Below are 72089 nucleotides of genomic sequence, written 5' to 3' on the forward strand. Positions count from 1 at the left end.
TCTTTGAGTTCATTGATCATCCTCAGCATTTCATCTGTGAATTCTCTATCAGAGAGATCATTTTTGTGGGTTATCCCTGTTGAGGCTTCTGGACTCTTCATCCACTCTTCATGGTGGGTATTTACACTGTTTCTTCATGTTGTTGTGGTAGTATGAAAGTGGGACCCTCCAGTTCACTATCAGTGTAGCCCTCTCACTGTGAGAAAGGATTCTGAAAGAGCTCTGTTGGTGGCGGTCACCTTTTCCCCTTCTAGAATATTACATTCCTTTTTGGTGCTCCTCTGTGACTTATGTGAGGCCTCTACTGAAGCTTCAGAGGGTGTGTTCTTTTATATTAGACTTGTTCAGTTTCTCTTGTTCACCGTGATTTTGGTGAGATTGGAATGAGCTACTAGATGATTGGCCTAATGTGATTGGGATAGCCAGGGTGTTCTCCTCAGAATTAGGTGATGGAGATTGAGATGTGAGTCCAGAGTGATGGAAAAGGGGAAACTGACTGTGGTCTGGAGGCCATGCCTTCCACCGAGATGTACCTGTGATGGAGTTGGCCACTTCAGTGCCCGAGCCAAATTAAAGTCCCACTTCTGATGCAGTCCTAAGCCTTACCAGGAAACCCCAAATGCTCAGGTGCTGGGGGGTCAGCTAGTTTGATTGGGGGGGGGAGTGTTCTTGCAGTTCTCTGGGTCTTTTTTCTGGGCATGCTTCCCTGGAGTCCAAGCCCCCGCCAGATTGTACTCTGCCCTCCTTCCAGTCTCCCAGCCTCAACCTTTTGTTTTTATGGGTTAAAACAAGCACAAATATTTATATTTACCAAAAATGGCTAAAGTAACTTATCTTATATCATACACTTTATTAGGACCAACTCAGAATTTGTCTCTAATAAATTTTCTTTCTTAGATCTGGTTTCTGATGTTCAGATACTTCTCTAATGTGAATTGAGAGTTAGAAACTGCTTATATTATTTTATCTTTGGGATTCATAACTTTCTCTAGTTCTCTATATTTCTAAATTTAATCAATTTGGTAGTGGTCTCTGCACCTCACTCTCTGCACTTAGACACCTATTTTTTTAGCTGCTACAGGCTTGAGTAATGATGTCTCAACTAAGTCACTCTCTTGGAGTTTGTTCCAGGTAAAGAGATTTGGCCTATGCCACAGTGACTTATGAGAGGCAACACTAATACACTGAGTGTCTGTGTTTATCCAGCAGCCCAGAGTGTGTGTGTACTTGTGAATGAATGGTCATCCAAGCTCTTAAAAGACACTGGGGATATGCTGAAGATTTTATAGTGCTTATATTTCATTTAGGCCCATCTCTGTTTATGTCACTGCTCCATAAGTATTGATGTCGAAGCATTAGCAATTCAATTTTCTGTTTAATTTCAAAAATGTTCTGATTACACTCCCATGGTTTTTGAAAAAAAGTAGAAACTGGACTCTAGAACTTCAAGGGGTTAGCACAGTAGAATTAAAGAAGTAAAAGTTCAGTTACTGTTTAATTACAAATGGTTTTATTGACAAAATGTACAGTCATTATTTTTCTTAACCACTGGACTGCTTCACAATAGCTCAACTCTTCAGTTGGTCTAGAACTTACTCCACGATTTTTGATCCCTTTATTGCCCTTTTAGTACAGTTTTGATTTATGCAGTTTCCAAAACATTTTTTTAATGTATCATGTCAACACCTCAATAAATTCTTTAAATTTCAAACATATTTCACTTTTTAAATTGTATTGATCAAAGCCTTAATGGTAAAGTGTGAAATATGTAGCTTATATATTTATATTTAATAATAATATAATCTATTAAATTAATATACTAATGTCTAAATTTAGGTAGTACTAAACTCTCATCTAGGAAGCCAAAATCCCCTGTGGTAGCATCAAATTCTCTAAAATCAAATATTCTTTGGATACCTTTATGTTACCCTATGAAAATGGGAAAGAATTAAAATTTTGGAGAATGAAATATTTATTCAAATTTTAGATAGGTAATTGGAAATTCTGATGAGACAGCCTATCCTCTTCCAAGTCCATGTCTCTCAGAAATGCATCTTCTACTTATTGAAGCATCAGCATATAAAATAGTACATAGCAATGTCATGGTGGTCATTGGTTCAATGTAAATATTACTACCTAGAAAATAGAACCTTACGCATTATAATATTTGACCAGGAGATTTTGAGTTATAACAAACACTGTACAATAGATGATTCTACCGATGCATGACCACAAGATGATTCACTTGATTTCAATAAATATTAAACAGGTTAGCTCTGATGGAGGTCACTCCATGGGCAGGAAAACCAACTCATGTCTCTAGCAGGTGACATTTCAAGTTAATAAAATTGTTGGTCCCTCCATAGTGAATAAGAGTCAATGTATCAAACATTTCACCAAATGAAGGATGGTCTTGAATGATGGTGCCATGTCCGTCATTCAGCACTGATCTCAGATGATAAGGGCTGAATATTTATGAACATTTAGCTGAGCTTTAATGAGAGCAGGTCCATGACTTTGGATCCAATAATAGTTTTCCATTCACAGAGCCCTTAAGGAAATCATCTTGTACATGGTGGCATTAAATTTCGCAAAATGATAAAATGCTGTCTAAGGGTGTTAGAATGAAAAAACTCTATGATTTTTCATTGTATTCTTCTATAGGCTTGACCATAATCTTGTTTCTAAGATTTATATATTTTCTGATTTGTTTTCTTTATTTGAGAGAAATAAATGTTTCAGAAGATTCTCCTTGACCCTTCTTATTCTAATTTTGTTTAATCTGTATTTTAAAGAAATAATCTCATTATTTTTTCAGTCTTTTAGTATGTATACTTCCATAAACTCTAGAAGATTACCACATGCATGAACATTGGACTTGGAATAGAAGATAAACTAAAAGTTAATCCCCTTTAAATCCCAAACTTTATTGTGTACTCTGATAGCATCTTGAGCAAAAGCTTTCATGTTATCATTTTTTTCTATTCACTAATAGCACATAGTTTTCCTAGTACAGTCGCAGATCTCTTTGGTAACAGAGGATTCACTCTCATTTTGCTTTTTTCAATATTTTTTCATTATTTTTTATTCATATGTCAACATGACAATTTAAAAAATTTCATTTTAGGTGCTGTAGCTTATAAGATGCTATTAGTAGGGTATTATGTATGAAATAGCACAGCAGTAGGGCATTTGCCTTGCATGAAGCCAACATGGCCTACCCGAGTTCAATTCCTTTGCTCCTCTTGGAGAGCCTGGCAAGCTCCTGAGAGTATCTCACCCCACACAGCATAGCCTGGCAAGCTACCTGTGACATATTCAATATGCCAGACACAGTAACAAGAAGTCTCATGGTGGAGATGTTACTGGGCACGCTTGAGCAAATTGATGAATAAAGGGAGAACCGTGACTGTGACCGTATGTATGAAATAGTCCAGCATTTTACACCTAAGGGTCTGCTACTTCCACCATTCCCCAGGTATCCCTCCCTCTGCCTCCCCGCCTCCACTCTCTCTATCACTGTGGTAAGTGTCTTAATGGAAACAAATTCTTGGTATTGGTTGCCTTTGGGTATTTATTATTTCCCTACAATGATTCTTTATATCCTGAATATAAGAGAGTTAATTCTTACTCTGTATCTTATCCTCTCTTATCCTTATCTTCTATCTTATCATCTCATCATTTTCCTACAATGATTCTTTATATCCTGAATATGAGAGAGTTAATTCTCACTCTGTATCTTATCCTTTGTTATCATGATACTCTCCAATTCCATCCACTTAGCAGCAGATTACAATGTTTTATAGTCAAATAGTATTCCATTCATGTACCATAGTTTATTTTCCTTTATTTCGTTGAGATTCTGCAGTTTATTATATTGTTAATAATGGTTGCTCATGTATATAATTACAATAGCACACCCATCACCAATGTACCCACATACCTTCCCTGAGGACCCCAATGTCTTTCCCTCTCAAATCCTCACAACGCAATCATTTGGGTCATTCTCCCACCATGTTGCCCTTAGACCTAAGTTAATATCTTACATATACTTTAACTCCCAAACATGAAACATATAATACTACTTCTATTTCTTACCTTCTGACTAACTTCACTCAGCATAATACCTCTAGTCCCATACATGTTGCTGTACATTGCATGGTTCTGTTCTTTCACGTATATATGTATATACATGTATATGTGTTTGTGTGTATGTATATGTACATGTGTATGTATCTTTGTATATTGATGTATTGTGTACATATGTCAAACTTTTTTTTCTTTTTTGTTTATATTTTTGGGTCACACTAGGCTGTGTTCAGGACTTATTCATGGCTCTTTGCTCAGGGATCATTCTTTGCAGTGTTCGAAGGACCCTGGGTATGAAACTTAGTTAATCACATGTAAGCAATCACCAAACCATCTATGCTATCTCTATGACCCCAGCTTACTATTACTCATCTATTCCTTTTCTTCTGACTGCTTTCACTCAGCATATCTTCTAGTTCCATCCTCTCTGCTGCAAGATTGGGTTCTTTCTTAAGGCTGTCCTGTATTTCATTGTGGACTTATAACACCACAAATACTTGATCCATTCATCCATAATTGGGAATTTGAGTTATTTCAATAGCTTTGCTAATTGCACTAAGCATGGCAATAAACATAGGTGTGTAGATACCTTTCACATGTGTGTTTTAGGAACAAACACCAAGAAGTGACATCACTGGATAGTCATATATTAGTTCTACTCCTATTATATTGGAAGGGCTTACATATTGCTTTCCACAGACGCTAAGCCAACATTCTCCTCAGCATGAATGAGACTTCCTTCCCAACACATCCCTGTGGATACTGGCTATTTCCAGACTTTTTGAAATGTTTTATTTTCACAGGTGTGAAATGATAACTTCTTACTGTTTTTACTGATTTCTACTAATTCTGCATGACAATGAGCACTTTTCCCAATACCTGTTCGTCATCCATACATCTTTTTGGAGGGAATTTCTCTTCAACTTCCTGTCTATTTGTGGATAGGGTCCTTGAATTTTTCTGTTTTGTGAGTGAATAATAGATCTTGGATATCAACACATTATCTGATTTATTGTCTGGAAATGTGTTCTCCAGTTCAATAGGGTGCTTTTTTAGAGTTTAAGTTTCTTTAACTGTGCAAAAGATTTTGAATTTGGTGTATCCCTTTTGTTTAATTTTGCTTGGATATATTTGCCATTGTGGTCCTCTCATTGAAAACTCCTTTGTGGTCAGTTTCCTGGAAGGTTCTGCCAATGTTTTCTTCACTGCATTTTACACTTTAATCTCAAAAATCTTTAATCCACTTTGAGTTCACTTTTGAAAATGATGTGAGGTATGGTTCTCATTTCTTTTCTTTTTTTTAACATGTTGCTATTCAATTTTCTTAAAACCATTATAGAAGAAATATCCTTTGCTCCACTTTATGTACTTAACTCCTTTGTTATAGGTTAGCTTCCTATAAGTCACGAGGCTTAACTCAGGACTCCCCATACAGTTCCATTGGTCTGAGAGCCTATCTTTATTGCAGTATTATGTAGGTTTGATTACTAGAGTTTTGTGGCATAGTTCAAAGTTGTGAAATGCAAGGCCTCCCATACTTTTCTGTCTTTTTTTCTCTTAGAATTGCTTTGGCTATTATGGATCTTTTGTGTGCCGTAGTTACTTTACCCATTCACCTATTCTTGGACTGTTTGGTTGCTTCCAGATTTTGATTGTTGTGAATAGTGTTCCAATGAATAAGAGTGCAGATTTATTTTCTGAATATAGTTTTGGAGCCCTTGGGGTAGATGCCCGGAAATGTGATTGATGGGTCATGTAGAATCTCAGTTCTTAATTTGCTTAAAATTGCCCTTTTTGTTTAAAAAATATTAAACCAGTTAATAATCTTACCAGCAGTGAAAAAGAGCTTCTTTTTCCACACATCCAGGTCAATACTGGTTTATCTGTTCTTTTGATTCATGCCAGTTTTAATCAATGGTGGCAAAAGACTTTGGGGGCCACCACTAAGAATTTATTTCTCCTTATGTGCTCAGGCATCATTCCCTGTGGCATTCAGGTGACATACAAGGTGTTGAATTCAAACCCAAGTAAGATGAGTGCAAGTCAAACACCTTAATTACTGACCTACTTCTTCCACCATTAGTTTTTACTTTTCATGGTTTATAAAGTCCTTCTTCATTCATATTGACTATTTTCCTTAGTCAATGTGTTTTTTATCTATGAATCAGCTTCAATATGAAATCTATGAATTCTATGAATTCATATTCTTCAATATGAAGTCCTACAAATTTGAAACACAAGTTATTTCTTCATTTCTCCCTCTCTCCTCCTACCTCAGTACTATGCCTGGTGATTAACTATTTTTTATTTATTTATTGTAGGCCTTCAACTTTTATAAGCACCCTAATTTTTATTAAAGCTATACAGGGGCTTGTGATTTTCATTCAGTTTTTAGTGCTAGAATTGTTAAAATTCAATAAGGACTAGTTTTCAGCACACTTCTCCAAAAGTTGTAAAACATGAGAGTCTTCTATAAACAAAATAATAAAGTTTTTGACTTTCAAGAATTAATCAGGCAATTTAAAAGTCATTAAATAATTATTATAGAACAATAGTCGTTATATATCGCAACTCTTCAGGGCTATTTGATTCTCTTCCCAAATGTCACAAACTAGAGGCATGGCAGTCATTCTAAGTTTGTCATCACTTTTCTTCCCTCCAGTAGTGCCATCAGACTCGAAAACAAAGGTAGCTAAAAATTCCTGCTTAATAAGGCTATAAACTGTAAAATTATGAGGTAAATTTTAATGCTAATTTTTTCAACCTAAGTCTTCCATTGAGTAGAAGCTGAAGCATTAGTACAGGTTGTTCATTTGATGATTTTTAGAGTTGAGAAAGGCCAAGTAGGAAGGCATGCCAGTAAGATTAGGTGTAGTCCAATTTTCTGTTATATCAATATAGTTTGCTCTTCGTTTTCAAATTCTAATTAAGAGCTGTATGAGTTTACCTAAGAATTGTAGTCATGGGCCAGTAAACTAGAGCATTTCTCCACTGAAACCAGTGTTTTGTGGTCAAGAATGTAACATACACATAGATTTTTTTTTTGCACTAGGACACATTCCTGGAACAAGCAACACTAGCATGGAATTAGGGTACATACTGCAGGCTGTGATGAGGGCTTATGGGTGCATTTAGACAAACTTTATCAAGGAGGCACAGACTTGATCATTGCGGCAATGGCATGAAGAGTACTAAAGTGATGCATAAGACAGCACACACAGTTTCTTGATCATGACATGAATATTGGGAATAGTTGGAATATATCATAGGTTAATAAAATGTAAAATATGCATTTTTCTTTTGGGAATTTACATTTTCCTAAAAATAAGGTAAATTGAGAGATGAAGCCACAGTTTACCCTTGACAGCTGCTGTGAGCAGTCTCATTTTTTTTTTTTTTTGCTGGCCCATCTAGTGTTCTTGACCTCTGGAAAATTCCTTTTTTGATAAACAAGGAATTAGCAGTTGTTCATCATGAAATTCTGCCCCAGACCTTAGGCTCACAAGGAAACTAAGATTATGAACAACATATGAAGCTCATGGCCAGAAAGACTCAAAGCAGCCTGACCACCCTGTAGATTCCCTGCATTCTCTGAAATACTTGATAAGAAATGCAAAGGGCCCCTAAAAAGGTCTATACAAATTTTTTACTTTTAACTTAGTCCTATACTAAGTCATGCCCCATTGGGGAGTTCCTTTTCCTTTCTCTTATGCTTTCTAATAAACTTTTATTCTTCCTAAATTGATCTAAGCATCTTTATTACTCAATATTTTCATTCTGGGAACCTGGGAACCACGAATGAACAGAGACCTGCCATTACCTCTCCAGCATCATCTGCCTTGAAATGATTAAAAACTCAAGTTAGTGACCTCGAGATATAACTATACTGATCTAAGACTTCTACTTTGTCTTCAAACACAATGTTTTTTGTTAATTTTGGGGGAACTACCAAAACAAAGTACTTGACTGTGTAGCCTAAATAGCAGAAACGTGTTCTTTCAAAGTTCTGGAGGCTAGAAATCAAAGATCAAGGTACTGACAGAACCATTTTCATCAAGAAGTTGATTCTTCCATGGTCTTTTGTGACATCTGAACAAGATGAAGTATCTTTTTTGTTACTTATCTTAGAACCTTATTACAATCACAGCTTTCATTATGGTCATATTCCCTCTGTTTTCAGATAGTCTTAATTTGAGGAGGCTAGTCACTGAATTTAGGGTCAGCCACTGTAGCACAACCCCATATGAGTTAAGTATAATTATATATAGTAAGGCTATTTTCAAATAAGATAACTTTCTATGGTTTCAGAATTTATGTTTTGATGTGATATAATTAATCTAATACAAATTTGTAAGGAGTGGAACTAGATGATAACTAATGTAGTCAGTTAACACATAGCAATCAGGAAAAACATTTAAATCAATCTTTGGATTCTTCTGAGTTTCAGATGTTTCTTAAGTGAAATCACACTATTTAATAAGATTTACTTGAAAAAAAAATCACCCAGTTAAGTCTGTGTCCTTGAAAAAGTATATTTAAAAAAGACGTTCATCCAGGGTTGAATACACTGACATCTCCCCTCAATCATATGATCATCTAATCTTTGATAAAGGTGCAAGTAATATGAAGTGGAGTAAGGAAAGCCTCTTTAACAAATTGTGCTGGCATCACTGGACAGCTACATGCAAAAAAATGGTCTGAGAACTCTGCCTAACACCATATACAAAAGTAAGATCAAAATGGATTAAAGACCTCAACATCAGACCATTGAAGACAAAGTTGGCAAAACCCTCCATGACATTGAAGCTAATGGTATCTTCAAAGATGCCACGCCACTGGCCGAGCAAGTGAAAACAGAGATAGATAAATGGGACTATCTTAAACTAAGAAGCTTCTGCACCTCCAAAGAAACAGTGACCAAAATACAAAGACAGTCTACAGAATGGGAAAGGATATTCGCCGAATACACATCTGACAAGGAGTTGATATCCAGGATATACAAAATACTGGTTAAACTCCACAAGAAGAAAACATCCAACCCCATCAAAAAATGGGGCAATGAAATGAACAGAAACTTTCTCAAAGAAGAAATCCGAATGGCAAAAAAGTACATGAGAAAATGCTCTACATCATTAATCATCAGGGAGATGCCGATCAAAACCACAATGAGATACCATCTCACACCTCAGAGACTGGCCCACATTCAAAAGAACAAAAGCAACCGATGCTGGCGTGGATGTGGCGAAAAAGGGACACTCCTTCACTGTTGGTGGGAATGTCCACTGGTTCAGCCCTTCTGGAAAACAGTATGGACGATTCTCAAAAAATTAGAAATTGAGCTCCCATTTGACCCAGCAATACCACTCCTGGGAATATATCCCAGAGAGGCAAAAATGTATAGTCAAAGTGACATCTGCACTTGTTTGTTCATTGCAGCACTCTTTACAATAGCCAGAAACTGGAAGAAACCTGAATGCCCAAGAACAGATGACTGGTTAAAGAAACTTTGGTACATCTACACAATGGAGTACTATGTAGCTGTTAGAAAAGATGAAGTCATGAAATTTACATACAAGTGGTACAACATGGAAAGTATCATGCTAAGTGAAATGAGTCAGAAAGAGAGGGATAGACATAGAAAGATTGCATTCATCTGGGGGATAGAAAGTAACAAAATATGAGATTAATACCCAAGAATAGCTGAGATCAGCACCAGGAGGATTACTCCATAGCTTAGTGGCCAGTCAGGCATTCTAGAGGAAAGGGCAGCTCAGATAGAGAAGAGAACACCAAATAAAGGGCGTTTGGAGGATCCTCCCAGGAGGGGAGATGCATGTCGAAAGTGGATTATGGACTGAACATGTTTGCCACTCAATGCCTCTTTTGCAGACCACAACACCCAAAAGGAGAGAGAGAACACAAGGGATTGCCCTGCCACAGAGGCAGGGGGGGATGGGGTGACGGGGGTGGGGGGATATTATCCATGGTGGTGGAAAATGGGCACTGGTGGCGGGATGGGTATCTGATCATTGTATAATCAAACCCAAGCACAAAAAATTGTAAATCTACAACTGTACCTCATGGTGTTTCACTAATAAAAAAAAAAATTTAAAAAAAAGACGTTCATCAGTAACTATCTCACTTTTTGAGCATATTTTACAATTTATTTCTCTTTTGGGAAAATATCCTGACTGTATAAAAATTATTTAAGATTATAAAAATTATTTAAGATTAAATAATATAGAATAAAAACACCACCATAGGTACTGTTTGGTTTGTATTTATTCATATTTAATCTAAAACGGAAATCACAAAGCATCTGTTTTTGAGACAGACTTCAGATGATATAACTAAAAATAATTTTTACTAAAAGAAGTTATAAGTTAAAGCTTTGCATAGACTCTAATCTAGTTTACTGAGATAAATTGCTTGAGATTTAGCACAGAGCTTTGCTGCAATATTCAGACGGTGAAAAATCAGGTGCAGACCAAATGAGATTAATGTCTCTGACAGTTCTGTATATTTCCTTGGTTTAATGTGGAGCATGCCACATTTCCTCTCATGGTACTACTTCAGACAATTATAATATTTTGGAGTGAAACTAATTGTGAGAGAGAATGGTAGTTCATTTCCACAGATGAGTTAGCTTCTTGGGCTTAGCTAGTAAGCATATTTCCTTTATCTTTATTTGTATTCCCAAGTATGACTAGAAAGATATGAATAAAGACATGCATTTTTGGTTGCCCAGCTGCTCAGCAAACCCTTTGTCTTCTCTTGCTGACATGCTAAGATCATCAATGCCTACTTCAGCCTCCATCAGCTGTAATTGTAACAGGGATAAAATAAATCCTTCAGTTGATGGATACAGTGATGATGATGAAGATAGCTAATAATTAAAAGTACAAGACATGCAATGTTAGGCATATTTTGCATTAAGTTTGTCTGCAATCTCAAAATATATATGTATTGTACATATTAACATACTCAAAGAAGCAAATAATTACTCAGTATGTGAAATAATATTCATTCTACCTCTCATTATTAGTGATCAAAGCAAAAGTCATCCACACAAGACAGGCTTTCTGTCACTGATCCATTCTCTCCTTTATTCTTTGACATCTAGAAAGAAGAAAGATTTTCAATAGAAAATATTACTCAATCATATGAAATTGCCTAATGTTTATAATTAGAATATTTAAATGAAACTTGAAGAGTCTAAAATTTAAGGCCAGAGATGTGAAGTGACAAACTCGAAATTATATCGCCATTTTGTGAAATTATCCTCGCCCTGAGGTTATCAAATTTTGCGTTTTAGAGTTTCATTATTATAAGTGATAACAAGGTTATATTCAATATTTCTTAAGCAGGGATAAATATACAATAAATTTTGAAGATTGGGCCTAAATTTCCAGACATAAGAGCAGGTGATCACTGAATATCTCTGCTAACATTTGACTAGATTACCATAGGCTCAGGCCTCCTATAATCAAGGGAATTTGTAACCACCCATATCACTTGGATAGTATGCTTAGTACTTCTTTTCTTAACGTTATAGTTTCAAAGTCACTATAGTGATGTTTTTATGTAATTATCACTCTAGATAAAAAGATAGATACATCGTAGGTTAAAATGTTGAGTGACAAGGTCAATAATGAGTTGAAAGACCATGCTGCCCGAAACATGAAAATTCACTACAAGTAAGACTGTTTGCAGAAATTTCAATGTTCTTAAGCTAGCCAATATACAAAATCAAACTTTTCAAAGTAATTTACCTACCTATATGCAGAGAAAAGACATGGGATTTCTGATGACTAAGACTTGTTATGTAGTTTTATTATTCTTCAAAAGGCTTTCTTTTTCTTATATAAATACATTTCTCTGAATCAAAAATTTCTCATTTTGTTTTATTTACTGTTAGCACCACAAATTCTGAGAAGTGGTAGTTAAATACAGAGTCATAAAGTCAACAAAACTTTGAAACTTTACAAGCGATCTCACTTTCATGGTTTGTCCCAGACCCAACTTGTTAGAATAAGTTAACAACTTGTTTACTTGATCATATGCTTCATTAAATTTGCATGTAAAAAATGCCAAAAGGATGTTCGTGGGCCCATATGCGGTTCTGGGATCAAACCTAAATAGAGTACATGCAAGGCAAGCACCCTTCTGGGTGTATTATCACTGTTTCCCTGGTTGCTTATTTTAAATGCAGTTCTCCCCCTTCATAGTCTTCAATAACTATTGTTTTAATCCATCGCATGTGGTCAAAAGTCTTAATTTTTTATTTTATCGATCTGACCCATAAAAAATAATTGTTAGAAAGAGGCAATAAGTTCTCACATTGAGAATTATTCTTTTTTTATTATTTTTAAATGAATCACTGTGAGGTACAGTTACAGATTTACAAATTTTCGTGCTTATGTTTCAGTCATACAATGATCAAGTACCCATCCCTCCACTAGTGCTCATTCTCTACCACCAATGATCCCAGTATCCCTCCCACTACCCCCAACCCATTCCCCCCCGCCCCACCCTGCGTCTGTGGCAGGGCATTACCTTTTGCTCTCTCTCTCTTTGAGGTGTTGTGGTTTGCAATATAGGTATTGAGTGGCCATCATGTTCAGTCTATAGCCTACTTTCAGCTTGCATCTCCCATCCCAAGCGGGCCCAACAAACACCCTTTACTTGGTTGTCCTTTCTCTACCTGTGCTGCCTTTTCTCCCAGCATCACATTGAGAATTATTCTTATAGTAAAGCTCCAAAGATATAAAAAATAAAAGTCACTGTAAAACAAATATAGTGAGTTCATTATAACAGTAAGAAAAAATATATTTCACTCAAAATAGAGGAACAGATGTAGGCTAGTCCTGGTAGCCAATACAACTACAGGGATGAGAGTTTCTTGAGACTCTATAAAGAATACAGCAGGGAAGGCACTTACTTACCTAACACAGGGCTGTAAAACTTCCCACACTCGCGCTGTGTAAGCCCCTCAAGCATAGGGATTACACGTGAAAGGATGTTCGCGGGCTCTCCAGGCAGCTCTCTCTCACCGCCTGAGTTCAATGCTCTCAAGCCACTTCTCCACTAGAACAGCTGTTGCCTTGGATGGACAAAGGAAGAACAGGGGCCAAGCTGGTTGCTGATTAGTTGCCATTTATTCAATCTCTCATCTCTCCCAGCTATCTCCAACTTACTCTCTCTCTCTCTCTCTCTCTCTCTCTCTCTGGAATTTTCTTCCTGCTCTTCTATCTCTCCTATCCATCTCTTCTATCTCTCTCTGCTGTCTCTCCCTCTCTTCTCTTCTTCTCCTTCAACCCCCCTTCAATCAATCCATGCTGTTCTCCCTGCAGCCACTCTTTTTTATCCTGTCACCACACCTCCCCAACCATGCCTCCCAATGGGAAGCGTGATCAAAATGTTTTTTCCAGTCTTCCTGACCATCTGCAACCCACAAGGGCAAAACAGTCCTTAAGGTGTATTTCTCCTCTCCTAGGAACTGAAACTCAATGAACATCATTAATTCTTCCTTCTAATATTTAACATTCTGTGTGGACACAGTAATAGACACTTTTAGTCTTTTAGCGTGACTTTCCTGGGGACATCTCACCACAGACTTAGACTACAATGCTCAGGCCGGATCAAAAATCTCTAACCCCAGCAGGTCCAAATCTAGTTATTACTTTTGGATTATGACAGAATTTTTCCATGACCAAGCTCTTAACTTATAGTTAAGCATTTGACCCTGCCCATTTCGATGTCAGGGTAGCTCATAGCTTACCACTTGCCCTGGGTTCATCCAGTCCCTCGTTGGGACCCTACATTTGGGAATCTAGGATGTAAGGGCAACTGAGGCTTAACCTGAGAGAACAGATGTCCAGGAAGTGATATTATCTGGAGTCAATCAACTCCCAAGCCACAGGTCTGAAATAGCTAACCATGCAAAGGACAGTAAGGAGAGGAGATAGACAATATTTATAAGTCAGAGTCTAATCAGGAAACAAAGGTAACAGATAAGTTCGGGGCAACCAGCAAACACAAGCTCTCAGCAACCAGGGAGAAAGGGCAAACCAATGTTATCTTACACAGGGTCAACTGGATTCAATGCCCAGCACCCCATATGGTTTCTTGAGCCAGGCAAAAGTGATTCTTGAAACAGGTTTTCCTCAAAAAGGAAAGCATATTTTAAAAAATTCAGGAGACTTAGAAGAAGTGCTCAGTGTGTGCAATCAAGTCATAGTTCAGTGCTGGGCCCTGAGGCCTGGTGCTCTTTGGGCCCTGAATTGCTGAGGACCAGCTAGGCCAAACCGCTCAGAGCTCAGAGCCACATAAAGCCCTGAGTGCCACGTACAATGTCCCAAAAAACAAAAAATAAAACCAGCGGGAAAAAAATGAATGCAAATTTTCTTTATATTATCTTGTGGCTCTGATTGGTATACAGATATGTGTGTATATCTTGAGTGTTCCTTATTTATGTAGAGTTGTTTCATCACATCTAACATAATTCTACAAGACTTAGCAATTTAAAGTCACTATTTTAATACTATTTTAACTAGTATTAATATACACAATGATAAAATTTTTCCATGTGTAAACTTTTATATATATGTATAAATGTATATATGTATATATATATATATATAAAATGACAGAATTACATAAAGCTATCTAGCTACCTACACAAATATTTAAAGAGAGCATTTAAAGTTATCTCACATGCAATTTTCAACAGTGAAACAGAACTGCCTTTGTCAACTCTGTTTTCTAAGTCAGCTAATAAATAGACATTACACTTCACCACAGTCCCTTATTCACACTGTTTCCATATCCACAATGGCTCCCCAATCGGCAACTAAGGGTTGCTGAGAAAGGAGTGACTGAGACTATAACTACAGAGATGTGGGAAACCAACTCCCTCACACTAATTACTTACAGTTTAAAACCCACATTTGGGCGTGATTTGATTTGTTCAAGTCTTGATTTTCCTTTGCTTTCTAATAATCACACTGATTATAGCCATTTTAACATGCACACTATGAAGAACATGGGATTCTGTAAATCACAGATACTTTGACTGAAAACAAAACATAAAGTGATTTTGAAAAGAAACTTTAGAAAATATTTCTATTAATTAAATACCAATGCAAAAATAATTATCTAAAAAATTAAGTTATGCTCTTCAGCATGGTCCTCACCCCTAAACATGCACCTACTTTCCAAAGGGAAAAGATAAACCTAGATTCATGTTATTTTTTCCCATTAATCTGTTATTCTTCACAGGATTTTCTGTTCTATTAAGAAAATGTTGTTCAACGATTTACTTGCTTTAGTCAGTAATGCAGAGAGGATTTTTCTTAACAAAACTGGAAACAAGGGGAAATTGAGGTGAAACCATTTTTTCATTGAGAATAAGAATACCCTAGGGTCAAAGATATTTTAAATTTCTTCTACTTAGGTGTCTTAAGAAATATTGAATAAAAATCAGCTACTAATTCAATATATTAATTAACTTAATATATTAATTTAGCTATATAACTCAAAACAGTAGAGTACATGCTTTTAATGTAGTAGGCCAGGGTTCCATCGATGAGTACCAAATGGTCTATGATTGAGGCAAAAATTATCCCTGAGTACTGACTCATGTGACCCCAAAGCAAAAACAAAACACAGCTATCTATTGCATTTTTCACATTACAAACTTGAATAAGTTTAATATTGCAGTAGTATCCATGTGTAATGAAACCATACTATTTTTTACTTTATTTTCCAAAGGCACAAACAAAGCATATATGACATTATGGAATTCACACAGAGTCCCTATGTTACTTAAGTTTGATCACAGTAACATAGAACAAAAATTATGTTATGATAAGGGAAATTTAAACCTTATTAGCATCTTTCCAAAAATTGGTTCTACAAGAGTAACAGCCATTCAGTATTTTAGAAAGTCCTCTTCATTTTTCCCAATTATTTTATGCTATTAAATATGTTTGTAGGCAAGCAAAATTTTACCCCATTACTGTTCCCTTTATATTTATTTGTTAATAAATGTTGCTGCCACTGTTCTTAAGGTAATAGTTTATATAGTAGTGATAGAATTTTTTTATCATGATGTACAGTGCGCAGCGGTAGGTTATTTGCCTTGCGCACAGCAGGCTCGGCCAAGATGGGTTTGATTCCTCCGCCCCTCTCAGAGACCCCGGCAAGCTACCGAGAGTATCTTGCCTGCACGGCAAAGCCTGGCAAGCTACCTGTGACATATTCAATATGCCAAACACAGTAACAACAAGTCTCACAATGGAGACGTTACTGGGCCTGCTTGAGCAAATTGATGAACAATGGGAGGACAGTAACAGGACAGTGACAGATGTACAGTTACTGTATTTCACCACCTAGAGTGTACAAGAACCCTTAAACAAGTCTCTATATTACTACTAGTCCACTTCATAAAACTTTCTTAATTCATCAAAATCCTCAGTTCTGCCTTTTTTCTGTGTTTTTGCCTCTTACTGATATGACTGTTTCTGTCAAACATATTTGTATATTATCTAATTCTATTTTCCCAACATTTCAACAACTAAGTTTTTTCACTTTTATATTCTTTCTACTGATTTCTTCTTTCACATCTTAATCTTATGTAGCACTTAATTAACTTCTCCCAGATCTATAAAGTCTAAAATAACTGTCCATAATCGTCATTCTGCCTTTGCCATCTGTGCTACTTTAATATTTCCTTATAAAACTTTTTTTTCCTCACACAAGGTAGTGCACAGGGTCAACTCCTGGGTCTGTGCTCAGGGATTGTTCTTAGGGGTGTTCAGGGTACAGGGATGCATGCTGGGTTGGCTACAAGCAAGTTAAATTCCATACCTACTGCACTATTGCTCTGGTTCCTTTATAAAACTACTATCCCCGTCTGTGGTATGTTGGGAACCCTGATATGAAATCTCTAAGCAGACTTTAATGTGAAAGATTTTATTAGGAGCTGCATTTAGGATCACCTGCAAAAAAGAAGATTAAACAAAAAGTATAGAGGTAGTTGAGACAAAGCTAAAACTCAACACCTGTCTCAGTAACTAGATTTTCTCTGTAGAATTATTAATTGAAGAGAGAAACCTGGGATTACATCCCATGAATGTGGGAATACTCCAGTTTTACCTTTGACACCACAGAGCCAGCCAACAATCTTCAGGAGCACCCTGGGAGCTTCCAAGCATCATAGATTGTGACTCTGGAAGCTCTAAGCATAACTTGGGGAGGTGGCACTGGAGAGGTTTTTCCGGGCAAACAGCCAACCCGGGTTCGATTCCTCTGCCCCTCTAGGAGTGCCCGGCAAGCTACTGAGAGTATCTCAACTGCACGGCAAAGCCTAGCAAGCTACCTGTGAGGTATTCAATATGCCAAACATAGTAGCAACAAGTCTCACAATGGAGATGTTACTGGGCCCGCTAGAGCAAATCGTTGAACAATGGGAAGACAAAGCTACAGTGCTACAAACCTTAATCCTCCTAGGAGGGACCCTCGGACATTCTTAGAACCTCTTGAGAGCACCCATACCTTTGCCACCAGAATGAAATTACTTTTGTTTGAGATAGCAAATCTTTTACGTCCAGCAGTCACTGGTGTTAGACAAAGTTTCTGTCTGCAACAGAGGCATCTCTGATGGGATCTATATCTAAAGGGTCTCTTTTGACAGCTGTCCTAGCAATTCTTACACTGGTAAATAATTTCATATGCTCATCACAGTGGATTCCAGAATGTTTCATCTCTCCTTACTTATTTACAGTCTATTATTCCAGCTCCTCAGTCTGGTATTCATAAGCATCCATGGCTTGATACAAATGCCCTTGCAGCTTTGCTTCTCAAAATTATGTCATCCAAAATCATGTCTTTGTGACTATCATCATGTAGAGTTATTCATGTGCAAGCATTGCTTCCATGTGACATGATCTTTTTCATTTCTGTGATTTATATATTGTTGCTCATTTTTCTAAAAATGTCTTCAATAATTCTCAAATCGAATATATCCTAAACTTACATATTCAGCTCACATTACTTTTTATCTGAGATCTTTCATGATATTCATAGTTTGAAATAGTGTACTTTAACTTCTTCCTTTAGTTAAAACTTGTATGAACCATTCCAGGGAGATAACATGCTGGAGAGAGCGTGCTTCACATTGCCTGCCAAAAAACCTTTTTGTTCCTGACACTGCCTGGTCTTCTGAGCACTGGGAACTTTCAGAGGTAACCCTAGCACTGAGTATGACTAGTTCCACAAGATATGATCAAAAATTAAAGCAAACAAAAAATTAACTTGTATGAGTCAGTATAATAACCATGATCTCAGAAACATAAGGCTAAAATGCCACCTCAACTATGACTTTTGCTTTATGGAGCTAATGAAGCATTATTAGTTTATTTCTCTTTCTTTCTTTTTTGAGATTACACATTTTATTGACTTATTTTAAAATAGTTCATTTTTTCAAATCCTTTTTATCAATGTCAGTATATTTTTTCATTTTGGGTATCACACATTTTATTTCTATAATTTCCAGATTTTACATAATTTTTTCTTTACTAATAATCACATTTTATCTGATTATAGTCATCTATTCTTTTAATTGAATTACCTGCGATAGCACAGCGGTAGGGCGTTTGCCTTGCACTCAGCCAACATGGCCGACCCGAGTTCAATTCCTCCGCCCCTCTCGGAGAGCCTGGCAAGCTACCGAGAGTATCTCTCCCGCACGGCAAAGCCTGGCAAGCTACCCGTGATGTATTCTATATGCCAAACAACAAAGTAACAACAAAGTCTTCAATGGAGACTTTACTGGGCCCACTCGAGCAAAATCTTGAGATAGACTATTAAAATGCTGTTCATGATTAGGTTTCAGTCATACAATGTTCCAATACCCACTCCTCCACCATTGTACATTTCCCACCTCAAATGTCCCCAGTTTCCCTCAAATCCACCCCCAGACCCCCTCCCCCTGCAGGCCTCTATAGCAGGCCTTTCTTTTTTTCTTCTTTTTCTCTCTCCTATTGTGCATTATGGTTTGCAATACAGGTGGTAATATGCCATCATGCTTGTTTATGACATTCAGTACTTTATTGGAAAAGTACAGATGGAGTAGCTTTTTTGTAACTGTGTGGCAGCTTTGGAGTGTGGACATAACTGTTGGGGCTTCTGGAAGTACAGGTAGAAATAGGTCAGTAACCATTCTGACCCTGAGAAAGCCTGGAGATTTCAGTCACAAATCTGCATACCTGAATCATCAGCAGTTTTATATTAATATCTTGGTGAGGTCCTCCCTGAGGTGTTGGAGTCTAGCTGGGAGCATGGTGGCAATTTGGATTGTGGGAACAAGTGACTGGTTGAGGACCTGCATGGGCAGGCAACGGATTGACCACTTCCCTCCCATCTTCGCTGGTCTGTTCAATCTTGTGAGGGTCTAAGATTAACTGTGGCTTTCTGTCACTTTTGAGATTTTATTTATGGGTCTCCAGAGCAGAACTAACATCTTATTATCTCATTCCTACTTTGGACAAACTGGCAGGCTACCGAATGTAAACTGCACACATGGCAGAGTTTGGCAAACTCTCCGTGGCATACCCAATATGTCAAATACCAGTAACAATGATGGGTCTCATTCTCCTAAAGAGCCTTGAATATAGCACTTTCTTAAAAGTCTCAGGGCTAGGATTAAGGAGACGTTACTGGGGTCTGCTCGAGGCAATCAACAAATAACAGGATGGTCGTGATTCGTGAGAGCAGAACTGAAAGATGAGGTTGTATGGTTGAGCAGGAGGTGGTTTGTGGTCATGGCTCCCACACCCCTAACATTTGGCAGTTTAATTTCTCAGAAAACGTGGTCCTGGCCTGTTGCAGTCTGGCCAGAGGCCCAGCGGTGATTATGGGGTGCCAGGAAGATGGAGGGTGCCATCAAGCTGCCGAATCCCTCGCCCCCCACACCCAGGTTGACCTGCTGGTGGCGCTGTGTCCTCTGGGCCTCAAGGGTGGCCACAGAGTTGACCTGGCAGGAACCAGGACTGCAGCCAAGAACCATCCTGACCCCTGCCATTCACAGCCTGGGCACTCTGGGTGAGCAACATCAGGCAGAACCTGACCAGCGGCACCTGCCCCATCCTCAGTCTCTGGACAGTTGGCACTCAGGGAGGTTTTCCTCCATGACATGCCGGGTGCAGGCTGGTCCAGGGAAGAAAGGGTGGTAGGCGCGCCCTGACTGTGGCAAGCTGTGGGCGCCGGCCTCCCGCTGTGGAACCCTGGCTGCCCTCACCTCCGGCTGCTCTGTGGAAGAGCCCAGTCAGATGACGAGCCCTATTCACTCACCTGAACTTTGGCAGCTCCATCAGCTCTGGGGCCGCCCAGGCAGGCGTTACCACCATCCCGCGTCCCACTCTGGCCAAGTTCCACCACAGGCACAATTTTGGTGCCAATTAAAGCCACTCTTTTTGAGAGAAAATACTTAAAGGCACTTGCAGTCATTCATGCAGATATTTTATGGCCCCGTAGGTCCCTCTGTCCAGAACACCGAGAGATACCACAGCCTGGGCACTCTGTAGTCCCATATTCTTCTCTCCCCCTAAAGCCATCCTGCTAAAATGTAGCACTGTAGCATTGCCCTTCCGTTGTTCATCGATTTGCTCAAGCGGGCACCAGTAACGTCTCACAGCAAATTGTGAGACTAGTAGTTACTGTTTTTGGCGTATTGAATACGTCACGGGCAGCTTGCAAGGCTCTGTGGTGCAGGTGAGATACTCTCGGTAGCTTGCTGGACTCTCCGAGAGGGGGAGAGAAATCGAACCCGGGTCTGCCGCCTGCAAAGCAAACACCCTACCCGCTGTGCTATCGCTCCAATCCTGCTAAAATACTGATTAAAATTGCTTTTAACCTTGGTCTTAAATTCTAGAAAAGCATTTAAAATTTTTTCAAATACTAATTTCACTGGGCTGGAGCGATAGCACAGATGGTAGGGCATTTGCCTTGCAAGTGGCCAACATAGCCAACCCGAGTTTGGTTCCTCCACCCTTCTCGGAGAACCTGGCAAGCTACCGAGAGTATCTTGCCCCCACGGCAAAGCCTGGCAAGCTACCCGTGACATATTTGATATGCCAAACACAGTAACAACAAGTCTCACAATGGAGACGTTACTCGGCCCACTCGAGCAAATCAATGAACAACGGGAGGAGAGTGACAGTGACAGTGACTAAATTCACTAATAAAATGAGTTATAACTTTCCTTCTAGGTTTTATTAACAAAAAATGAATAAAAAAAACTTATGGTCATGTTTTACTTCTGCAGATTCACAGCCACTGTAGTCAGACTTGCTCTGGGAAAATCCCTTGGTCAGACTATTTGATAAAATGCAATTTGCTGATGCTAATTACTTCTTAAATGCATTATTTTCAGTCTGAAGTAATTCCCATATTTTCAAATTACCATTGCGACATAATTTTCCATTGAGTTTCATTTTAATATTCTCTTCATTCATGAAGGAGCAGAATTTAAATCTAGAGAGAATTTAGAATTATTTGTACATATAATTTCTCAATGTTGTCAACAATGGCATCTTCCCATGTTGCCGCAATAGTACCAAAGAGTTCCCAGTTGGTGGTCATTCTGGGAGTTCTCTTTTTGAACTTTGCAGCCCTTTCTCCCCGCTCTGTGAAGTAGAATTTTGCACGAAGGAGACGGTGGTCCGATCCCATTCGAAATTTTGGGACAACAGCGACATCAGTCAGGCAAAACCGTCGATTGAATATGATGTGGTCTATTTCATTGTGGAATCGTCCACCGGGAGACTCCCATGTCCATCGTTTAGATTCTGCCTTCTGGAACTGTGAGTTACCATGAATGGTCTTGGTCGACATGATGAACTCAGACAGTCTCTCACCCTGTTCATTCCATTCTAGGCCATGGGTCCCGATGTGAAGTTCTTCAGCTGATCTTCTCGGTCCTATCTTGGCATTAAAATCACCCACAATGATCTTGTAGAAGGTGTGGTCTTCTTTATAGAACTTCTCTACCTCCATGTAGAACTTCTCGATTTCTCTTTCATCATAATGAGATGTTGGTGTGTAGAGAACGAATATAGAAACTGCAGGCAGTGAGCCACATCTATTCAAATGTAAACGTCCGATTCGGGTTGTTAGGCATTCGAATGAATCAATGCTCTTTGCCAAGTTTGTGTTGACAAGGACACCGATGCCTCCAACACCTCTTTTATCGCATGTTCTGAAGAACAATTCTTCTCCAGTGTCGAAAACGGCATGGTGAGATTCGTGCCTTCTTGTCTTGGTCAGACCAATGATGTCGTACTTGATCATTCGCGCTTGTACCATCAGGTCCTCGATGGATGCATCTGATGCTAGCGTACGTGCATTGAAAGTACAGACGATCATTTTTGTCTTCCTTCGTTGTGGCAGCCTAGGTCGGTCTTGAGATTTTTTCGGCCTCTCCTTTCTCATCCTTCTCAGTGCTGCCATGTAGGTGAAGCCTTCAGGGTCAGGTGAATGAGACCAGTTGTAGTTACTGGTTTTGGCATATCGAATACACAACGGATAGCTTGCCAGGCTCTTCCGTGCGGGCGGAATACTCTCGGTAGCTTGCCAGTCTTTCGAGAGGGATAGAGGCTTTTGGGGTGACCTCTAATCACCCTTGTAGGTGTTACCATATTTGAACCCTATCAAATATGGTACGAAAATTCCGGAAGATGTGTATTTAGTGTCTTATGATGTGTCGCGCAGGCGCAAGTGGCCGCGTGGGTCCAGAAAGCGTCCTGGAGTGTGGCGACGGCTGGGTAGTGGAAGTAGTGTGGAGAGTGGAAGTGGGCCAGTGGGGTATTTATCTGGGTAGGGTGGGTCTCCTGTGCACAATTCCATCCCTGGGTGGTTGATGGAAGCAGACAGGGCAGGGTAGGGTGAGGCTCCTGATTAGAATCCCTTTGTCACCTGTGGTGGTGGGAGCAAGCAGAGAAGCTCTGTCCCTGGGTCCGCCGAGCCTGGAGTCCAAGGTCTCAGAGAGTTCCGCTTATTGTTGACAACATTGACGAGGAATACGATCGACTGGTTCAGCACCTCCATGAATGTGCGAGGAATGCCAAGAGAGAGATAGCCACAAAAAGTTGGCTATCTTCGAAAACTCTTGAGCTAATTCGCCAGTGTCGTTTGGCGCATGCCTCAGGCAACCACAAGCTAACATCCGAGCTTGCAAAGCAGTGCAGAGATGCGATCAAGGAAAACCTCAAAGAGAGAAGAGCAGAAGTACTGGTAGATGCGGCAGAAGCCGGGAAAAGTATTCGTAACGCCCGCCTGTCCTTCGCCAACTATAAGACCAAGATGACTGCCCTCCTATTTCCTGATGGATCCATCACATCTTCCAGAACGGCAATGGAGAAGATTATCCATGACTTCTACTCAAATCTCTTCGATAGCCATGTTCACTTGCCAACATACCAAATTCCACAGGATGGGTATGTCGTTCCCAACATTCTCCCTTCCGAAATCCGACACGCCACAAACAGCACCCGGCCCAGACAAGGACAGACCTGAACACCTGAAGAACCTGCCATCAGTACTCCTCAATACACTGGCTCGGCTCTTCACTTGCTACCTGTCTGAATGCAAGGTTCCGTCCCAATGGAAAACCAGCAGGACCGTACTACTGTTCAAGAAGGGAGACATCCATGACATTGGCAACTATCGCCCGATCTGCCTATTGTCTGTCATCTACAAGTTGTTCACTCGAGTCATCCTGAATAGGATTGGGAGAACACTAGATGAAGGACAACCATGCGAGCAAGCTGGGTTCTGCAAAGGATTCAGCACCATCGACCATATCCACACGATAAACAAGCTCATTGACGTTTCTCGGGAGTTCAAGATGCCGCTCTGCTTAATGTTCATTGATTTAAAGAAGGCCTTTGATTCTGTTGAGACGGAAGTGGTCATTGAAGCCCTAGCCAATCAGGGCATTCAAGCCCAATACATCAGGATCCTCCGTGAGCTGTATTGCGGATTCACTACCAGGATCTCACCATTCTACAAAGAAGTGATCGTTGTTGTCAACAGAGGGTTCGGCAGGGTGATACCATTTCACCGAAACTCTTCAGTGCCACCCTCAAGAACATCATGCGACAACTGGAATGGGAAGGAATGGGAGTGAAGATAGATGGTCAGCAACTACACCACCTCCGCTTTGCTGATGACATTGTTTTAATAACACCAAACATCAGCCAAGCCGCACAAATGCTGGCCGACTTTGACCGTGAGTGTGGAAAGGTAGGACTACAGCTGAATCTTACGAAGACAATGTTTATGAGAAACAGCCTTGTTCCTGACGACCCATTCGCTCTCAATGGAACGACCATCTCCGAATGCAACAGCTATGTGTACCTAGGTCGAGAGGTCAACATGACAAATGACCTGGCACCCGAGCTGCGCAGGAGGAAGAGAGCGGCTTGGAATGCCTTCAAGAAAGTTGAAGAAATAGCTAAGAGGACGAAGAACCTCCGGCTCCGGGCACATCTCTTTGATTCCACTGTTCTTCCTGCATTAACATATGCCTCAGAGTCCTGGGCCCTACGCAAACAAGATGAGAACGCCATTCAGGTCTCCCAAAGAAGAATAGAAGGAGCTATGCTTGGAATATCACATTTCACTCAAATGAGAGAAAGAATCCAGAGTTCTGACATCCGTCGATGATCAAGGATCAGGGACGCTGTCTCATTTGCCAAGGTGTCGAAAATCAGATGGGCTGGTCACGTAATGAGATTTAAAGACGACCGTTGGACTAGAGCTGTTACTGATTGGATTCCATGGGATGTCAAGAGACCGCGTGGCCACCCACCTACCAGATGGTCAGATTTCTTCGTCAAGATCATGAACGATCGGTTTGAGGCCTTTCATGTTCCCGGAGCGAACAGATGCCATTGGGCTACACTAGCACGCGACAGGGACAAATGGAGACATTACTGGCGTCCGCTCGAGCAAATCGACTACTAACGGGAAGTTAAGTGATGAAGTGATAGTTTCTCAAATCTGGAAACATAAACCTTGTGGATACATGGCTGTATGCCAGATAGGGTAATGAGGAAGAGTTCTGAAAAGCTACGTGAAAAAGCCTTTGTGAAGTACTGATTTTCCCTAAAGTCTGGTGGTTGGAGGGAGAGAAGTCAGTTACTAATTAGTTTACCAATTTAAAGTACAATTTCATAATTTTTAAAAATGCATATATAATGAAGTATAATGGAAAATTCACTATAGTATTTAATTGGGGCACTCCAAAAAATGTAAGCATGTTTCAGTTAATATAGTAATATATCTTCCATCATATATACATTAATCAATTACACATTATTTATTTTATGTTCCTAAACATCACTTAATCACTTAATCACTTAATCCCCGTTATTCATCGATTTATTTGAGCGGGTGCCAGTAACGTCTCCATTCATCCCGGTTGCGTGCTAGCGTAGCCCAATGATATCTGTTCGTTCTAGGAACATGCAGAGCCTCAAACCGATCATTTAGGGTCTTGACGAAGAAGTCTGACCATCTTATAGGTGGGCGTCCACGTGATCTTTTGATGTCTCGTGGAATCCAATCAGTAATGGCTCTAGTCCACCGGTTGTCTGTAAACCTCATTACGTGTCCAGCCCATCTGATTTTTGATGTCTTGGCAAATGAGACAGCGTCCCTGATTCTTGAGCGTTGACGAAGATCAGAACTCCGGATTCTATCTCTCATTTGAGTGAATCGTGATATTCCAAGCATAGTTCTTTCGATTCCTCTTTGAGAGACCCGAATAGTGTTCTCATCCTGTTTTCGTAGGGTCCAGGTCTCTGAGGCATATGTTAATGCAGGAAGAATAGTGGAATCAAAGAGATGTGCTCATAGCTGGAGGTTCTTTGTCCTTTTAGTTATTTCTTCAATGCACTTGAAGGCATTCCAAGCCGCTCTCTTCCTCCTGCGCAACTCAGGTGCCAGGTCAGTCATCATGTTGATTTCTCGACCTAGGTATATATAACTGTTGCATTCGGAGATGGTGGTTCCGTTGAGAGCGAATGGAGCGTCAGGAACAAGGCTGTTTCTCATAAACATTGTCTTCGCAAGATTCAGCTGTAGTCCGACCTTTCCACATTCACGGTCAAAGTCGTTCAGCATTTGTGCCGCTTGGTTGATGTTTGGTGTTATTAGAACGATGTCATCAGCAAAGCGGAGGTGGTGTAGTTGCCGACCCTCTATCTTCACTCCCATGTTTTCCCATTCCAGCCGTCGCATGATGTTCTCGAGGGTGGCACTGAAGAGTTTTGGTGAAATGGTATCACCCTGCCGAACCCCTCTCTTGATATGGATGATTACTTCTTTGTAGAATGGTGAGATCTTGGTAGTGAATCCGCAATAGAGCTCACGAAGGATCCTGATGTATTGAGTTTGTACGCCTTGATTGGCTAGGGCTTCTATGACTGCTTCCGTCTCAACAGAATCAAAGGCCTTCTTTAAATCAATGAATGTTAGACAGAGTGGCATCTTGAACTCCTGAGATACCTCAATGAGCTTGGTTACTGTGTGAATATGGTCGATGGTACTGAATCCTTTTCGGAATCCAGCTTGTTCACATGGTTGTCCTTCGTCTAGTGTTCTGCTAATCCTATTCAGGATGACTCGAGTGAATAGTTTGTAGATGACAGACAATAGGCAGTTTGGGCGATAGTTGCCAATGTCGTGGATGTCTCCTTTCTTGTATAGTAGTACAGTCTTGCTGGTTTTCCATTGGGATGGAACCTTGCATTCAGACAGGTAGCGTGTGAAGAGTCGAGCCAATGTATTGATGAGTACTGATGGTAAGTTCTTCAGGTGTTCAGGTCTGATCTTGTCTGGGCCAGGTGCTCTTTGTTTCTTTACCGACGAGATGGCATGTTGGATTTCAGAAGGGAGAACATTGGGAACGACATATCCATCATGTGATATGTGGTATGTGGGCAAGTGGATGTGGCTATTAAAGAAATCTGAGTAGAAGTCATGAATAATCTTCTCCATTGCCCTTCTGGAAGATGTGATAGATCCATCATGATGTCGGAGGGCAGTCATCTTGGTTTTGTAGTTGGTGAAGGACAGGTGGGCATTACGAATGTTTTTCCCAGCTTCTGCTGCATCTACCAGTACTGCTGCTCTCCTGTTTTTGAGGTCATCCTTGATGGCTTCTCTGCACTGTTTAGCCAGTTCAGACGTTTGCTTGTGGTTGCCTGAGGCACGTGCCAAGCCACGTTGGCGAATAAGTTCAAGAGTGTTCGAAGAAAGATGGTTTTTTGTGGTTATCTCTCTCTTGGCATTCCTTGCACAATCATGGAGGTGCTGAATCATTCGATCGTATTCCTCATCAATGTTGTCAATGACGGCATCTTCCCATGTTGCCGCAACAGAGCCAAAGAGTTCCCAGTTGGTGGTTGTTCTGGGAGTCCTCTTCTTAAACCTTGCATTCTTTTCTCCTCGTTCTGTGAGGTAGAATTTTGCACGAAGAAGACGGTGGTCTGATCCCGTTTGGAATTTTGGGACAACAGCAACATCGGTTAGGCAAAACCGCTGATTGAATATGATGTGGTCTATTTCATTGTGGAACCGTCCATCGGGAGACTCCCATGTCCAACGTTTAGATTCAGCCTTTTGGAATTGTGAGTTACCATGGAAGGTTTTGGTTGACATGATGAATTCAGACAGTCTGTCACCCTGTTCGTTCCATTCCAGGCCATGGGTTCCGATGTGGAGTTCATCGACTGATCTTCTTGGTCCTATCTTGGCATTAAAATCACCGACAATGATCTTGTAGAAGGTGTGATCTTCTTTATAGAATTTCTCCAGCTCCATGTAGAATTTCTCAGTTTCTCTTTCACCATAACTGGATGTTGGTGCATAGACAACAAAGATAGAAACTGCTGGTAGTGAGCCACATTTATTCAAGTGTAATCGTCCGATTTGGGTTGTTAGGCATTCAAATGAATCAATGCTCGTGACTAAGTTTGTGTTGACAAGGATACCAACACCACCGACGCCTCTTTTATCACATGTTCCAAGGAACAGTTCTTCTCCAGTGTCGAAAACAGCATGATGGGATTGATGTCTTCTCGTTTCGGTCAGACCAATGATGTCGTACTTGATCTTTCGTGCTTGTACCATAAGGTCTTCAATGGATGCAGCAGATGCCAGGGTACGAGCATTAAAAGTACAGACAATCATTTTTGTTTTTCTGCGTTTTGGTAGCTTATGTCTGCCTTGGTGTTTTATCAGCCTCTCCTTCCATATCCTTCTCGACTCTGCATATTCAGGGTTAGGGAAATGAGATCCATTTATTACTGGATTTGGCATATCAATTTGGTCTATTTGGCATAGACCACGGAGAGCTTGCCAGGCTCTGCCGTGCGGGTTGGATATTTAAGGATATTTAAGGTACCCTGAAAATTTAGAGAAAAGTGATAATCTCTGGATCCTGGCCTTTGTTGGGGTTACACGGCAGTTGGAGGGTGTAACTGTCTAGCTACTGACAGGTCCAGTCCCAAACCGTGCAGGCTTGGAGATCTCAACCCCGGGTCCCACACACCTGGGTTCCTCTGCCAGTTCTGTTATGTCTGAGGCTTATCCAAGTGTGTGGAGAGTGGCCCCAGTAAGGCCTTGGTTGGGGCCTGCAGGTCTTCAGCTGTTGCGCCCTGGTGAGGATAGTCAGACACAGGGTAGGAGACTCTGCCTTGTGCTCTCCCGGGAGCTTGTTGTGATAATCTCTGGATCCTGGCCTTTGTTGGGGTTACACGGCAGTTGGAGGGTGTAACTGTCTAGCTACTGACAGGTCCAGTCCCAAACCGTGCAGGCTTGGAGATCTCAGCCCCGGGTCCCACACACCTGGGTTCCTCTGCCAGTTCTGTTATGTTTGAGGCTTATCCAAGTGTGTGGAGAGTGGCCCCAGTAAGGCCTTGGTTGGGGCCTGCAGGTCTTCAGCTGTTGGGCCCTGGCGAGGATAGTCAGACGCAGGGTAGGAGACTATGTTCCTAAACATATGAATAAAAAATTTAAAAATAGTATAACTGCTGCAGAGAATAAAAGATGAGTTAGTGGTATCCCTCAGTGTTTTTAAGACCTTAATTCCAATTTTCTATTTATTTTAGTCTGCTCTTTGCTAAGTTATGAGATTTTTTTTCTTTTTTTATTAAAAATTTTTTTAATAGTGAGACATCATGAAGTACAGTTGCAGACTTACACATTTTTGTGCTTTGATTTCAATTATATAATGATCAAATACCATTCCTCCACCATTGCCCACTTCCCACCACCATGCATCCCAGTATCCTTCCCACCCCCCATCCCCCCATCCGACCCTGGCTCTGTGGCAGGGCATTCCCCTCTGTTCTCTCTCTCCTTTTGGGTGTTGTGGTTTGCAAAAGAAACATTGAGTGGCAATCATGTTTGGTCTATAGTCTACTTTCAGAATGCTTCTCCCATCCTGGGAGGGTCCTCCCAACACCTTTATTTGGTGTTCCCCTCTTTTTCTGAGCTCCCTTTTCCCTAGTATGTGTGGTTGCCCTCCAAGTCATGGAGCAAAATTCCTGGTACTAATCTCGGCCATTCTTAGGTGTTAGTTTCCTATTTTGTTAATTTATATTCCCCAGATGAATGCAATCTTTCTATGTCTATCCCTTTCTTTCTAAGTCATTTCGCTTAACATGATATTTTCCATGTAGTACCACTTGTATGTGAATTTCGTGACTTCATCTTTTCTAACAGCTACATAGTACTCCATTGTGTAAATGTAACAAAGTTTCTTTAACCAGTCATCTGTTCTCGGGCACTCAGGCTTTTTCCAGATTCTGGCTATTGTAAAGAGTGCTGCAATAAACAGGCAATTGCAGATGTCACTTCAACTATACTTTTTTGCCTCTCTGGGATATATTCCCAGGAGTCGTATTGCTGGATCAAATGGGAGCTCAATTTCTAATTTTTTGATAATCAACCATACTGTTTTCCAAAAGGGCTGAACCAGTCGGCATTCCCACCAACAGTGAAGGAGTGTCCCTTTCTCACCACATCCTCGCCAGCACCGGTTGCTTTTGTTCTTGTGGATATGGGCCAGTCTCTATGGTGTGAAGTGATATCTCATTGTGGTTTTGATCTCCATCTCCCTGATGATTAATGATGTGGAACATTTTCTCATGTGCCTTTTAGCCATTCGGATTTCTTCTTTGTGAAAGTTTCTATTCATTTCATCTCCCCATTTTTTGATGGGGTTGAATGTTTTCTTTTTGTGGTGTTGAACCAGTACTTTGTATATCCTTGAAATTAACCCCTTATCAGATGTGCAGTTGGCGAATATCCTTTCCCATTCTGTAGACTGTCTTTGTATTTTGATCACTGTTTCTTTTGAGGTGCAAAAGCTTCTTAGTTTAATATAGTCCCATTTGTCTATCTCTGTTTTCACTTGCTTGGCCAGCGGTGTGACATCTTTGAAGACACCATTAGCTTCTATGTCATGAAGGGTTTTGCCAACTTTTTCCTCAATGTACCTTATAGATTCCGGTCTGATGTTGAGGTCTTTAATCCACTTATATCTTACTTTTGTACATGGAGTTAGGCAGAGATCTGAGCCCTTTTTTTTGCATGTAGCCATCCAGTTTTGCCAGCATAATTTGTTAAAGAGGCTTTCCATGCTCCACTTCAATTTTCTTGCCCCCTTGTTGAAGATTAGATGCTCGTATGCTTGGGTTGAGATGTCAGTATATTCAACCCTGTTCCATTGGGCTGGAGCGATAGCACAGCGGTAGGGCGTTCGCCTTACAAGCGGCCAACATGGCCGACCCGAGTTCGATTCCTCCGCCCCTCTCGGAGAGCCCGGCAAGCTACCGAGAGTATTCGATATGCCAGACACAGTAACAACAAAGTCTCCAATGGAGACGTTACTGGGCCTGCTCGAGCAAATCGACGATCAACGGGAGGGCCTTTACCTTTACCTTACCATGCTGTTTTAATTATTACTGCCTTGTAGTAGAGTTTGAAGTTAGGGAGGTTGATTCCTCCCATTTTATTTTTCCAAGAATTGTTTTAGCTATTCGTGGGGGCTTATTGTTCCATATAAATTTCAGGAGTGTTTGCTCCACTTCTTTGAAGAATGTCATGGGTATCCTAATAGGGATTGCGTTGAATTTATATAGTGCTTTGGAAAGTATTGCCATTTTGACAATGTTAATTCTCCCGATCCATGTACAGGGGATATTTTTCCATTTCCTCATGTCCTCTTTTATTTCCTGAGGTAGCGTTTTGTAGTTTTCTTTGTAGAGGTCCTTTACTTCCTTAGTTAAGGTGATTCCTAGGTACTTGATTTTCTGGGGCCCAATTGTGAATGGGATTGTTTTCTTCATGTTACTTCTCTTTCACTATTTGCATATAGGAAAGCAATGGACTTTTGGGTATTGATTTTATAGCCTGCCACTTTACTATACAAGCCTATTGTTTCTAGAAGTTTCTTCGTAGAGGTATAGAAAACTTAGAGCAGAAATCACTACCACAATTAGACATGGAAACCAAAGAAACAATCTTAAAGATCAATGAAACCAAGAGCTGGTTCTTTAAGAAAATTAACAGGATAGATAAACCACTAGCAACACTCACAAAGAAACAGAGAGAGAGAACCCTAATAAATCGAATCAGAAATGAGAAGGGGGATATCACAACAGAAACCAAAGAAATACAAAAGATCATCAGAGACTACTTTGAAAATCTGTATGCCACGAAACAAGAGAACCTAGAAGAAATGGACAAAATCCTGGACTCCTATAATCTCCCAAAGCTGAATCAAGAAGATCTGGAGCATCTGAGTAGACCTATTAACATCAACGAAATAGAAACTGCAATCAAAAGTCTTCCCAAAAACAAAAGCCCGGGCCCAGATGGATTCACTAGCGAATTTTTCCAAACATTTAAAGAGGACCTGCTGCCAGTCCTTCTCAAGCTTTTCCAGGAAATTGAAAAAACGGAAACTCTCCCAAACAGTTTCTATGAAGCCCATATCTCTCTAATACCAAAAGGAAATAAAGACACCAGGAGAAAAGAAAACTACAGGCCGATATCCCTGATGAAAACGGATGCGAAGATTCTCAACAAAATACTAGCAAATAGAATTCAACTACTCATCAAAAAGATCATACACCATGACCGAGTAGGATTCATCCCGGGGATGCAAGGCTGGTTCAAAACTCGGAAATCAATCAACATAATTCACCATATCAACAAAAGAAAAGATAAAAAGCATATGATCATATCAATAGATGCAGAGAAAGCATTTGACAAGATCCAGCACCCATTTATGACGAAAACCCTAGCTAAAATGGGGGTAGAGGGGACATTCCTCAATATAGTTAAAGCCATCTACCACAAGCCTACAGCAAGCATCGTCCTCAATGGCGAGAAACTGAGAGCCTTCCCTCGAAGATCAGGGAGGAGAGAAGGATGTCCACTCTCTCCACTGCTGTTCAATATAGTACTGTAGGTACTTGCAATAGCGATTAGGCAAGAAAAAGATATATTAGTGGCATCCAGGTAGGAAAGGAAGAAATCAAGCTCTCACTATTCGCAGACGATATGATACTATACCTAGAGAATCCTAAAACCTCTACCGAGACTTTTTTTATCTAACTATGTAATAGGTAAAGGTCTTATGGAAGGTTTTAATTTTCTACTCTTGTATTTTATAAGGCATAGTGTCCAGGATATTTTTTAATTATTTATAGCCACAACTAAGACCAGTCTATAAAAACAGGAACAAGCTTGTCACCAGCAAGCAGTCGTATTGCAATGTTCAAGACTTCCTTGAAGTGTAACTCCGAAAGGTTATCAATGGTGTGAAACACCTCATTGACCTTCCTCCCTCGTCCCAGCAGTTCACTTCTATCTCATAGATAGAACTTAGATTTATAAGCTGTGCACCCTCAGTTGCCACATGAGTATTTCTGTTGATGTTAAAGACATCTGACTTTTTTCCTTCTTTTCTACTGTTTTTGGATCTCAGAATGTTAATATATCAGTTTTCCCTAAATGATTTTTCTGTAATTCCTGGAAATTAAATATGAAGCCACTGGAGAACTCTAAAGTGGAATATGTTTTAAATAAATTACTAAAATGTTATAATATAACAATAAATTACTAAAATGGCAGGGCTAGACTTACAGCACAGCTGGTATGGCATTTGCCTTGCAAGTGCCCGACCCAGGTTCAATTCTTCTGTCGCTCTAGGAGAACCTGGCAAGCTACTGAGAGTATCCCACCTGCACGGCAGAGCCTGGCAAGCTCCCCATGGCATATTCAATATGCCAAAACAGTAACAAAAAATCTCACCATGGAGATGTTATTGGTGCCCGCTCGAGCAAATCAATGAACAACAGGAGGGAAGTGCTACAGTGCTACTAAAATGTCATGGGAAATATATAATATATTTTGTTTCATATATTTATGCAAAATATTCACATATTTTTGTAAGACAAAAAAATCTCTAACGTATACTTTACCAAGCGCAAATTCTAGGTTAATTGAAAGTCATTTTCTGAAAAAGGTAACTAGGACAATCCAATCTGCAGCAGGCCCCACACATCTTTTTAAAGTCCTGAAAATATAATGCAACGAATATCATTAATTTGTGGAATTTTGAAAGTAAAGCATTATCTTAGGAAGATACTTTCAAAGACAGTAAGTGTAGAGCTACTTTAAAGAGTTTGGTTCTTATCAATGGGCCATGGGTAATGGAAAAACCATTCTGTGACAGAGGCACCACCTTGGGGTTACAAACCATTCTTTGGTCCTTCCTTGTGGGGGATGTGGGAAACAGACTATTGGACTTCCTATGACATGTCTTGGCCAAAACTATATATCTCTTTTCCAGAACCTAGGACAATTCCAATCCAGCCCATAACCTTTTACAGAGATCCCATGAGAACATGACAGATGGATGTACCTGCTACCCTCCTGATGTGCATGCACTTACACAAGCTGACTGGACCAAAAATTAATTTAAAATTAATTAAAGATATTGATATCAAATATAGTTTTATAAAATACATTGAGAAAAGCATGGGCAGGACTTGCCAAGATTCTGTCATTGTAGGAGTATTCAATGATATAACTACACTGACAAAGTAAAGTATCGCTGGAGCGATAGCACAGTGGTAGGGCGTTTGCCTTGCATGCAACCAACATGGCCAACCCGAGTTCGATTCCTCTGCCCCTTTCGGAGAGCACGGCAAGCTACCGAGAGTATCTCGCCCGCATGGCAGAGCCTGGCAAGCTCCCCGTGAGGTATTCGATATGCCAGACACAGTAACAACAAAGTCTCCAATGGAGACGTTACACTGACAAAGAAAAGAAAAAAAAGATAAAAGCCATGTCTGTTTCCTCAAACTAAGAACTTTATGCTCTGCAAAATAAATTAAGTCTAAAATAAAAAGACACTATACTTTTTATGAGAAAATATATTCACACCACATATTATACAAAGAGTTAATATCTAAGACATATAAAGCACTCTTGAAAGCTTAACAACGACAAAAATGATCCTATAAATATGGATAGAGGGCATGAACAGAGAGTTTATCAAAGAAGGCATAAAGATATGCTAAAGGCTACCAAACATAGGAACAAATATCTAAAGGCAAAACAATGAGGGAAGTGATCCACACAATTGAGTTAGGGGTGGGAAAGGTTGGAGTGAGGGGTTGGAGTCTTTGGCAAGGTAAATGAATATGAATATGAATACTGGTGATTGCTGTGGTGTTGGAATTATTTCTATGTAAAACCATTATTAATAGTATTATAAGACCAAAGCATAATTAAATAATATATTTATCTTTAAAAAATCCAACCTTCTGCCCAAATTATATTATTCATTTTCTTTAGGAATCACTAAAAACAAGTTTGTCAAATGAAAGGAAGAAATTTGGGGGCCATATATTTACAATGAATAAGAATTCAATTAAGTTATGAAAAAAGGTGAAATTTTGCAGTTTGTTGGATGAAATTGGAGTGCCACTCCAAGTGCAATGAGTCGGAATATAAAAATAAATACCAGATGATCTAAATCATATGAAAAATATAAAGTAACAAGAAAAGTTATTATACCATTCTCATGGCAAACAAACCCTGATCAATAAGATTGGGAACTGAGTAGGCTGTGAGAGCAGAGAAGGGGAAGTGACAGTGGTACAATGGTGGAGGGACCTTGAAACACTTGTGAAAGAATTTCTACAGTGACTCTGCAATATGAGAACACAATTTCTGAAACTAATACAATAAGTAGTATGTGTGGGGGGGGCATGTCTTGAAGAAAACCACAGGGAAAAATATGCTACACCATGCTGCTACAGATAATAAAGTCAAGAAATACCACAAGCCATGAAATTCTCCAGTTAGAGATTTTTTAGTCTAAAATAGAGTAGAAACTTTAGCACCTATGTTATCTGAGTCTAGCTTCTGAATTAAGTTTTTTGGGGGTTCATTTTAATTATATGGGGTCCCAGGGTTTAAACCTGGTAGATTCCTAAGTAACTTCTGAGGGCAGAGACAGGAGTATTCCCTGAGCTCTTTCAAGTGTGCCCCTAAAACAAACAAACAAATTAAGAAAGTTGCAGTGTAATTAAAATGTTGATATACAAGTCAGTACGCCCATCCACAACCAAAATGCCCCATCCATCAATCAACCACTGCCTCCAGGTCACATCTAAATAGGGTTTTTTATCACTTCTGTATCCACTGTTCACTAGTTGGGTTTGTATTCCAATTTTGTATCAAAATAAAGAATAAACAGTACTAAAATAATTATTTTTGTTTGGTTTTGGTTTGGGGACCATAAACAACTGTTCTCCTGCCTCTGTGTCCAAGGATCACTTCTGGTGGACCCTAGGGACCAAATGGGGTACCAAGCATGGATCCTGGGTAGTCTGCATGCAAGGCAAGTGCCTGCCTGCTGTTCTCTCAGATAACTGGAAAAGATATTTAAGTAAAATGCTTTCAGAACATATAATTATGATCATGTTGTGAACCCTAAGTTTCATTAATATGATCAACTTAATAATTTCATTTTTGTTTAAGATACTACATGAGAAACTGTAACCCTATTGCCTAGCTTTACAACCTTCCACTCATTAACCATGTTGATATGTTGGAAAATGTTCTCATATTATTAGTTCTTTCCTGAACATTAAACATTCCAGTAGAAGTGTTAACTGTTCTAAATGCATCTTTCTTAAATTCACCACCTCCAAGATGAGTAAATGAGAGAATGAGGTTCATGCAACACTGCTGTAGGAGAAACTGAAAGAGGAAACTGAGGCCACATTGAGTAGAGTATTACAGGTCAAAGTGAGGAAATTTGTTTGAATTCCACACATAATAGGGAGTCATTGATTTTTTGAGATTTAGGAGAAATTAAACTATTAGATGTGTTCATTAGACAAGAACCTGCAAGTATTGTGTACTATAGAAAGAAGTTCTTCAATCAGGTATTCTGAAAGCAAATATATACTAAACTATTACTGTGCTACAAACTGAACTTATCATAAATGATAAAAACATAGATTATTATAATCTCCTGGCCTTCAGAACATATTGAAACTTGAGTGGGAGATCATGAAGTTTTGAATTCTGAAATGGGGTGGGGGAGCAGTTGCTCTCAGTTTAGTGCTACATTTTAGAACACAAAGCAGAAAAAGTATGTAAACAACTTCACACGTCAGCAAGAATTGACACCATCCTGGTTACTCTTTATTTTCCTGTCCATATGATGAGTGGAAATCTAATCTAAACTATTTTTCCATGATGAATGGAAAAACAGTTCTTTTTTTTAATCACTGTGAGATACACAAAGTTGTTCATGATTGGGTTTCAGTCATACAATGTTCCAACACCTATGCCTTCACCAGTGTACATTTTCCATCACCATTGTCCCCAGTTTTCCTCCATTCTCCATACACCCCACCCACCCCATCCGTCCTACATCTATGGCAGGCTTTATCTATCTATTTATCTATCTATCTATCTATCTATCTATCTATCTATCTATCATCTACCTTACTTCCCCCCCCCTTTCCATTTAGACATTATGGTTTGCAATACAGACCACTTAATCACTTGATTTCCTGTTGCTCGAGTGGGTGCCAGTAACATCTCCATTCATCCCTGTTGCGTGCTAGCATAGGCCAATAGCATCTGCTTGTTCTAGGAACACAAACAGACTCAAACCGATCGTTCAGGGCCTTGACAAAGAAGTCTGACCATCTCGTTGGTGGGCGACCATGTGATCTTTTGAGGTCCCATGGAATCCACTTGGTATCACTCTAGTCCAGCGGTCGTCTCTAAATCTCATTATGTGCACAGCCCATTTGATTTTCGATGCCTTGGCAAACAAGACAGCATCCCTGATTCTTGAGCATTGACGGAGGTCGGAACTCTGGATTGTTTCTCTCATTTGAGTGAAGTGTGATACTCCAAGCATAACTCTTTTGATTCCTCTTTAAGAGACCATTTCTCATCCTGTTTTTGTAGGGCCCAGGTCTCTGAGGTGTATGTTAATTCAGGAAGAACAGTGGAATCGAAGAGATGTGCTCAGATATGGAGGTTCTTCATCCTCTTAGTTATTCCTTCGTTTCTCTTGGAGGTTTTCCAAGCCACTCTCTTCCTCCTGCACAACTTAGGTGCCAGGTCATTCGTCATGTTGAATTCTCGACCTAGGTACATATAACTGTTGCATTCGGAGATGGTCATTCCATTGAGAGTGAATGGAACGTCAGGAACAAGATCGTTTTTCATGAACATTGTCTTTGTGAGATTCAGCAGTAATCCGACCTTTCCACACTCACAGTTGAAGTCGGTCAGCATTTGTGCCACTTGGCTGATGTTTGGTGTTATTAGAATGATATCATCAGCAAAGCAGAGGCGGTGTAGTTGCCGACCGTCTATCTTCACTCCCATTCCTTCCCATTCCAGTCATTGCATGACGTTCTCGAGGGTGGTACTGAAGAGTTTCAGTGAAATAGTATCACCCTGCCGAACCCCTCTCTTGACATGGATGATCACTCCTTTGTAGAATGGTGAGATCCTGGTAGTGAATCTGTAATACAACTTACGGAGGATACTTATGTATTGAGTTTGAATGCCCTGATTGGCTAGGGCTTCAATGACCGCTTCCATCTCAACAGAATCAAAGGCCTTCATTAAATCAATGAACATTAGACAGAGCGGCATCTTGAACTCCCGAGAAACCTCAATGATCTTGGTATTGTGGGGATATGGCCGATGGTGCTGAATCCTTTTCAGAACCCGGCCTGCTCGCATGGTTGTCCTTCATCTAGTGTTCTACTAATCCTATTCAGGATGACTCGAGTCATCTGAACAGCTTGTAGATGACAGACAATAGGGAGATTGGGTGATAGTTGCCAATGTTGTGGATGTCTCCCTTCTTGTATAGTAGTACAGTCCTGCTGGTTTTCCATTGGGACAGAACCTTGCTTTCAGCAGGTAGTGTGTGAAGAGCCGAGGCAGTGTATTGATGAGAACTGATGGTAGGTTCATCAAGTGTTCATGTCTGACAGTGTCTGGGCCAGGTGCTCTTTGTTTCTTAACCGACAAGATGGCATGTCAGATTTCAGGAGGGAGAACATTGAAAATGACATCCTGTGGAATTTAGTAAGTGGGCAGGTGGACATGACTATTAAAGAGATCTGAGTAGAAGTCATAGATAATTTCTCTCTTGCCCTTCTGGAAGATGTGATAGATCCATCAGGACATCAGAGGGCAGTCATCTTGGTCTTGTAGTTGGTGAAGTACAGGCGGGCGTTACGAACGCTTTTCCTGTCTTCTGCCACATCTACCAGCAATTCTGCTCTTCTCTCTTTGAGGTCTTCCTTTATCGCTTCTCTACACTGTGTTGCAAACTCGAACATTTGCTTGCGGTTGCCTGAGGCATGCGCCAAGCCACATTGGCGAATAAGCTCAAGAGTCTTTGAAAACAGCAATTTTTTTTGTCGTTATCTCTCTCGGGATTCCTCACACAATCATGGAGGTGCTGAACTAGTCAATCTTATTCCTCATCAATGTTGTCAACAATGGCATCTTCCCATGTTGCTGCAACAGAGCCAAAGAACTCCCAGTTGGTGGTCATTCTGGGAGTTCTCTTCTTAAACTTTTCATTCCTTTCTCCCTGCTCTGTGAAGTAGAATTTTGCACGAAGGACACGGTGGTCTGATCCCATTTGGAACTTTGGGATAACAGCAAATTCAGTCAGGCAAAACCGTAGATTGAATATGATGTGGCCAATTTCTGGTGGAACTGTCCACCAGGAGACTCAGATGTCTGGAACTCTGAGTTACCATGGATGGTCTTGGTCGGCTTTCTGTAACTGTGAGTTACCATGAATGGTCTTGGTCAACATGATGAACTCAGACTGTCTCTCACCCTGTTCGTTCCATTCTAGGCCATGGGTCCCAATGTGGAGTTCTTCAACTGATCTACTTGGTCCTAACTTGGCATTAAAATCACCGACAATGATCTTGTAGAAGGTGTGGTCTTCTTTATAGAACTTCTCCAGCTCCATGTAGAATTTCTCAAATTCTCCTTCACCATAATTGGATGTTGGTGCACAGACAACGAAGATAGAAACTGCCGGCAGTGAGCCATATCTATTCAATTGCAATCGTTCAATTTGGGTTTTTGGCATTTGAATGAGTGAATGATCATGGCTAAGTTCATGTTGACAAGGACACCGACACCAGCAACACCTCTTTTGTGCATGTTCCAAGGAACAGTTCTTCTCTAATGTTGAAAATGGCGTGATGTGATTGATGCCTTCTTGTCTCAGTCAGACCAATGATGTCGTACTTGATTTTTCGTGCTTGTATCATCAGGTCCTCGATGGATGCATCAGATGCCAGCGTACGTGCGTTGAAAGTACAGGCAGTCATTTTTGTCTTTCTTCATTTTGGCAGCCTAATTAGGCCTTGAGATTTTATCAGCCTCTCCTTCCACATCCTTCTCAAAGCTGCTGTTTTCAGGGTCAGGGAAATGTATTTACTGGATTTGGCATATTGAATACCCCACGGATAGCTTGCAGGCTCTACGTGTGGGTGGGATATTCTCGGTAGCCTGAAAACACAAATAAACTTTAAAAGTGTTTCTGTTCAGGCATATTTACTGGTATGATACTCTCAGTAGTTTGCCGGTTTCTCTGAGAGCAAGTACTAGAGAATAAAAAGTCCAGAAGCTTGGTGTATTTATTGTATTGTATTGTATTGTATTCTATTCTATTCTATTCTAGCAATACAGATACTGAAAAGTTATCATATTTGTTCCTTTACCTACTTTTAGAATTAATTTCTTGCCCAGAGTGATCATTTCCAATTATCATTCTCATAATGGTCCCTTTTCTGTCCCCTGCCATTTGTGGTGAGCATCCAACTGTGGACCAATCCTCCTGATTCTTGTTTCTACTGTCCTTGGTTATTAGTCTCAAGCTATGTTTTATAATTTATGCGGAAGTTTTCCTTTAAGCATATGTCTGCAGTCTACTTCTCCAGTCAGTTCTCTTTTCTCATATATGACTATAAAGTTACAACTATCATTTTCTCTGGTGTCTAGCTACTTCTCTTTTCTTTTTAAGTTGTTTTACTTTTGGCTGGAGCGATAGCACAGCGGTAAAACATTTGCCTTGCGTGCAGCCAGCCCTGCCGAGATGGGTTCGATTCCTCCGCCCCTCTTAGAGGGCCTGGCAACCTACCGAGAGTCTCTCGCCTGTGCAGCAAAGTCTGGCAAACTACCCGTGACGTAGTCAATGTGCCAAACACAGTAACAACAATTCTCAAAAAAAATGGAGACTTTCTGGGCCCGCTCAAGCAAATCAATGAACAGTAGGAGGACAGTTTTTGTTTGTTTGTTTGTTTGTTTACTTTTGATCCTCGTTATTTATTTAATCCCCAAATATATATTATTTTTATTAAAACACAATAGAATTCGACGCCACCAAGTGTGGCAACCTGGTGAGGTTCATCAATCACTGCTGCACGCCTAACTGCTATACCAAGGTCATCACCATTGAGTCCCAGAAGAAGATCGTGATTTATTCCTAGCAGCCCATTGGTGTGGATGAGGAAATCACCTACGATTAGAAGTTCCCGCTGGAGGACAACAAGATCCTGTGTCTGTGCGGCACCAGAGTTGTTGGGGCTCCCTCAACTGAGACAGGGCAGGACTGGTGCCTGTAATGACTGAAATTTAGAACTTTCTGATATCTTTCTGATTGTAGATTATTGTATGCATTTCTCACAGCCTCAGAATTATCATTGATGTTTCTCTCTAATCAGGATAAATAACTTCAAAGACTTGAATTTGTAATGCCTGTGTGCCATGTAGCACTGTTTTCCATACAGTAATTGAATATACAAAGACAACTAGAAAAATAATTGTTCACTCTTTGTGCTTTATATCTTTCTTCACCTTAAGAACATTAAACTATTAATATGCATTCATAATAACTCCAAATTGCACATAAATAATCTGATGTTTAGTAATAGTATGCAAGTTGTCTTGTGAAAGGAAGTATGATTCCTGTACTTGATATGAGGCCTATACTCATTTTAATGAGAGAAGAGAAAATTAGACCATCTTAATGGTCTAATTCCTGTTCAAGGAGTCTGGTTCCTACTCCCAATTTTTGCTCATTGTCACAATCAGGAGAGGCTTTACTTGTATTGTAGTTAACTTTGTAGCCAGGAGCAGTGCCGTGATGCCAACCAGCTGGAGCTTCTATCAGGAGACGGGCTGCACCTGAAGAAAGTGGTCCATGAGGGCCACACACATGTAGAGCGTCTCCTGCAGCCGGAATTTGGAGTGCACCTGCACAAGCCAGTCCACCAGGATGGCCCGCATGCGCCCATTGATGTCCCTGCCATCCAGGAAGCGTGGACTGATGCACTGCAGGGCCTCCAGCTGCCACAGGTACTGGTAGATGTCCTTCGCATAGTCGCTGTAGAGCTGCAAGTTCTCCCTGTCCTCCGCATCGATGTCACTACCTCCACTAACCAGCCGCTGCCATGCTCCAGGATGCTTTCTGGATGCTCCAGCCGAGACTCATACACAAGGGAAGCCCCACAGAACAAGATAAGCGGAACTCTGAGACCTTGGACTTCAGGCTCAACAGAACCAGGGACAGAGTTTCTCTACTTGCTCCCACCAACCACAGGTGACGAAGGGATTAAAATCAGGAGACCCACCGTACCCTGCCCTGTTTGCTTCCACCAACCGCCAGAGACCCAGGGATTGGATTGCACACAGACGACCCACCCTACCAGTACCAGATAAATACATCACCGGCAGACCTCCACTACCTCCACTACCTCCACTACCAAGCTGCCGTCACACTCCAGGAAGCTTTCCTGACCGCACAACCTCAAAGCAGCCACGCGACACATTATAGGACACTAAATACCCATCTTCCAGAATTGCCGTACCATATTTGATAGGGGTAAAATATGATTTGAACTATGGAAACACCTAAAAGGGCGATTAGAGGCTGCCCCAAAAGCCTCTATCCCTCTCGGAGAGCCTGGCAAGTTACCAAGAGTATTCTGCCCACATGGCAGAGACTCTCAAGCTATCTGTTGGGTATTTGATATGCCAAAACCAGTAATTACAATGGGTCTCATTCCCCTGACCCTGAAGGTGTCACAAATATGGCAGCATTGAGAAGGATGAGAATGGAGAGGCCGATAAAATCTCAAGGCCGAATTAGGCTGCCACAACGAAGGAAGACAAAAATGATCATCTGTACTTTTCAATGCACGTACGCTAGCATCAGATGCATCCATCGAGGACGTGATGGTACAAGCGCAAAAGATTCAGTACGATATCACTGGTCTGACCAAGACAAGAAAGCACCAATCTCATCACACCGTTTTCGACACTGGAGAAGAATTGTTCCTCGGAACATGCGATAAAAGAGGTGTCGGAGGCGTCGGTGTCCTTGTCAACATGAACTTGGCTATGAGTATTGATTCATTGGAATGCCTAACAACCAGAAACGGACATTTACATTTGAATAGATGTGGCTCACTGCCAGCAGTTTCTATCTTTATTCTCTACACACAAACATCCAATTATGATGAAGGAGAAATTGAGAAGTTCTACATGGAGCTGGAGACGTTCTATAAAGAAGACCACACCTTCTACAAGATAATTGTGGGTGATTTTAATGCCAAGATAGGACCGAGAAGATCAGACAATGAACTCCACATCGGGATCCATGGCCTAGAATGGAAAAAACAGGGTGAGAGACTGTCTGAGTTCATCATGTCGACCAAGACCATCCATGGTAACTAGCAGTTCCAGAAGGCCAAATATAAACACTGGACATGGGAGTCTCCCGGTGGATGGTTCCACAGCAAAATAGACCACATCATACTCAATTGACGGTTTTGCCTGACTGATGTCGCTGTTGTCCCAAAATTCCAAATGGGATTGGACCACCATCTCCTTCCCGCAAAATTCTACTTCACAGAGTGGGGAGAAAGGGCTGCAAAGTTTAATAGGAGAACTCCCAGAATGACCACAAACTGGAAGCTCTTTGGCACTTTTGCTGCAACATGGGAAGATGCCATTGTTGACAACATTGACGAGGAATACTGGTTCAGCACCTCCATGATTGTGCGAGGAATGCCAAGGGAGAGATAGCCACAAAAAAATGCCTGTCTTTGAAAACTCTTAAGCTTATTCACCAACGTGGTTTGGCGCATGCCTCAGGCAACCACAAGCGAACATCCGAGCTCACAAAGCAGTGCAGAGATGCGATCAAGGAAGACCTCAAAGAGAGAAAAGCAGAAGTGCTGCTAGATGCGGCAGAAGCTGGGAAAAGTATTTGTAACACCAGCCTGTCCTTCGCCAAGTTCAAGACCAAGATGACTGCCCTCCGACATCCTAATGGATTTATCACATCTTCCAGGAAGACAGTGGAGAAGATTATCCATCACTTCTACTCAGATCACTTTGATAGCCATGTCCACCTGCCGACATACCAATTTCCACAGGCTGGATATGTTATTCCCAATGTTCTCCCTTCTGAAATTCGACACGCCATTTACTTGGTAAAGAAACAAACAGCACCTGGCCCAGAGAAAGTCAGACCTGAACATCTGAAGAACCTACCTTCAGTAGTCATCAATACACTGCCGCGGCTCTTCACACGCTGTCTGAATGCAAATTTCCATCCCAGTGGAAAACCAGCAGGACTGTACTACTGTACAAGAAGGGAGACATCCATGACATTTACAATTATCGCCCAATCTGCCTATTGTCTGTCATCTACAAGTTGTTCACTCGAGTCATCCTGAATAGGATTGGAAGAACACTAGATGAAGGAAAACCATGCGAGCAAGCCGGGTTCTGCAAAGGACTCAGAATCATCAATAATATCCACACAATAACCAAGCTCATTGAGGTTTCTCGGGAGTTCAAGATGCCACTCTGTCTAACGTTCATTGATTTAAAGAAGTCTTTGATTCTGTTGAGATGGAAGCGGTCATTGAAGCCCTAGTCAATCAGGGCATTCAAACTCAATAGATCAGGATCCTCCGTGAGCTGTATTACGGATTCACTACCAGGATCTCACCATTCTACAAAGAAGTAATCATTGATGTCAAGAGAGGGGTTTGGCAGGGTGATATCATTTCACTGAAACTCTTCAGTGCCACCCTTGAGAACATCATGCGACGACTGGAATGGGAAGGAATGGGAGTGAAGATAGATGGTCGGCAACTACACCACCTCTGCCATGCTGATGACATTGTTTTAATAACACCAAACATTAGCCAAGTGGCACAAATGCTGGCCGACTTCAACCATGAGTGGAAAGGTCGAACCATAATGTCCCAAAGTAGAGAGTATGGGGAATATTGTCTGCCATTGAGGCAGGGAAAGGGTGAGAAAGGGGGTATATAATGGGGATATTGTTGGTGGGGAATGTACACTGGTTGAGGGATGGGTGTTTGATCACTGTGTGATTATAATCCAAACATGAAAGCTTGTAGCCTTCTCACAGTGATTCAATAAAAATTTTTAAAAAGTGTTACCAAGGCACATTTGCACAATTTTAATTCTGGAAATCTAAGTTACAGTTGTTCAAATCCTACGCTTATATCAAAGTTTCCAAGCATGTCTACAAATATATCTTTAAAAGAATTCTATCCATGAAGCAACAAAACCTACAAGGATATAACATTTTGTAATTCTTGATCTCACTCCAATGTATCTTCCAAAACTCACACAAACACTTGAATTGAAGGATGCTGATATGGTGATGGGTTTGGAGTTGGAACATTGAATGCCTAAAACTCTTTTATCAACAAATTTGTAGAGCACAGTGAACTAAATAACAATAAAACCCTCACACACAGCTGCAAGTTCCTTCACCACAAACATCAAGCAAATGATTCACTTGTCCCAGAAAGTGCACTTCCATCACTACCATCTGGTGTCTCTCTACCCCTGAGTGACCTCTGTCCCTGGACAATCAACAGCTGCAACCCAAATGTTTATCATTTACAGTCCTAAGCCATGGCTACAGGGTAAAATTTTGCCTTGAGTCTTCTTTTGTATAACTGCTGAAAATTTGGAACCATTATAATAACTAATTCAAATAAGGTATCTGAGTTAGTATTACATATTTGCTTCAATATTATTATGTTTCTCTCTTTTGCTATTATAGATGACTTAAACAGAGACAGTTTTCTTGATCACTATCATAAGTTCATAGAGTAATTTTGGATGTACATGTAGGTTATAAGGTGTAGGGTCCCCCATTGGCGCTGCTCCTGAATCATCTGGGCCATGCTGCCCAGCTGATTCTACATCCAGGGGTTCTTCCTGAGACAAGAGAGCTTCAGAAACATTGCCTCAGAGTGTCCATTGCCTCAAAGGACAGTGCCAAAAGGGCATCAGGCTCCCATTAATTTGTGATTGTTGCTCCTCTATTAAGAGCAGTTGGGCTTGGTTCATTCTGCTTCTTGCTAGGAGGTTACACTAATTGATTTACATGCCACCCTTTTGTTTCACCATTGCAATGCTGCCAGGGCTCATTGAATTTCCAGGAATACTGACAATTTCCCAGGCCTTTGTACTTGTGCTACACTTCCCCTGCATTGTTTCCCATTCTATCATGACTCCCCACTCTCTAGGTGTTGGTTTGCTCTCCACTACATGTAGTTTGTGGAATTTGAAATAAAGATTGTTGTTTATTTTCTGGCAATTTGCAACCAGTTCCTTACTATCAGCCCAAGGGGACCTCCACCCTACCTCACCAGGACAGTGACTTGGATAGTAAGCTACAAACTTACTCTATTTAAATATACTACCTAGTAGGGTTGGGTTCAGGTTTCTGTGACATAATTCCCTCAAATAACTATAAGCATACTTCTCTATTTCCAAAAATAAGGTGCAGCTGAAGCATACCCAGGTTTCCTATAAATTTCCATAAACATAGCAGCTCTGACTCCTTCCCTCTTCCTGCTTAATATTCCAGAACGTAGTGATATATGCAGGTAGATTAGTGAAGCCGCCTGCCCCCTGCCCCCATTTTATGTCAGTGAAATTTCTAAGAAATAATAAAGCCACCAGTCCTAAGGCTGACCCACCTTGTGAATACAGAAATCAAGACATTCTCCAGCAGCATCCCTGAGGAGATTGGACGCCTCCCTACAGAAAGGGCCAGAATGAAATTATTGGAGAAACCTCAATTCCTTCCTTTATTCCGATTAACTTTCAGCTAGTCCAGAACAGGGAAGACATGCAGAGAATATCCAGCAGAAGCAAAGGTCAAGAAAAGGAGTTTCATAGAAGACCATTGCCTTGGGAACAATCCTAGCCAGAAAGATGCATGTAGGGCAGATTGGAGAAGCCCTATAAAAGCCATCTTGAACAAAATAGAAACTATATACATGTTGCCTGAGCCCACATGCTCCTTGCTCCCACGTGGTCAAGCACATCTTCCCTCTTGAGATGTGTACTTCCATGCTTCCCTAGATAATGCTGGGCTGTGTGTAGAAGCTCTCTCTGCCTTTGGAAAAACCTGAATTCCCTCTCTCTCTCTCTCTCTCTCTCTCTCTCTCTTTCTCTCTCTCTCTCTCCTCTCTCATCTTCCTAAAAGCCTCCAAATAAAATTTGTTTTACTTCTGAAATTCTTTTTTTTTTAATTTTTATTAGTGAAACACTATGAGGTACAGTTGTAGACTTACAAATTTTTGTGCTTGGGTTTCAGTTATACAATGATTGAGTACCCATCCCTCCACCAGTGCCCATTCTGCACCTCCAATGCTCCCAGCATCCCTCCCACCCTCCAACCCCCCTTCCCACCCCATCCCTGTGGCAAAACACTCCCTTTTGTTCTCCCTCTCCTTTTGGGTGCTGTGGTTTGCAAAAGAGGCATTGAGTGGCAATCATGTTCGGTCTATAGTCTACTTTCAGCATGCATCTCTCATCCTGGAAGGATTCTCCCAACACCCTTTACTTGGTGCTCCCCTCTCTATCTGAGCTGACTTCTCCCCCAGCATGTACAGCTGGCCTCCAAGCCATGGAGTGAACCTCCTGGTACTTATCTCGGCTATTCTTGGGTGTTTGTCTCCCATTTTGTTACTGTATATTCCCCAGATTAACGCAATCTTTCTATGTCTGTCTCTCTCTTCCTGACTCATTTCACTTAGCATGATACTTTCCATGTAGTACCACTTGTATGTAAACAGCTGACTTTGTTATCCTGGAAAAAAAAGAAACAATTCCCTGAAATTGAGTGGTGGGGATCAAGTTCTGTTCTGAGAAGACCAAGAGGACGTCACATGTGGCTTGACAGTCACCTGGTGGGTCTGGTGGAGCTGGTGGGGACTCTGGTCTGTGCAGCGCAATGGCTCATCACAGACGTAGTGATGAGGCCACTGCGTCTATGAGGACACATCAGTCCTAGGCTTCCCAGCTGATCCCACATCACAGAGGCAGATCTATCAGGATAAAGTGACCTTCATTCTCCCCTCTGCCTCACATAAACCACCTGAGGGGCACCTATTGCACAAGTATATGGCTCGGAGCTTCAAGGTTACTCCATGATTCAAAATGGCTGAGGGTGCTAAGAAACCATAGTTTACACTGGGAGGAGGTATTTGGCTTATCCTTTACAATTATTTCCAAAAGTAATGTTTCTATACACTACTAAATCATATCATAAAGACATGATTTTTATCTTGCTTAAGAAGAAAATTGAGGTTGTTTGAAAGGATAAATTATATGTAAGGTATTACATTATTTATACGGTGTCACTTTCAAAACTGTGAGGTCTTGAGTACAGACTCTTTTTGCTTATTTTTAATGCATTGGAACCTAATCCAATACCTTTAAACTTAAGTGGCATTTGATTTGCTGGAGTCATTAAAAGAATAAATGAATAATTTAATTAACAAAAATATCAGATGTTTGAAATTAAAAGGGACATTTTTCAAATGAACTTTGGTTATAGTATTCTGTTTGAGTATTTTCAATTATTGAATCTAATATTTATTATCATTTAAAGTTTAACAAATTGCTTAACAGGAGACCTGAGATTATTCTGACATTTCAAATGAGAGAGATTTTTTTTCTTCACAAACAGTACAGGGCTATAAATTTTCATTAGTTAAGTTTGCCTGTTCCCTAATGTGAATGTGGCTTTTTTTCTTTCCAAAGGTTAATTGTGTTTTTCAAATGTCTACCTTTTGTCTAACCCACAAAGGATACAGTGCTTTCATAATGACCTAATCCATTTTTGTATTTCTCTATCATTTATTCTTATCTTGTTACTAAAAATATTTGAACATATTCCAAAATATAACTTAGTTGCTTTCAAATGGTATTGATTTACATTTATCTTTAAATTCTAAGCATTTACAATAATATGATTTTTCTTATCTAATAGAAACAAGATCATTTTATTGAAACATACAGTTATAAACAAAATGCAAAACTCTTTGGGAAAAACAAGTATAAAGGACTGAATTTAAAATATATTTTAACTGAAAATTAATTACTGATGGATCTCAGGCCTTTTATCATCTGTGCATATTTAAATAGGATTGCACTTGTAAATGTTACAAATTTCATGCATCATTAAACACTTTAAATAATTAATAGCTGATTATTTTCTATTTTAAGACGGCTTCATTTGTAATTCTGCCTCAACGATGAGATTGACCTTTAGGTTAAAATCAAGTTGTATTTCTATTTAGAAAATAGTTCTTTACTTAAGAGTATAACAAATAGCACTGTAAACCTGTATGCTACATAGACGTCTAAAAGACTTGGTTATTGCTACCTGAAACGTTAAGTGAAGAAATCAATACTAGTTTTAATAATACAATACTCAAATTGATATTTTTGTGAGTGACCTTAGGAATCTTTTGTTAGGCCACCTATTATAATTTACTAAACAAGATGCATCTTATGCAAAGTGTGCTTCATCTGAACAAGAATATAGCAATGGCCATGACAAAACCAGCCATCGTTCTACTTACAATATATTTATGAAAGGACTAAATGTTATCCTCCTCACTTGATAGTTGAACAGAACCTAAGAAACTGGTAGGCAGGTTTTTGCTGAATAAGACTGAAATTCTTTGGTTGATTATAAACATTTGTTTTAATTATATATTGTCTATGTCTACATCTACCTCAAAAGAAGACTTGATAATATATTGTATATTTTTGCAACAAATTAAGTTTATATCATTGACAAGATGAGTGGAGTAAATAAATTCTAAAATGTATTAATATCATAGAAAGAGAGAAGAAAACAACTTGGTTTTGTCAAGTAAGTTGTTTCTGGTGGCTAAAGTCATCCTGCATTTCTAATGTCGATTTGGATAAGCCCCCAAAGAAGATCTTCTACTCTCCACAGTTTGGCATTAAGGGAAATTTTCATTTAAGCAAGATACTAGCCTTGGTTTTAGATCCACACCCTCCCCCAACTCTGCCAACTTCTAAAGTCAAAAGTTATGTTTCAAAGTAATTAAGTTGATATTTTTCAACACCATTGCTTTAGGATGAAATGTTACTCAATATGTTAGATATACTATGGGAAGCTTGACTCAGGAGTTAAACAGAGAGAATTTTAAGATCAAGGATGAAATTAAGAAAATTCCTACTACTGAGAGAGTAGTAGGCTTGGCTCCTCCTATACCCAAGCCTAGAAAGAAGCCTGATGCTCAATGCTTGACTGCTTCTGTACCCAAGCTCCGAAAGCGGCTCAAGGCGTTTCCAGTACAAACACGTTCTCAGACTCAAAATCTCTCTGCCACTAATGAATTAACTTTCCCTACTGATAGCAAGCCAGAGAGACCTCCACCTCTAGTGTGTCACCTCCACCTCCACCTCTAGTATGACTCCACTTCTAGTGTGTCAGAGGAAAGTGATGCATATGATGAGCCAGCTACCACTTCCTTAGATTCTGAGTCTGAAAGTGACTTGGTACAGGAGGCTTCTCACAGGAGCCGCCACTCCTCAGCCAAGAGGCCTCCAGGCTGCTCGGGACAAGCTCCCGATAGAAGCTTACAGCTGGGACCTCTCAACGGTAAGTGGTCAATCCCACCCAGACCCCATGAGTTCCGTCTCTTTTTTCCCATCCAGCTGGAGGAGAATCAGTCTCCCTCTTATGAAGGGTTAAGAATGGATTCACTCAGTAATTTCAAAAAGGCCTGTGCCTTGTATGGACCTACATCTCCATACTGTAGGGAGTATCTTACAGGCTGGAGTAAAAAGGCTCACTGGATACCTCAAGATTTTCATGTGGTTGCTAAGACCTGCTTAAGCCCTTCTCAGTACATGCAGTGGAGGATGTGGTTCAGTGATGAGGCCAAGACAAAACTTCAGAGCCTAGGCCATGCTGGATGGAAATTTTCAGGGATTAAATTGACTCATGAGATGTTAATAGGTGAAGGGAAATGGCATGACCCGAAGAAGCTAGTCACCTTGCCTCGTGCTGTTTTTGCTCATGTCCGTGATGCTGCCCTGTGGGCCTGGGAGAGGTTTGATGCAGATGCTGAATTTAAGGGAAGCTGCACAAAGATTTTTCAGGGTGCCACAGAACCTTATGCAGACTTCATATGGAAGCCATTGAAAGGCAGGTTAAGAGTAAGGAAACCCAGGTGCATTTGACTAAACAATTGGCCTTTGAAAATGCTAATGAGGATTGCCAGGCCATCCTGTGCCCCATTAAGGAGAAGGAGGACATAATGGGGTACTTGAAAGCATGTTGGAATGATGGTTCTATCAAACATCAGGCATGCATTAATGCTGCTGAGGCCTATGCCATACAGAGACAAAATCAAGGCAAATGTTTTAATGTGGGATATCAGGCCACTTCCGTAAGGATTGCAGGGCATCTCCCAAACGTGCAACTGTGAGACCACCACCTGGACCTTGTCCACGATGCCGTAATGGAAACCACTGGGCCAGAGTTTGCCCCTCCAATCTTGGCATAGCTAGTGACCCCATTTCGGGAAACATACAGTGGGGCCAGCCCCAGGCCCCGCAAAATCAGGGGACGTTCCCAGCTGCAGCCATTCTCCCCAGTGTGGAGCTTCAGAGCTCCAGTCAATAGATTCACTGCAACCAGCCACAACAGGAAGTGCTGCCTTGGATATACCCTGCTCTGATACAGTCACCATTTCTTCCACCCGGAGTCCCTGCAGTTTAAATTCTCATGCAAAGGGACAAGATTTGAACCCCCAAGTAGAAAGGGAGTTTTCACAAGCCACTGTTACAAGAAGCACATCAGGTTTTCATGGTTGTCTGGAAGGGAAGGGAAAGGCATCTCCGATCCCTGACTCCATTCCTCATGCAGAGAATTTAGAGGCTCATTGACAAGCGGTTGAGTTCAGGGAACAAGAAGCTATCCCATGTATGGGACATGCGGAGCTGAGTTCTGCACCTAATGTGCATCAGGTTTTGAGCCAGGACAAAAGAGAGGAAATTTGGAATCAAAGAGTTGTGTCTATTGGTGAATTTGCACTGGCAAACTAAGCAGAACTTTGTGTAAAAGGGCTCAGCTACCCTGAGAGCCCACAGTCAGGTCAGAGGTGGAGAAAGCCTTCTCTAGTATCTAGTCTTGGTTCCCAAGAACATCTGCCAGGAACTCAATATGGACAACTGACTCTCAGGTTTTTTTTATCAGAACCAGTGGTGAACTGCTAGATCCAAAGAAGGTTATTCAAAGACACAGGCTCGTACAGTTTTACTTTTGGAGAAGTGAACTTCTACTTCTAGTTCATGAGATGCCACCTCTGGGAAAACGGCTTCAGGACCAGTGGGTACGTGATTATTCTCCCACTTGGCCATTGCTTATTGACCCGGGAGGCACAGAGACAACTCATTCCTGGGTGCTCATCCACTCAGCCATTACAGACACTGAGTCTGGTGAGGGACAGAAGGCATTGTCACTAGGATACTTCTGCTTGTGTGTGTGTTTATGGTTTTGAAGTGAATTATATCAGGAAAGAGCTTCCAATGAAGGCTATAACATCTTGCTCCATTAGTTTTTTCACTCGCCCATGTGCCAGGTCCTGCTAATATCTATCATCTCAGACTCATCTATCATCTCAGACTCATCTCTATCATCTCAGACTCAGTTTATGTTGTTGGTCTCTTCCCTGGTATTGAGACCGAGTTTCTAAGTACATCAAATGTGATATAGCTCATCAATTGCTTCAGCAGCAATAGGCTCTTTTACAAGTGCTCTGAACTTGTTTTTATTACTGATATCAGATCTCATTCTGGTCTTCCTGGACCTATGAATCGAGCATAGTTTAAAAAAAATGGAGGTATGCCCCATTTGACTCCTTGTCCTTGACATTGTTCTCTTTACAATTTTTGAATCTACCTCAAGGGGAGCCATATACAGCAGCTGAAAAGCATTTTCAGGAAGATGCACAGACTCAGAAAATTATTTAATTTCCTATTTTGATTAAAATTGACAAAGACTGGGTAGCAGGGAGACACCTCATTCGAGGAAACGGCTATATTTTTCTGTCAACAGATAACTCCACTAAGAAACTTTGGATCCCATTGCATTTCGTCAGGAGCTAAATTCATCTGCCTGCTTTAACTTTCAGACCTTTGCAGTCTTACAACCCTCTAAATTCCAGCCTCAAGCCATCGCCAAGCTGATTTCATCTGGAATTCACAAGGAAATTATTGCAGACAGCATCAGAAGGCCTGAAGCAAAGGCCTCTAGCTCCTTGAACATATGAGATCAAATTAAGAGCATTCCTTACACCCTTCTGTTACAGGTTATGGATTGGGCGACTCCAAAACCCCATATTTTGGATTAACAATTCTTTACTTTTACCCTCTCCTTGGAATTCACAGGTGTCTCAGCTCTCAAAGGAGAAAGGAATGACTTTTAATAGGAACACCTTTTAATTTCTGTCTAGGATAACAGTGTTGAAGTTCCCCCCTGTCTCTTTCTCTACCCACAGGCATGGAGATGTACCAAACCCTGATGGTTGAAGCATCTGATAACTTTAAAAAAGTTTTTTTTCCAAACATAAGCTAGGTTGCACATCTATGACTACCAGTTAACCTGACCAGAGAATGACTGCATTCCCCTGCTGAAGAGCTACTGACAGAAGCGTGATGCTCCTGTTCCAGTGCTCCCTCCCTGATCCAGTGCTCCCTGAAGTTAATCAGACTCCTAAAGCTCCCCTGAGACTCATTGCTGTGACCACTACCGTTGCTGTTGCAGAAACAACTCTTCAAATGGTGATCTGGACACTTCATTTCTTCAAAACGTGACTAAATGACTCTGATCACCCTTGAGCAGGGCAGGACTATTGGACTTTTTACTACAAACAATGCTCTGGGTTCAGGGATGGACTGAAGTCTTAGTACAACAAATGAGACTTTTGTGTTTGTAATTGTTACTCTTTCTATTTCAAATTTTTGTGGTTTTGTAAACAGAAAAAGAGGAGATGTAGGATGACATTGCTTTGTCCTTCCTCCACAAGGAGCTTAGGTTTATCTGGTTACACCCATTACAGTGCTCCTGAGGCACTTCCATTCCATTGTGTTTATCTTTAAACATTCTTCCCTAAGCTCTCCTCCCCAACCAGTTAATAAGCTTTCCCCCTAATCAGACTGTTAATTTGTAAGGTTAGATTCCTCAGAAATCTATGATTTTATAAGTATGAGTGAAATATTGCCTTTCTCCTCTCCTTATGCCTTATGAACAGTTTACTTTAAAGCAGAGCGGGGAGAAAGGGCTGCAAAGTTTAAAAAGAGAACTCCCAGAATGATCACCAACTGGGAGCTCTTTGGCACTATTGCGGCAACATGGAAAGATGCCAATGTTGACAACATTGACGAGGAATATGATCGACTGGTTCAGCACCTCCATGATTGTGCGAAGAACGCAGGGAGAGCCACAAAAAAAACAGCTTTCTTTGAAAACTCTTGAGCTTATTCGCCAAAGTGGTTTCGCGCATGCTTCAGGCAACCTCAAGCAAACGTCCGAGCTTGCAAAGCAGTGCAGAGATGTGATCAAGGAAGACCTCAAAGAGAGAAGAGGAGCAGAAGTGCTGGTAGATGTGGCAGAAGCTGGGAAAAGTGTTCGTAATGCCCGCCTGTCTTTCGCCAACTACAAGAACAAGATGACTGCCCTCTGATGCCCTGATGGATTTACACATCCTCCAGAATGGCAATGGAAAAGATTATCCATGACTTCTACTCAAATCTCTTCGATAGCCATGTCCACTTGCCAACATACCAAATACCACAGGATGGATATGTCATTCCCAATGTTCTCCCTTCCGAAATCTGACAATCCATTTTGTCAGTAAAGAAACGAACAGCACCCGGCCCAGACAAGGTCAGACCTGAACACCTGAAGAAACCTGCCGTCAGTACTCATCAATACACTGGCTCAGCACTTTACACGCTACCTGTCTGAATGCAAGGTTCCGTCCCAATGGAAAACCAGCAGGACCGTACTACTGTTCAAGAAGGGAGACATCCATGACATTGGCAACTATCGCCTGATCTTCCTATTGTCTGTCATCTACAAGTTGTTCACTCGAGTCATCCTAAATAGGATTAGCAGAACACTAGATGAAAGACAACCATGCGAGCAAGCCGGTTTCCGCAAAGGATTCAGCACCATCAACCAAATCCACATGATAAACAAGCTCATTGAGGTTTCTCGGGAGTTCAAGATGCCACTCTGTCTAACGGTCATTGATTTAAAGAAGGCCTTTGAATTTTTTGAGACGGAAGCGGTCATTGAAGCCCTAGCCAATCAGGGCATTAAAGCTCAATACATCAAGATCCAGGGTGAGCTGTATTGTGGATTCACTACCAGGATCTCACCATTCTACAAAGAAGTAATCATTGCTGTCAAGAGAGGGGTTCGGCTGGTGATACCATTTCACCGAAACTCTTCAGTGCCACCCTCGAGAACATCATGTGACGACTGGAATGGGAAGGAATGGGAGTGAAGATAGATGGTCGGCAACTATACCACCTCCACTTTGCTGATGACATTGTTTTAATAACACCAAACATCAGCCAAGCGGCACAAATGCTGGCCGACTTTGACCACGAGTGTGGAAAGGTAGGACTACAGCTGAATCTTACGAAGACAATGTTTATGAGAAACAGCCTCATTCCTGACGCCCCATTTGCTCTCAATGGAACGACCATCTCCAAATGCAACAGCTATGTGTACCTAGGTTGAGAGGTCAACATGACAAATGACCTGGCACCCGAGCAGCACAGGAGGAAGAGAGCAGCTTGGAACGCCTTCAAGAGCATCGAAGAAATAGCTAAGAGGAGGAAGAACCTCAGGCTCCAGGCACATCTCTTTGATTCCACTGTTCTTCCTGCATTAACATACGCCTCAGAGACCTGGGCCCTACGCAAACAGGATGAGAATGCTATTCGGGTCTCTCAAAGAGGAATAGAAAGAGCCATGCTTGGAATATCACATTTCACTCAAATGAGAGAAAGAATCCGGAGTTCCGACATCCATCGACGATCAAGAATCAGGGATGCTATCTCATTTGCCAAGGTGTCAAAAATCAGATGGGCTGGTCACATAATGAGATTTAAAGGTGACCACTGGAGTAGAGCTGTTACGGACTGGATTCCACGGAATGTCAAGAGAGCACGTGGCCACCCACCTACCAGATGGGCAGACTTCTTCATCAAGATCATGAACGATCGATTTGAGGCTCTTCATGTTCCTAGAGCAAACGCCATTGGGCTACACTAGCACGTGACATGGACAAATGGAGACGTTACTGGCGCCCACTCGAGCAAATCGACGATTAACGGGAAGTCAAGTGATCAAGTGACTTTAAAGCAATGCCCTTTTTGTATAGATACAAGAAGACCGTTAACATTATGCTTTGTAACTTAGAATTTTATTGGCTTTGAATATTATTCACTCCTGGGCATCTGCTTTCTCGACTTAAGCCTCAGTTGCCCTTAGTTCCTAAGACCCCAAAAGCAGGATACCAACGAGGGACTGAATGGACCCAGCTCAAGCGGTGAGCTACCCTGGCATGGAAATGGTCCAGGCCAAAGTGCCACGATTCTTAACTATAAGAGTTTGATCATAGACAAATGCTGTCATGATCCAAAAGTAACGACGAGACTAGGATCCTGCTAGGGGTGGGAAAGACTATCTGGCCTGAGCATTGTAGTCTGTGATGGAGATGGCCCTAGGAAAACAATTCTATAAGTTTAAGATATTTCTTACTGTATCCATACAAAATGATTTATATTATATATTCTTATATGCTTGTCAGACAAGGAGAGGAGAGACACACCCATGGGATTCCGCTCTAGGGTGGGTGGTCCTGCTGAGAGAGGATCTGTCTTAGGAGCGGCTTTCCCTGAGGGAAAGAGTTCTACCCCTATTGATTGTGACCACACCTATGTGTAATTATTACCCCAACCCCTCTTGTTTTGGGATTTAACTGTACTGTAAGAGTCGGGTGGGAGAATCAGAAGGAAGAGAAAGAGGGATCAGGATCCACACTCCAGAGAAAGAGGATGAAGAGGGATGGAGAAGGAGAATGAAGTAGCATGGGGGAGGAAGAAGCGGAGGCAGAGGCAGAGAAGAGAGACTGGTGTGGATGGAGAGAGGTTGGAATAAACTGCGACTAAGACCAACCAGTCTGGCTCTCATTCCTTCCCTTGCCTGCCCATCGCCATTGACCTCCCCGCGGTGGAGGAAGAAAGGTGAGACTACCGAACTCGGGTGGCGGGAGAGATAGAGCCAACGCTGCTGTGTGACGTGCCCCTTTATGAGTTTACACACTCAGTAACCTGACCTGCTTGCTCTCCAAAAGAATAATCTCTTTGAATTTATCTAAATTCAATATTTTGGTTGTTCAGCTGAATCATGATAATTTTTGTTCCTCTATAACCAGCACAGAAAATTGACCTGAAATTGGTGTTCTGAAGGTCACAAATTTTCCCAAAAAGAAAGACAAAATAAAATGTATAATTTGACAACCATATGTTGTTATAAGCTCATCCAATTCTCTCAACTGCCATGTAAGGCAAATAAGGTTATTTTATATAATTTTCAAATCAGGCAGGCATGGTCATTTAGTGAGGTTTTAACTTAACAAGTACAATCTAAGATAAACTAGGAGAAATCTCAGCACTGAAGAAATGAAGTTTGGAGTAAGGAACCCTCTCTAAGAATACTGGTGCAGAATTTGTGTTGGAGCATTTTATATCTGGAACTCAATCACGAATACTTTATAATTCATGGTAAATTCAATAAAAAAATTAAAACTGAAAGAAAAAACAATTTAAGCTGTGCTTGTAACTAGATGCTCTTCTATCAACAGTGATTACATAGACAAAAAAATTAATGTTCTCTGCTACAAAAAAAGGGGGGGAGGAGAAGAATAGATCAATGCATGCATTCCAAACATTTTCTGTTTCTGGCCCACACCATGGGGACTCAGGGCTTATTTCTAGCTCTATACTCAAGAAATCCAAGTACTAACCAGGCCCGAGCCGGGCTGGAGCGATAGCACAGCGGTAGGGCATTTGCCTTATAAGCGGCCAACATGGCCGACCCAAGTTCGATTCCTCCGCCCCCTTGGAGAGCCCGGCAAGCTACCAAGAGTATCTCGCCTGCACGACAGAGCCTGGCAAGCTACCTGTGATGTATTCAATATGCCAAACACAGTAACAAGTCTCATGACGGAGACATTACTGGGCCCGCTCGAGCAAATTGATGAACAACGTGAGGACCGTGACCGTAACTCAAGAAATTATGCTTGATAGGGCATAAGGGGCAATATGAGGTGGCAGAGAAAGAACCTATACTAACCTATACTTTACTAAGTGTGTGTGTGTATATATATATATATATATATATATATATATATATATATATATACTTTCCTAAGAACCCTAGGTTACATTGCATCAAAATGCAAACTACGAAACTCCATTCTAATAATGTGGATGGAATAATGTACTATATGTAAATTTTTGAAAGATAATCAACTGAAGGGCTAATAGAAATGTAGAATGTGCTTGAGAATTACTTTTTCCTTTCACACTCCCTGGTCATATGTTCTATGTGTGCATTAACTTGAACTTAAATGGGAGTAACATAGATCTCAGTGCATTGAAATGGTCTTCAGAGAGGCAGTTACATGTCAGAGATGTAATTATTTTATAAATTATAATATGTTAAGCTTTAGAGTGATAGCTTATGGTGTTATAGTGCTTTCCTGTATTAATGTTTTTATGAATTTCATTTTCACAGAGTCTTTAGAACAGTGCATAGAAGAGAGAACAAGCATGATAACTGCTATATTGGTGGGAATACCATGAAGTCATACTCTTCAACACTTGCTATGAGCACCTGGAGGTTACAGAAGAAAGCACAGGGAAACTGTATTTGAATTCTTAATCCAATTCAGTTTTCATATAAAAGAGAATAAATTTATTGTACTAACTAGGGTTATTTTAGAACTATATCCATTCAAATGACAGTGGAGGAAATAGAATATAAAGAAACATCATTTTTAGAGTTATCACCTATTAAAATTTTTACTATGGAATCCATAAAATCTGTGAATAAAAACTGGAATGTAAATATAATCTTATCAATTAGCTAATGCTGCGAAGAACAGTATAAAGAATTATCAAAATGCATTAAACTAAAAAAAGAGAACATGATTTTTTTAAGAGTAACATAGAATAAAAAGAATTTCAATTTAAAACTAGACTGAAGTAGAGCTCCCGGAGAATTCTCTGGGCACCGTACAGAGCTGATATCACCGGGAGGTCCCAGATGGGGTAGGTGCTGTCTCCCCGCCTTCTCCAGATGGAATCCTGGTGACCATGAACTTCTACAAGCATGGCTCTGGCATGCGGTATCAGGACTATTTTCTGAACTGCAATGGGGCCACCCCGGTTCCCGGGCAACCTCTGATTCTGGAAGTCATACCCACAACCCGCCCCCAGTGTGCAACATTTCCTGATATGCAAAGTGATCAATGGAAAGTAAATGATCTAGCATTTGTCCCTGAAAATCAGGCTTGAATGATGGTGAAAAATCTGAGCAAAAGATAATGGCCAACCGAAATACATCTGGACTGTGTATTTAACTATGGTGCCATGCCACCCTGGGAGGGGAAGGGTGTCTGTCCCTCTGCCTGGACCCCTTTGTGGAGGCGACATGGTGGCCTGCATCTTTTAGAGCCTAATGAACAACCAGGTATGAGACTGCATTGATGAGGCACGTGGGGCTTCATGGGATGGGGTTTGAATCAGCCCTGCTCCCCACCATGTCAATGCTCCCAGTTGCCACCCTCAAACGCCTCCTACGGCTTCTTACTGACCATGAACCCAGAGGCACACATACCAATCACGGGGAGCTTGCCAGACTTTGCCATGAGGGCGAGATACTCTCTCTAGTTTGCCAGGCTCTCCAAGAGGGGTGGAGGAATCGAACTCTGGTCGGCCATGTTGGCTGCGTGCAAGGTGAATGCTCTACCTGCTGTGCTATCGCTCCAGCCCAATTCAATAAAAAAAAATAAAATAAAATAGACTGAAGTGGGTAAAAAAAATGATAAAGAGGTAGGGTATTTGCCTTGCACACAGCTGACCCAGGTTCAATCGAGCACCCTATAAATTTTCCTGGTCCCCATTAGGACTGATTCGTGAGTGCATGGAGTAAGCCCCAAGAAACATGGTGTTGTCCAAAATGCTATAATAATGTCCTGTCCTGTCCTGTCCTCCCGTTGTTCATCGATTTGCTCAAGCGGGCCCAGTAACATCTCCATTGGAGACTTTGTTGTTACTGTGTTTGGCAAATTGAAGTACGTGCTATAATAATAATGATAATATAATGTGAGATGAGACTGACATAAGAAAGAAAGAAATAATAGAAGACAGATAGTACAGTGGAGAAGTGCTTGTCTTGCACCCAGTCATTCCAGGCTGGATCCCCTGCACTACATGAGGTTGTGGGAGTCCCACCAAGAATGATCCCTGAGCAGAGAGCAAGGAGTGATTCCTGTACACTGCCAGGTGGCACCCATAAAACTAACAACCAAAAGCAGAAAAAAAAAAGAAGCAAATAAATAATCCATACTGAAATTTCAGAGGAGTATAAAAACAGTTCAGATTTGAATTGCTAATATAACTAAACCTCAAAGATAAAGGTCCAGAAAAGTAAAATGATCAGAAGACTGGGAAAATAGGACAGCAGGTAGAGTGGTTGCCTTGCATGTGGCGAGACTGGATTTCATTTCTGGAACACAATATTGTGTCCTAAATCCCCCAAAAAACACAAGTTAATTTAATGTAATGAAATATTATGACAGTGTGTGTGTGTATTCATGTGTATGTATATATGTGTATACAAAACACCAATTTTATGTGGTAAATTTTTAATACTGCCCCTTTCTCTTACTTTGTTACTGTTGTTGCAATGACTTGATTGGGTGAGGTAATACAATTGGTTGTAGTACTCATACACTTTGCAGTGCCAGCAGGAGTCCCAAGTGGCAATGCCACAGGCATTATACTACCGTATAAAGCTGTAAGGAAGTGCCTCGGGATCATACTCACTTACTTGATTCTATTACTCAGCTATTTCCTGACCTCCTGTAACACAATTACTTTATTCATATAACAATTGTTAGGGATTTACATATTTTTCCTTATCTTATCTACTGTGAATAAAACTATTATGGCAATGTAGATATCTCTTTGAGATCCTAAATTCAGTTATTTGGTACATTTATAAAGAGGTGGGAAATCTATATTGTATGGGAGTTTTATTTTTAATTTTTTTTACTATATACATCTACATATGAAATACTATGCAGCTACTAAGAAAAAATAAAGTCATGAATTTGCTAATACATGGAAGGGCATGATGAGAATCATTGTTGAGGGAAATGAGCCAGAGAGGTACAGACATAAAATGATTGCATTCATTTGTGGAATATAAAATCCATAAAATACACGGATAGTAGAATCAAGGCCAGCAGATCTGGTCAATGGGAGGGGAGTGCAGTTAGGACAGAGAAGGGACCACTATGACAGCGAGAGCTAGAAAAGAGTTAAATGCTAAAAGGAGGTAAAGTGATATGATAACCTTTCAGCATTGCAAACCAAAATGCCTAAAAAGTGAGAAAGAGTTGGGGGGATGTCTTCCATATAGACAGACTGGGAGGTAAGAATGGCAGGAAGATTCTGGCTATTGTAAAGAGTGCTGCAATGAACAAACAATTGCAGATGTCACTTCGACTATACATTTTTGCCTCTCTGGGATGTATTCCCAAGAGTGGTATTGCTGGGTCAAATAGGAGCTCAATTTCTAATTTTTTGAGAATCGTCCATACTGTTTTCCAAAAGGGCTGAACCAGTCAGCATTCCCACCAACAGTGAAGGAGTGTCACATTCTCGCCACATCTGCACCAGCACCGGTTGCTTTTGTGGGCCAGTCTCTGTGGTGAAACCTGAGTGCCCGAGAATAGATGACTGGTTAAAGAAACTTTGGTACATTTACACAATGGAGAACTATGTAGTTGTTAGAAAAGACGAAGTCATGAAATTTACATACAAGTGGTACTACATGGAAAGTATCATGTTAAGTGAAATGACTCAGAAAGAAAGGGATAGACATATAAAGATTGCATTCATCTGGGGAACATAAAGTAACAAAATAGGAGACTAACACCCAAGAATGGCCGAGATTAGTACCAGGAATTTTACTCCATGGCTTGGAGGCCAACCACACATGCGGGGGAGAAGGGAGCTCAGATGGAGAAGGGAACACCAAATAAAGGTGTTGGAAGGATCCTCCCAGGATGGGAGAAGCATGCAGAAAGTAGACTATAGACCAAACATGATTGTCACCCATTGCCTCTTTTGCAAACCACAACACCCAATAAGAGAGAACTAAAGGGAATGCCCTGCCACAGAGGCAGGGTGGGATGGGAGTGATGGGGGGGTGGGAGGGATACTGGGATTCATGGTGGTGGGAAATGGGCACTGGTGGAGGGATGGGTATTTGATCATTGTATAATTGAAACCCAAGCACAAAAATTTGTAAGTCTACAACTGTACCTCACGGCAGAGCCTGGCAAGCCACCCGTGATGTATTCAATATGCCAAACACAGTAACAACAAAATCTCCAATGGAGACGTTACTAGGCCCGCTCGAGCAAATTGATGAACAACGGGAGGGCCTTTACTTTTACAACTGTACCTCATGATGTCTAACTAAAAAAAAAAAAAAAAAAAGAATGGCAGGAAGGAAACTGAAGATATTGCTGGAGGGAGGGGTCACCGGTGGTGGGTTGGTGTAAGAACATGCTATGCCTGAAATAGCTGTTATGAAAACTTTGCAAATCACAACATCTTAATTGAAATTAAAAGAAAAAAAATGTACAGCAACCAGTACTGGCATGGATACAGGGTAAAGAGACTATCGTTCATTCTTGTTGAGAAATTTGAATGGTATGTCACTTTGGAACACAATATGAACATTCCTCAAAAAGCAAGGAATTAAGCTTTCATACAACAAAACAATTCCATTCTTTGAAATATTCCTGAAGGGCCCTAAAACACAATGCAGAAAAAAAATTCTGCATTCCAATATTCAAGGCAGCACTATTCACAATAGCAAAAATCTGGAAATAACCCAAAAAGACATGACTGGATAAACAATAAATTAAAATATTTACATAAGGTATTTTCCTTTTAGATTTTTCAAAAATGAAAATTCATGAAATAAATTATTGCTAAATATAAGTGTTTATAATGAATAGCACTGTAGCACTGCCCTCCAGTTGTTCATCGATTTGCTTGAGTGGACACCAGTAACATCTCCATTGTGAGAATTGTTGTTACTGTTTTTGGCATATTGGATATGCTATGGGAAGCTTGCCAGGATCTGCTGTGCGGACGAGATACTCTCGGTAGCTTGCTGGGATTTCCGAGAGGGACAGAGGAATAGAACCTGTGTGCAAGGCAAATGCCCTACCCACTGTATTATCGCTCCAGCTCTTATAATGAATTAGGAACAAAAAATTAAAATAATTTCCATCACTAGATTAATTTTTGCTTCATATCCTATTTCATTCCTCTAGTTCTAAAATCAATGATTTCTTACAACCTAGTAAATATGTGTTAGTAATTCAGGTGTAGAATATATTTGATGCATTTGCTTTAACTTTTCTCTCCCTAAACTTACCTTTTTTTCTAGTCCAATGTTGAGCAATGGAAGTGTAATGTATTACATATGTATTTTTGAAATTGAAAAGAACCTTGTGCAACATGTTTTGTTTATTATCACTATAAAATAATATTTTTACTGTGGTTTGATAAATATTTTGTACTTTTAATACATCTTTATTCTATATAATTACATTTTAAATGTTAGTAGCTCTATGTGGCTTGTGGTTCCCAAGTTAAATGGTTTCAAATTATCTAATCCACTGATTTAATTCTTCTTTCACATCTTTGCTCACTAGAAATCCCATGTCTGCAATGCATGTGTTGATGATAGAAGCAAACACAGTTGTTAGAAACGTTTTCTCTAAGGTTTTGTTCCATGATTCCCCTAGCTAAAATTTCTGGAGATGTCCTATCTCAATATGTGTAGTAATTAGTCATGGAATAAGTGAGGGATCTTAGAGATGTTATAACTGTTAGGATGTAGTCCATAAATTCATCATACGTTAATTACTCAAAGTTTCACTATTATAGAAAATATTACATTTTATGTAGGTACCAGAATGTTCTTTCAGAAGACAGGAATTATAAACTTTTATTTTTGTAGCTATAACCCCACCATTCTTTCCTCGATACATACTATTCTAGCACAACATGAATTTTTTTTTACATTTTTAATAAATATTTCTTAGAAAAACATGTCAAATAAAGGCAAAAATATAGCCCTTCAAGCAGCTCTACTAGACTTAGTTTTTATCCTTTTATAAATGGAATAAAAACAGAATATGCTATGAAATGCCCTATCATGCAGATCAGATGTCAAAGGTAATGAAATGCTAATCTGACAAGAACAAATTATAGCGAATAAAAGAAACTCACAAAGTCCAATGAAAGAGCAGCAACCTGACAAATGATCTCCGCTGTGAGAAGGGAAGATAATGCATTTTAGAAGAAAATCTACCCTATTTATAAAATTATTCCTCTGAGCTTTTGCTCTCATTTTCTGGGTAATAATGGGAAAAGAAAGATTCAGTTGTTCCTTAAGCACAACAAGGATATGGTTAGCTAGTTGTTAAGCACACTAGCTACAAAAACCAACAAAAACTGAGCAGAGTCAGCAATGAACAAAATTCTACTCTATTGAACAAAGGCTGATTTCAAATTTATGACCATCCAGGTGCTTAGGGGATAAAAGACATGATACACAGAAGTCAGTGAAAAGTCAGTCACACCCTGAAATGACTGTGGCAATTTACCAAAGGCAGGGGAGAACTGTCATACAGACTACCTGACCTGTAATGCAGGGGAAAAAACACAAACAATGTGAGATGGCTCAGAAAAATAACCAGAAACACTAAGACCCCCAAAACATTTTTTTCACTTTTTTATGAGGGGGCATACCAGAGTGTGCTCAGGGCTTACTCCTGACTCTGCTCAGGGATCACTCCTCGCAGGGCTCAAGGGACCATAAGGGGTGCCAGGAAGTGAACATGGATTGCCTGTCTGAGAGTCCAACACCAGACCTGCTATACTGTCTGTACCCTCCACTCCCTAAATAAAGGTGTTAAATCCCTGCATCTTCCACAGGGTTGTGTATTGACTCGGGCCAGATTTTTCAATTATATGTGCTGCAGATTTGGTAGGTTAGTAAAAGCAATAAATAATTTTGCCTGGATCATCAGACTATATCTTATATTAGGGAGAATGACAAAACCCAAGTACATAAAAGGAGTTTCCAAATATATGATCAGAATTAGGAAGGAGACAAAAGTAAATTATTAAGAGGGAAAATAAGTTAAAGACCATCAAGTGTTCAAGTAAGAGACCACTATGACAATGATAGGAGGAGGTGGTCACTCATGACAAGGACTAACTGCTGAAAGAAAGTGAAATGATACGTGTGATAACCTATCAACAACAGTGTTGCAAAACTCAATGATTAAAAGAAAAGAAGAAAAAGAATAAAGTGCCATGAATCCAAGCTGGAGCTAAGAGAGGGTGAGGAGGGGAGAGGAAAACTGAGAACCTTGATAGACAGAAGTGGACATTGATGTTGGAATTTTTTACACCTGTAACTCAAACATAAATAACTCTGTAACTTTGTAATTCACAGTTTTTCCATTTAAAAACTTAAAACATTAATACTACAATGTATTCTTGTGAAAGAGGAAGGAAAATCTATAAAAGGGAAGCATAGAGTCCATTAATTGTTGGCAAAAACATGACCAATTGACTTTTTAAAAAAGATAAGATTAAGGTGAAACATAATTTTACGCAAAAGATTTTACTGGAACAACTGTTTATACTTTTAGTGTGTGTTTATGTATGTGTGTATGTGTGTATCTGTATGTATACTTAACACTTAATGAAAAATTTTACTAAGAATTATGAATAGACATACTAACAATGTAAAAATAGAAAAAATCATTTTGGTTTGGGGGCCACAGCCAATGAAGCTCACCTATTACTCCTAGTATTGTGTCACTACTTCCACAATAAAAACTTTAAAAGATCTCTCTGGAACAAAAGGGAATGCCCTGCCACAGAGGCAGGGTGGGATGGGGGTTGGGGGATGGGAGGGATACTGGGATCCGTGGTGGTGGGAAATGGGCACCAGTGGAGGGATGGGTATTTGATCGTTGTATAATTGAAACCCAAGCACAAAAATGTGTAAATCTTCAACTGTACCTCATGATGTCTCACTATTAAAAAAAAATTTAATAAAAAAATTTTAATTAAAAAAAAGATCTCTCTGTCACTGTCACTGTCCTCCCGTTGTTCATCGATTTTCTCGAGCAGGTCCAGTAATGTCTCCATAGAGAAACTTTGTTGTTACTGTGTTTGGCATATCAAATATGTCGATATGGGTAGCTTCTCGGTAGCTTGTCAGGCTCTCCGAGAGGGGCGGAGGAATCGAACTTGGGTCGGCCATGTTGGCTGCATGCAAGGCAAATGCCCTACCCACTGTGCTATCGCTACAGCCCAAAAGATCTCTCATATATGTGAAATTAAAAATAAATAAGTAAAGGAATAGAAAATGGTTAGAGTCATCAGAACTGAATTTTATCTATAGATCTCATCCACTTGGGGGAGGAGTGTAGAGAATTCTTGTAGCAATAGTTAAGGGAAATAGGCTCTCTGGTGGTCTATGAAGTGTTAGAATGATGTATACATGGAAAAAAGAAAAAATAGTTTTTAATTCCTAGTAACTCACTAAAATGTTTTATTAAAAATGATATTTATACTTTTTTAAAAATTGAGGTGTGCTTACATATGACCCAGAAATTTCACTTATTTAAATCTACCCCCAGGGCTCAAAAGCTATTCAGAAAACACATTTGCTCTCCTATGTTCATTTAAACTATTTACAATAGCTAAAACCTGAAAGCAACTCAAGTGTCCAAGAATAAATGACTGGATTAAAACAAACAAAAACACTGTAACATGCAATTGAATATCACTTCATTGGAATGCACAAAATAGAATACACAATGTAATATGACTCAGTTTAAGAAAAGATGAAATCATGTCATTTGCTGCTATGTAAATGGATCTGGAGAGTAACATTAGTATGAAGTTAGTCAGAAGGAAAAGGACACAAACATAATGATCCCTCTCATATGAGTGATATAAAGAAACATAAAAAGAAAATATCAAATGCCCAAGGGAAATATACTTAGAAATGGTTCTCAGTAAACCACTTACCATGGCAGGTGAATTGTGGGGTGAGGGGCAGGATTGGGGGTGAGGATATTGGATCAGTGATGGAAAAAAGCAGATATTCTGCTTCAAGATATGTGCTAGAGTATTTTAAGAAATAAAATCATACAATTAACAATATTGCAAATTATATTGCCTAAAATTTTAATGTATTGTCCACTACACATAAAAAAATTAAAATGTAGTTAGAGTGAACATTCTTCTCTTGTTTTCAATAAATGACTTTTGACTACTTTTATGCCACAATTAGTGTGAAGCAGCGATAAAATGAGAATTAAAATTGTAAAAGAGCAGATATAACACTGTAATAATAATTTTAAGATTTATTGTATAAATAAATATTTGCAGAAAATTAACTACCAACTCTAAATGAGAAGAAATAGAAAACTAGATTATATTCAAATCAATATGTAATTATAACCCAGTATATCCCTTAAAAAGCTCAGGTCAAATATTCTTTCAAATAAGAGCAGAACATTTTTTTATGAAATAGATCATCTAGATTGCATGTCTTTTTCAAAAACAAAGAAAAAGAGAGAACTGTTCAATTGTTTAACAGTTCAACAGTGTCAGCAAACAATAAAAAAGATAAAATAAAATAAAAACCCGGAAATAAGAGAGATAAATCACGATCACGACCATCCTGTTGTTCGTCGATTGCCTCAAGCAGGCCCCAGTAACATCTCCTTTGTCCTAGCCCTGAGATTTTTAAAAATGTGCCATATTCAAGGCTCTTTCAGGGTTAGGAGAATGAGACTCATCATTGTTACTGGTATTTGGCATATTGGGTATGGCACGGGTAGTTTGCCAGACTCTGCCCTGTGGGCAGGTTACGTTTGGTAGCCTGCCAGTTTGTCCAAAGTAAGGATGAGATAGTAAGATTTTGCGCAAAAGACACGAATGTGGCGGCACACTTCCGGGATCTGGGTTTTATAGTCTATAGGCCTTGGCCGTTGATGGGATTACATGGTGCCAGGGGGCCAGTAGGTGGGTGTGACCCCTGCCTACTGGAAGATGGAGGATCGGGTGTAGGATGCTCAGCCCCGATCCGAGAAGGCTTGGAGATCTTTGTTCCTCTGCCGGTACCTTCATGCGTGTGGAGAGTGGTCTCAGCATGGTGGTGGCTGGTTCTTAGGTCTTCGGCTGCCGGAGCCCTGGTCAGGGCAGGGAGGGAAACTCAACCCGCTCCCCTCCAATGGGCCCCGGCGAGTACAGCCAGGCGCAGGGTCAGGAGATCTGGGTTTTATGGTCTCTGGGTCTTGGCCGTTGATGGGATTACATTGTGCCAGAGATATAAATATGAGAGGAAAAAGTAAGAAAGGAAAAGTGGAGAGCGAGGGAGGGAAAGAGAAATTCACATCAAATTCTATTCCCTTTATCTTCAAAATTTCATTAAAAATGGTATGTTTCCCTGAGGTAATCATGTCAAAACATACATATATACATATGTTTATGTAACTCATATATAATACTCATATATGTGTGTGCGTGTGTTAGTTCATTTACATGTCACCTTTCGAAGGGCCAACAATGGAGAAAGTCCCTTTGGCTCACATCTGCTTGAAATGTAGACTTTCTTAGTTTAGGCACCTTTTCCTGAGGAAATGTATGACACATTCATATTTCGGATGTATACTTTGTTTTCTTGGACTCTAAAGAAGTTTTCTCCTGAGCATATATCATTATCTATAGTCGTCCTTCACTCCCTTCATTTTCCTAATAAGTTTGTTTTTAAAAGAGGGTGGGAAAGAAAGATCAACATAGTTGAATAGACTATTTCTTGTAATCATTATCACAGGTGAATTTTTACAATATTCAGCATCCTTTTATTCGTTTCTGTGTTTAGTTCTTTTTGGTTTTTGCCTCACTTGCAGAGGTGCTGTGTCTAATCCCAACACCATGTTTAGGGGTCACCTCTGGTAGTGCCCAGGGATTATGAGATACCAGGAATAGAATTCAGACTTTTGGCATGCACACCATGCTCTAGTGCACTTAATTATCTCTCCAAATCCAACGCCTATTTATTAGAGAAACTTTAAATTAGGAATAGATGTAACTTACCTCAAACTAGTAAAGGTCATACAAAACGAACAAAAATCTAGTACTAACATTATATTGAATAGGAAAAATGAGTATGTTTTCCTTCTCAAAGAGGAGGGATGGAAAAATAATATGGTGGGGAGAAACTGGGAGGAGGACGGAAGAAGAACACATTGGTGAAGGGGCAGGCCTGAAATGTGCTACCATCTGTAGATTCCAGGGCTCCAGCCCAGTGTGTTTTGCGGATGAAGATTTCAGGTGGCAATCCAGCCTTGTCTTTGGGATGCAAATCCAAGTGCTTACAGCCCAAGAAAGGTTTCAGTTTTGGTTTTGTATCTTCTTTCCTGAGGCCAAAATAACTGGCCAGCAGATGCAAGGAAACACTGTATGTTTTGCTGCTTCAATGTTCTTTCTGTAACTTCTTTTTATGATGTCACTGTATAACCCTTTAGAGGTACCATGATCAATAAAAGGAGATTTCAGGGCTCTCTACCTTTGTCACAGGTCTGAGAGAACCTGGGCTCTCCATGACAAACATTTCTTTTGTGTTCTTTGTCTCAGCACCTCCACATTCACGCAACAAAGAACCCCAAAAGCCTTTCCTCTAAGATTGGGCAAAAGGCAAGATTTCATGATCACTGATACTATCAACATATTATATTTATGTGACAATTAGTCAGGGAAAGTAAATAAATGGGATTGATGTAGTACTTGATCTTATGATGTAGTACTTGATCTTTCACACTTGCACCATCAGGTCCTCAATGGATGCATCCGATGCCAGCGTACATGCATTGAAAGTACAGACAGTCATTTTAGTCCTTCGTTTTGGCAGCCTAGTTCGGCCCTGAAATTTTATCAGCCTCTCCTTCCTCATTCTTCTTAATGCTGCCATATTGTGGGCTCTCTCGGGGTCAGGGGAATGAGACCCATTGTATTTACTGTTTTTTGTCTATCGAATATGCCATGGATAGCTTGCCAGGCTCTGCCATGCAGGTGGGATGCTCTTCGTAGCTTGCCAGGCTCTCACTGGGATAGTACCATTTAGGGCGGCCTCTATTTGCCCTTGCAGGTGTTCCCAAAGTTCAAACCATATTTGAACTATGGTTTGAACCCCATCAAATATGGTGAGGTAAACTTGGAAGATGGGTATTAAGTGTATTATGATGTGTCGTGTGGCCTCTTCATGGGAAGGAGTTCTGGAAAGAGGCCTGGAGCCTGGCAATGGCTGGGTAGTGGAGGTAGTAGAGGTAGTAGAGGTCAGTCGATGAGGTATTTATCTGATACCAGCAGGATGGGGCTTCTGGGTGTGATCCTTGTGTCACCAGAGATTGGTGGAATAAGGTAGGGAAGGGCAGGTTAAGGCTTCTGGGTTTGATCCCTGAGTCACCAGAGATTGGTGGGGAAGGCAGAGGATCTCTGTTTCCAGGTCCTGTTGATCCTGGAGTCCAAGGACACAAAGTTCTTCTTACTCATGCGTGAGGCTCAACCCCAGCATCCAGAAAGTGGCCTGGATCATTGCGGCAACTGGGTAGTGGAGGTTGTGGAGGTAGTGGAGGATGCTGTGTCCTGATGGATCTACCACATCTCCCACAAGGGTAATGGAGAAGATTATTCATGAATTCTACTCAGATCTCTTTGATAGGCACATCCACCTGCACACATACCAAGTTCTGCAGGATGGATATGTCCTTCACAACATTCTCCCTTCTGAAATCTGACAGGCCATTTTGTCAGTAAAGAAGCGAACAGTACCCGGCCCAGACAAGGTCAGACTCGAACACCTGAAGAATCTGCCCTCAGTACTCATCAACACACTGGCTCGGCTCTTCACACAGTACCTGTCTGAATGCATGTTTTTGTCCCAGTAGAAAATCAGCAGGACCATTCTGTTGTGCAAGAAGGGAGACATCCAGAACATTGGCAATTATCACCCGATCTGCCTGTTGTCTTTCGTCTACAAGCTGTTCACTGAGTCATCCTGAATAGGATTGGCAGAACACTAGATGAAGGATAACGATGCGAGAAAGCTGGGTTCAGAAAAGGATTCAGCATGATCGACCTTATCCACACAGTAACCAAGCTCATTGAGATTTCTCGGGAGTTTAAGATGCTGCTCTGTCTATCGTTCATTGATTTAAAGAAGGCCTTTGATTCTGTTGAGACTGAAGCAGTCATCGAAGCCCTAGCTAAACAGGGTGTTCAAACTTAATACATCAGGATCCTCCATGAGTTTTATTACGGATTCACAACCAGGACCTCACCATTCTACAAGGAAGTGATCATCGATGACAAGAGAGGGGTTCAGCAGGGTGATACCATTTCACCGAAACTCTTCAGTGACACAATCAAGAACTTTTTGTGATGACTGGAATGGGAAGGAATGGTAGTGAAGGTGGACGGTCAGCAGCTACATG

This window comes from Sorex fumeus, unplaced genomic scaffold (genome assembly GCF_029834395.1).
Source record: "Sorex fumeus unplaced genomic scaffold, SorFum_2.1 ptg000128l, whole genome shotgun sequence".
Taxonomy (NCBI): Eukaryota; Metazoa; Chordata; class Mammalia; order Eulipotyphla; family Soricidae; genus Sorex; species Sorex fumeus.